Source organism: Triticum urartu, chromosome 6 (assembly GCF_003073215.2).
Source record: "Triticum urartu cultivar G1812 chromosome 6, Tu2.1, whole genome shotgun sequence".
Taxonomy (NCBI): domain Eukaryota; kingdom Viridiplantae; phylum Streptophyta; class Magnoliopsida; order Poales; family Poaceae; genus Triticum; species Triticum urartu.
Genome location: NC_053027.1, coordinates 76195402 through 76267490, shown reverse-complemented (window position 1 = coordinate 76267490; position 72089 = coordinate 76195402).

The following is a 72089-nucleotide window of genomic DNA, read 5'->3' as shown; positions in this document are numbered from 1 at the left end:
ATATGCTCAGGGCTTGTGTGATCTCCTTCGGCTGGAGTGAGAAAGTGGGGGGCGGGCCAGGAATTGTCCATTCTCCTTATAGAGGCGACCCACGAATTCTCCTAGCATACAAACAGTTTTCATAACCAACTGCAGGCTCCCAAGCAAGGAGCTACACCATGGTGAGAGAGATGTCGGTGATGTGGGAGCAGGAAAGTACCAGTACCTCAGCCTGGCATCCCAAGCGTGTGCGGCCTCTGAATACGGGCGCGCATCGAATTTGCGTGCGTCAGCTCTCGGCTAACCGTCAAATAGGTTCCATGAGAGTTAATCCAGAGGAGGCACGGGAGGAAGAGAGAGTCCATTCGAGATAAGTCAAACGCCGTCAAAGCCGCCCTCATATTCCACAAGGCGGAGCCAGCCGCGCGCACCTGAGGTCGGGCCACAGCTTACCTCGCTACTGATCCAAAAGCTGCAGATCACAGGGCCCGGACCAATCTAATTCGGGGCGCTCCAAGGCGCCATCCATACGACGAGGGGCACCGCACTATATGGGGTGCGGGGGGTGTATCTAGGAAATAGGTTTCAGTCCCGGCGGTCATGCCTTTTTCGAGGAGATTTCAAGGAGGCGGGACTGCTGCAGAGGACTGTGATACTTAACACATTAGATAAGAGTCACTCTTCTTCTATTTATAACTTAGCGAGTCTCGTTGGAGGTGAAAAGCATTAATTAGCTTTAATGCTTGTACGTAAATCTATATACTTATATCACGAGGAGACACGGATAAGGACTAGTAGCCGGAGCCAGAGGTATGGGACCTGAGACTTTCTGTTTGGCGTTCTGAGGGCAAAAGAAAATAAAGGCGGGAAAAATAATCAATAGAGATCAAAATAAGAATTCACAAGGGAGGCATCGTCTATTTTACACAAACTATGAGTCAATAGGCCGTCACTTGCAGGCTTCTCTGCTAGTGCGCGTTCACGCCGGATCACGCACTGAGCGTGAGTTGTGCATGAATAGTAGGCTCCGCACTTGGGTATAGGGCTAGGTGACGTGCTCAGAGAGCGTATCAAACGGGTGGTAATGCATCGTCACCACTTGCCGGTAGATAAACGTGGAGAACCGACGACAATTGTACTCCTCAAATTGCAAGTCGAATGATGAGCGAGATAATCATCGCTCACGTAGGGACACTCATATCGACAGCGGTCATAAACAGAGGCTCTTCATCACTTTCCAGATGCTCTATCACGAGAATCACTCGGTACAGCTTCGAAAGCGCAAAAATCTGTTATCTGGAGCTGCTGACTGTCACTCTCAGGCACTTCAATGCATAGTAGGGACGGTCGTCTTCTTGCGAGAACTATGTGGGCGTGACCGATGCCTTTGAGTGCTATGTAGCTACCGTCAATCTCGTGAGGGGACATCTTGAGAGACTCGACAATGTTGCAAATTCTCTTCTCTCTGATCCGTGTTCTGAGCGTACGCGGAGTTAACGTCATTACAGTTATGACTCATCTACGCACTAGCCTATTGAGCACTGACGGTTCATCGAAGCGGCGATTAGCGACAGTTGATAGGGGTGACTGGTCGTAATGCTAACCATAAGCAAGAGTCGAGACACGTATTCAATGGGTGACCCTTGCCCGACTGCTAAGAAAACTGTTGTTGTAGAGACAATGAAATTGCTCCTTTACGATATCAACAAATAGTCATACGCTGCAGCGTTCATAGCATCTCGAGAATGGGAAGGCGAGATCCACAAACGCTAAAAGCCGCAAGAACTACTGAGAGCGGCATTCGCAATTCCACGCAGTCTCCACTACAGCTCTATATGCACGAGCTGGTTGACCGAAGGAGGCCCACGACAGTCGAAGCTCTGTGGAAGGCTCGCAGACTGGACAACTTGAGAAGGTGAGATAGAATATACACCTTCCGTTTTGTTTTCAGTGCAGAGTATCCGTGAGCTGAAGTGTTTACTATTATATAGCTACGTAAGTGGCTCCCATTGCCTAAGAATGAAAAATCACGGATTATTAGCTGCGTTGTCGGCAGTAATATATGCCTCTATGTCCAGTGAGTGACGTCGTGAGGGTAGGCGAGGATTCCCGTTAAATAAAGCCATAAGCACTGTGTCGGTCGGCAGAGAGGCGGCCCACGGGAGCACACCGAGCGGCGCGGAATTGATAGATATTGAGGCCGAGGGATGCGGTCAAAAAGTGGGTGCGGCGGCACAGCCATACCAGGACTTTTCTATTGTAGGTATAAACATGCAGCAAGATTTGGAGACTTGACTCAACAGACGTCGAGGCGTCCGCTGGCTTCTGCTGGTGCTAATTGTAAAACATCGCCAAGTCTCCGGGGCTCTAAAGTCTAATACTTCTCAGAAGATTCTCCCTTCGCGGGTTCGCTTGGGGATGTGGTTGGAGGATCTACGCCGGGGTGTATAGGGCTTGATTGTATCTTGTATGGTGCACCAGAATATGCATTACAACATATTAACAGTGCAGTCTTTCCTTCGTTACTTACGGCCGAGTCAATCCTGGTAGCCTCATCTGAGAGTCACTGGTTCGGTGTTCTCAGTCGCATTCGGAATATATTTTCCTCCGTTTCCGTCTCTCTATGCGCGTATGTGCTCCGTTTCTTGATGCGCGCTTCGTTCTCTAGCCCGAGGGTGGGTCATTCTATTTTTCTAGCCTTCTTTCGGTGTGCGAGAAGGCGACGAGAACAGTTGTCGGAGCGATCGAGAGAGCGAGTGTGTGCGTGGACTACTCCACTCACTGAAGCTCAGGAGCCTTGCTGTGTAGACCCACTCCACATAAAGCGTTGTCAACTCTCGTTACCAGAATATTGTTATAGAGACTATGTGGTACCATACGTAAGTTTCCCAGAGCGGGTAAAAACGCGGCGGCCAGGACACAGCACACACCAGGGACCAGCGACGATGTGACGTGTTATGTCGCTATAGAATATGACACACCCTCCAAGTTGCCCCTAAAACCACCATATAATAGGATCGGTATCCGGGAGCTCTCGAACTCGAGCATGACAGCGTCGACACATTCGTCGAGAGTCTGTGTGGCGGGGCCTTGGTATGGAGTGGGGCGCGCTGTCGTAAACACCACCAAGGCTGCGGAAGTCATCAAGCCGATCTCCTCACACTGTATGTCAGTGAAGTGCTGTCCGCTAGGGCCTCCGATTGCCTCGTTAGCTAAGGTGGCACTGCGGTGAGCATAGCGACTCGATTCATGAGCAATACGACTACTTCGTTAACGGACGGAGCAACCCACCTTGTTCCGGAGGGGAAACGAGCAATCGCGCACAGTACATTAATCTTTATCAGGGATGGGTGCCTGAAAGGGTGCAGTGACCTTGTGGCGGATGAAATGTTACTACGGGACTGTATATCTGTTTGAGAGTGTAACTTGCTCCTAACTTGTCTCGTTGCCGCTAAAAACCTTTTCATCATGGTTAGCACACAGACCTCGTCTCGCTTCGACATCATCTAAATTTATCCTTCTTAATGCGATCGATGTTATTCAATCCTTTCTGAGAGATGGCGAGTCGTCGGCTTCTGCCCCCGTGCCACGCTAGTGCTGGGGTGTTCGGGGATAAACCTGAGCGCTCTTTTTCCCATGTTTGGGTCCTTCGAGGGAGGCGCTCAGCCCAACGAACAAGGCAATCGGACTATAATGCGTGAACACTCTCACTTAGCCATAGAATTCTATAATTTTAAATTTCGGCGAAGCCCCTGGTATTCGGAAGACCGAGTTCGGGGCGCTATCCATGCCTTGGCCGGACAGAGCCGTCTCGCGACTCCTCGCCTAAGCGGCATAAGTCTTTAGGGACTCGAAAAACCTCTCGAACAGCGACCAGCTCTCGCTTCATCATGACAGTCAGTTTTAGCTTTCTCCACTGAGGTGCTCGACCCAGCTCAACTGGGGCACAATCGCAGTGGTTCTCCTAGTGCTACCTTAGCCGATATAGCGGAACGTAAGGCACCAAAACATAGGAGCCGGGCAAACCCAACTATTGACCCAAGACATGATTCGGAGCCGATGCATATAATGCTATAAGTTCGGGGTGCCGCACTTGTTAAAGTGTTCGGACTTCTCACACCATATTGAGGGGTACTAAAGCCCCTGGCGTATTTTGGCCGTACCAACGTGTACGGGTGCAACATGTCGTTAAGGAACATATATAAAGAAAAAGGTAATGCAAAAATAGACGAAAGCTATGCATTGTTTATTAAAAAGGGCTGCGATCAAAGCAGAACGATACAAATAATGCGATAAGTGAAAGGTTGGACTAGTTAACATGTCCGTTCCAGGGGCAAGCTGCGGAATAGTATGCGGAACAGGTATACTGCTCGTGATAGAGACCACCTGGGAGTTCCGTAATGCGGCGTGGCTTGTCTGCTTCCCTGGTTCTTGCATCGTTTGTGCGGCAATTGAACTGCCGAACAGGCCTTCCGAAGAGTGGAGTCCTGAAAGTAAGAGAAAATTAAAAAATCGGCAGCCCCTGGTGCGGTTTAAGCCGTTTTGGGCGTGCCGTGATGGTGCCCCTCCCCCTGACCCATGGTATCTCTAGAGCGTAGTTATGTACGCGAAGTACTGGCGTCGCCTTTTTGCGAGGGTTGGGGTTGGGGCCGCATTGCTACGCCTGCTCGGATCGTGCCAGGCGGTCTTGTTGTAGGTTACTCCGGGCGCGCTTGACGGTGTCCGGTCGTTTAGTGGCCGGACTGGAGAACTGCCTGGAGAGGCTGCTTTGTACTTCCGCTGCAAGGGCCGCCGTGTGCTCCTCCGTTCGGAGGGAGCGTTCGGTGTTTCCATTGACCGTAATTACTCCTCGAGGGCCTGGCATCTTGAGCTTAAGGTATGCGTAGTGCGTACCGGCACAATGCGGTTCGCCCGAGCAGTGCATGATAGCCACTGCGGGCGGCACCCCTCATTGTAGGCCGCCATCCGCCCGCCCCGGCATTAGCAAACTTGGACCAATGTCGAGTTCGCCTGAGCAGCTGCGTGATAACCACTCGTGGCAAACGGGACACTGGTCCTGCAGTTATCACACCTCCTCGCTTCGGGAATATAGTCCGGTAAAGATCCCAACCAGGACTTCAAAAGTAGTGACTGAGCCTGTACAAGTGTTGGCCTCTACACCTGGTATAACGCCTTTAAAGGTCGTTTTTGTGGGCTTAATCCTCGAGGGATCTATGCCCATTTTCCGCACTGTATCCTGGTAAAGCAGGTTCAGGCTACTCGCCTCCGCCGTCCATGAGGACTCTTGTGAGATGAAATCCGTCGATGATTGGGTAGAACCAATGCGGCGAAGCCGCCATGACGGATGCTAGTGGGTGGTCCCTTCGATCAAAAGTGATCGGGCAGGAGGACCATGGGGTTGAACTTTGGGGCGACTGGCTCCATCGCGTATACGTCCGTAGCGCACGCTTCCGCTCCCTCTTGGGAATGTGGGTTGCGTATATCATGTTCACCGTCCGCACTTGTGGGAGAAAACCCTTCTGTCCACTGTTGTTCGGCGGCCTGGGCTCCTCCTCGTCATCGCTATGCAGCCCCTTGTCTCTTTTCGGCATTTAGCTTGCCTGCCTGCTTGAACACCCACAATCCCTGTTGGTGTGATTGGCTGGCCTTTTCGGGGGTGCCATGTATCTGGCACAAGCGGTCGAGTATTCGGTCCAAGACTGGACGGGCCCTGAGTATCTTTTTTGAATGGACTTTTTCCGCGACCGGACGTGCGGTGGGTTCTTAGATGCCTGCGCTGGACATATACCGGCATTTCAATACGTGTCGTATATGGCCTCAGCATTGTCGCCGTTTTATTAAGTGCGATGAGCTTCTGCTTGTTGCGATGAACGATCCATTGCCACTACACAACTCTCCTGCTCCCTGGTGTCCGATTACAGGGTTCTATGGGATTGGTTGCTTGACGAGGCAAGCCAGCCGTGAGTATTCCTACGTCCGTCGCTAAAGACGCGGCCAATCTGCGGTGACTCTCCACCGAGATCATGTAGTGTTCCCAGTCGCAGCTACGCTGACACATCAGATAGATTTCGCGGCTATTCCTGTCACAAAGATGTGCCGGCCGAGAGCGCGGGAAACGAAGCCACTTCGCTGCGCGAGCGTATCCCGACCCCTCCCAGGGGGGCTGCACTTGCCGTGGCACATCTCGGTGAACGTGCTTAGGTCATAGCCTCAGACAGTTCACCGACGCTCGACGCACCTATTTGAGATCTTTTACTTTGGTTACGGAGACCATCTCAGCATGTCAGAATCTGCCTTGGACACCCGAGACTTCCTATCGCCGTCTCGAACTGACACTTACGTGACTTAGGTCTCGCGCCCCGCATCACTATGGCAGGATACGCTATCATATGTGGCCCCCAGCCTACGACAAACTATATCAAGAAAGAAGACAGCGGCTGTCCAGGTACATACACCAACATACTGATCTCGTATCCACTGTTGAACTCGCCAAGCCTGTTAGGCCCAACTGCCGAGCTGGCTCCCGTTTAAGCTTGAGTGGGAGGTGCGTAGCCTTGATCGGCAATGTTCGCACAGTATAATCATCCGCACCCTTCCGCGGGGCATCGTGCCGACTACACTGGATTACGAGACCTATCCAGACCTCCATCAACGATCCAAATACGAAGCGCATCGACTACTGCCAGGAGTCGTCGTGCACCACTCCCGTTCAAACATGAACACCCGACCTGATACCACGACGGTACTTTTCTTACAATTCACGGGCGGGATACGCGCTCTATATGATCAAACCTTCTTGTGAGTAAGGAATTCTGGAGTAGATAGCGTCAATTAAGAGAGGCACATTTACTAGACTGTCGCTGATGAATGCCAATAGATGGATGAGCGGTGGAGTGAACGGACGACTCCCCAAGATAAATGTACTACCTCTGCGGCAGATACTATTTTATCAATGAACGTTAGCACTGGTTCCGATCGTGTACTCGCCGTGTGTATATACCTACTGTGTTTCTCTGCAACTTTGCCCCAGACTAATTTGATCACTGGCGCGTATCGTTATCAATCATCGTGCCACGGTAATCGGGATCGAGCCGTGAGCGAGACGCTCCGCCGTCGGCCGTTAAACTTCGCCATCTCGAATAGACATTCCGTTGTGCGGATCAATAAGACATTATCAACCCGAGATTGGGTCTTGCACACTTAGAGATCGTCAGCGGTTAGCGGAGAAGAGTCACCATGCATCTTTACCATTCGCTTTGCCATTCCTTATTTCATGTTTGAGCTTTTTAAACTTTGAGTGTCCCGTGGTAGACACACACCTGCCTAGCTGCATTTGGAAGACGTGGCATACTTGAGACTCCTCATGTATCTCTGTCCCTTAAACAATATCCTCGTAAGTCTGCTGCAACTCTTGCTCCGGTGCCTGTGGGTAGCGAGGGTGACGGTCATTGAGTGTTGAGGGGAGCGAGAGCCCCAGTCTCCTGGATCGCGGCCAAAACGAGGTTTGGCCTGGTCGGACGCGGGCCCAAAATGCAAGTGTTCCTCCTTTCTTAGATCGATTTATTTCGCTCAGTTATTTTTGTGCACACCACTAGCGACAGGGTCTTATTTGTGGTGGGATATAGGCTGGTTGGAGAGGGGACTGATTTACGACGTATTTTATGCGGGCTTAACGGAGACCACACGCATTAGACAATATTAGGACCTGTTCAGTCGCATTTGGAATGTGGAACTTATTTGGCGGCTGTTTTAGGGAAACGTGAATTGCGGACATCGAGATCTGGCGAATTTCGGCTTAATGTGGGTAGCGCGAGTACAGGGACTCGACGGCTTACCTTGTAACAGGTTGAGGCAAGAGGACGGGCACCTTAGGGGCCCAAGAGTTAATTAATTGGTTTTTTACTGATGTCCGGGACCTGATGGGCCTTCCGCGCCTCTTCCACTACGCGGCGTCACTAAAGCCTGACAAACGCTCGCGAGGTTTGACCCTACACGTTTGGTAAATAACAGTCGATCCTGTTGCAGCGCACTGCTATAAATGGCGCTCGCTCAACGCCGCCAAAGGTCCTCAATAGCACGCTGTTGGGTAATTTGAACCCCTCACTCTCTATCCATGGTCTATGGACTGCTCCGCTTCATCCCCCGCACCTCTGAAATTCGGCGCTGCTTCCCCTAAATGTACATTAAGTATAACACTAAGGCTCCCCGTTGAACCACCTGTTCTTTCCAGTATCCCTCTAGCAGCGTAGTGCGCGAAGCACAATTTGCAGTTTGGGGATTTGACGGTCTAGCGTCACGACTTGGCGGACGGAGGAGGGGACCGATTTGGAACGTTGAAACGGCAACTGTTTTTGTCAATTGGAATTTGTACCGTCGCTTCCCTATCCCACTAGGCGTGTGCGGGCTACGGGGCCATAAGCCTTTACCTCCTCGCTGCTTCGGTGAACGCTGGTTGGGCGACGGGCAGTGGCGGCAGGAGTCATTCCGCCTCCACTCACTGGGTTCCTTTCCCTTTGCCTCAGGACAAACAATTAACTACAGTTTCGAAGCAGGGTCGTCTAATGTACTCTCTAACCTTTCTAGCGGGGGTCTGTCCGGCGGGAAGGCCCCTCTCCACGCACACGACTCTTTATCCGGTGCAGCTTCGTACGCTCCCACTCATTCCAACAGGCTTAGTATGGGAAGCGCGTGGGCCGTTTCCACTTATTGCGGCAGTCGTGAGTCTCAATCGAAAGGCGATCTACTTATATTTCTGATATTTACAGGCCTATCGGTCTTAATCGGTCGGGCATAATGGGTATTTAATGTGTGTGAACGCTATGTTAGGGGAACTCTGATTTGCCGGCAACAATTCTGCCGCATGTGTACCTGCTTGATGCCGTTTGCATGCTATGGCTGAGGCTTGTGCTTGGATCACACGCATGAACATTAAACCTGCATCCAAGTGAGGTCTTAACTATTATATGTTGATGTGCTAGCAATACTTGGGGTGTCATGCATTAAACGCGCTCTAGTCGTCATATATGACTGTTTGTGCTATCTTCTTGTGAGTTTGAGCGTAAGACATCAAGAAGAGCCGGAACACTCAGAGAACAACGTAATACGAACATGACCAGTACCATTGTAATACTCTCTGTTTCAGACACTCACCGTGCCTCACCTAGTCCCTGGTACCCTGGCCGCCTGCAATCCGTACCGATGACTGGAGGGGCAGCTCGCCACGTCACACACAGCACGGAGAAGAATAGAGGGGGGTAGGCACGCGATCGAACAGATGAATTTTACTTATTGTAGAGTGAAAGGTTACATGCAGTTATACTTACTAACCAGGTCGTTATTTGTGACTCGGAACACAGTTGAGTTTCATCGAGCGCACCCTCTTCCTGCGCGCCCGGATAGTACATCCATCAGGGCGGCAGCTTTCGAATAATTTATGCTCCAATCATCAGAACCGTCTTCGGCTTTGGCAAGGGTGGCCTTGACACATGGGTTCGCACGAATCTCTGTATCTCCATGAACGCTCTTCTGCACCATGGTTCCAATTGTATCTAGCGCGTCAACGGAATGGGGTAGTGGTCCCACACAATGTCGCCTTGGCCCAGTCGAACTAAGTTTCGGACCGTCTCCACGTTGAATCGTATAACTCTCATTTGCAGTATTCGCAGATCACAGACGTGTGGACTCCGTCGTCGCGAATGAGCCAAAAACCGCCCCTGCTCCTGGTGGCAGCCTGGTTTCCCAGGGCGGGATAACCTCTAGGTTCTCATCCGCATCCTTACTCCCGGTCGGTTGTTTTTTGCCTGGGGGCTTGGTTGGGTCCTCTTTCAATCGAGTCGCACTCGGGGGCTCGGACCTTCTATGGCCCCGCTCTACTCGCTGTCCTGTGGGGTGGGAAGACACGTGGATACAAGGCCCGTAACATCCGGGCCTCAGGTGCGCAAGCTCTTGCGTGCCCCTGCCTTAGCTTGGACTCGCCTGGTGGTCCCTGGCCCATGCGGCGAGATCATGTTGTGGCCCGCTCTTGAGGACACAATGCGCCCTGCCCTCTCCCGAAATCGAAGGGAGCCACGCTTGCACATAGTCTCTTATCTCAGTGCTCGCTAGGCGGCTCGACCCCATTCTCCATCGGCCACCGGCATCCGATCTCCCTCACTCAGATATGTTTTACTGGCTACGGGGTTTAAGGCCAGCGCCAGAGTTTGCCGGCCTTCGTGCTCCTAACCTTCCCCGCCTCTCACAGCGTGATCCTAGGGGACCGCTTCCGCAGTCCTCCCAACACTCAGAGGAGCACTGGGCCCGGGGGAGGGGAGGAGCTTAATAAAGAATGACCCTACGGGCTCTAGCCTCACAATGAAAAGAGGGGTCGCGCTCTACCCGAGGTTCAGTGCAGAATGCGCGTTTAACCAATGGTCCGCGGCAGCAAGCAGACGGTGAACCTTGAGGAAGAAAAGGGCTCTTAATCTAGGGCGAACTATCAAAGCGTAGTTCCGGCCATTTTAAACCCAACCGGCGCTAACGGAACGCAAAACGGATCAACATAACACCGATATGACGGAAACCTAGGGCGGGCAAGAGTGGAAAAAACACTAGGCGAGAGGCCGAGCCTTCCACCCTTTACCAAGTATATAGATGCATTAAGATAACGATATAATGATGTACAATAAATGTTCCAACAAGGAACGACTCCAATCTTCACCTGCAACTAGCAACGCTATAAGAGGGGCTGAGCAAAGCGGTAACATAGCCAATCAACGGTTTGCTAGGACATGGTGGGTTAGAGGTTTGACATGGCAATTTGGGAGGCTTGAAAGAAGTGGTAGGCATCGTAGCATTGGCATAGCAAAAGAGCGAGCAATCTAGCATAGCAAAGATAGTAGTGATTTCGAGGGTATGATCATCTTGCCTGCAAAGTGGTCAGAGTTGACTGGATCCTCGAAAGCAAACTCACGGGCTCCTCATTACAAAATCGTCTCCCGGCTCTACCCAAACAAGACAAACAAGCAACAAGGACACAATCAACCACGTGCAAGGATCAAACAATATGATGCAAGGATGGTATGCTAGTGTCGGCGATGCGGGATGCATATGCAAGATTTGACAAGATGCATAAACCTGGCCTCAACTTGGAAATCCAATGTGCCACTGGAAATATGAGATGAAATGCACTGTTTGTTGGAAATGATTATAACACCGACAATAGGATTAAGTTTGGGAATGGCACAAACTGAGCTCTGGGCCAACTTCATCCATTCAACAGTTCAAAGCATAGCATGGCAAAAATGCATACTGGCACAACAGATCAGATTGTGTGCATTAGGGAGCGACACTTGTAACGTTCTTCAGATCACCCAATGAGTAGCCCTCTCTCGGGAGTGCGAACATACACTGATACTATGCTAGCAGGGGCCCTGAAGGGTGGCGTGGTGTGACCAGCGGACTGGGTCGCGGGAGCACTGGCGCAGGGTCGCTCTGCGAGCTGCGCCGGGACCGGGACTCGCCGGTTCTCCCTCGCCGTTCCAGTCGTCTCTTAGCTCGTCCGGCTGCTCTGAGGCTCCCCACCCGCGGTCTCTACGTACCTGCTCTATCCTCCGCGTCATCAGGCGCATTATTTTCCACCCTCTTGAGTCCACGAAGCGCAATGGTCTGGTGCTTGTGAAGGAAGATGAAAGAAACGCACCGGAATCAACAAGCCGCAGAGGGCACATCTTGCACCCGGCAATCATCTCTCCCAATCTTCAATCCCCTCACCCGTCCACTCGTTCGCTTGATTACAGTGGGAATCTCCCGTCCTGGCCTGGGGGTGATGTGCTTTAAAATGGGTGGGGGTGGGAGGGGGACACTTAAGGTCTGACTTGCACTCGGCGTCGTTGCCCTTCAAGTGCAACGGCTTGACCCCAACCGGTGCCCGGCGCTCAGCCCTGAAGATGCGTCGACCATCACGGTTTAGCCCCATCACCGGGGTCACCTTTCGGCCCTCTGTTCGATCTGTGATGCTGGGATGGTTTGGTCATAATTTTCAGGTCTGTAGCATGTAGTTTTGTTGCTCCGAAGAGGGCTACCTGATCTGAAATTCCAGACAAGTGTTAATTTCACAAAGTCTGAAATCTGTTTGCCATATGCATTTTTGCCATGCTTGTTTGAACCTGTTAATGGATGAATTGGCCGTAGCTCAGTGCTAGACTTTTTTTAAGCATCTTGAGTACATCCTACCATGTATTTTGTTGCCATGTTTGGGTGCTGTATCATATTCATCTCATTGCATTTAGATGGCTACTTGCTATAAATCGTAGACCGGTGTCATATTTGTTTCGCTTGCCATTTCCAAACCACAACTCCGATTCCGGTGATCTTTATATCGTTTTCAAGCGATTTCATCTCATCTTCCCAGTGGCACACTTGGATTCCCAAGTTGAGGCCAGGGTAATGCATTCCTTGTCACCTCTTGCATATGCATCCCGCATCGCATCCCGCATACCATACCATCCTTGCATCATATTGTTTGATCCTTGCACATGGTTGATTGTGTCCTTGTTGCTAGTTTGTCTTGTTTGGGTAGAGCCGGGAGATGAGTTCGCTAACGAGGAGCCCGTTGGGTTTGCTTTCGAGGATCCAGTCAACTCCGGCAACTTTGCAGGCAAGATGATCATACCCTCGAAATCACTACTATCTTTGCTATGCTAGATGCTCGCTCTTTTGCTATGCCAATGCTACGATGCCTGACATTTGCTTTCAAGCCTCCCAAATTGCCATGTCAAACCTCTAACCCACCATGTCCTAGCAAACCGTTGATTGGCTATGTTACCGCTTTGCTCAGCCCCTCTTATAGCGTTGCTAGTTGCAGGTGAAGATTGGAGACCGTTCCTTGTTGGAACATTATTTACTTGTTGGGATATCATTATATTATCTTGTTAACTTAATGCATCTATATACTTGGTAAAGGGTGGAAGGCTCGGCCTCTCTACTAGTGTTTTGTTCCACTCTTGCCGCCCTAGTTTCCGTCATATCGGTGTTATGTTACCGGATTTTGCGTTCCATACGCGGTTGGGTTATAATGGGAACCCCTTGATAGTTCGCCTTGATTAAAGCTTTTCCAGCAATGCCCAACCTTGGTTTTACCATTTGCCACCTAGCCTCTTTTCCCTTGGGTTTCCAGAGCCCGAGGGTCATCTTATTTTAGCCCCCCCCCGGGCCAGTGCTCCTCTGAGTGTTGGTCCACCTGTCAACTGCCGGTGGCCACCAGGGGCAACTCTGGGCTGGCCTACTCGTACCTAAGACAATCTGAGTGTGCCCTGAGAAAGAGATATGTGCAGCTCCTATCGGGATTTGTCGGCACATTCGGGCGGTGTTGCTGGATTTGTTTTAACATGTCGAAGTGTCTTGAAGAACCGAGGTACCGAGTCTGATCGGAACATCTCGGGAGGAGGTCTATTCCTTCGTTGACCGTGAGAGCTTGTCATGGGCTAAGTTGGGACTCCCCTGCAGGGATTTGAACTTTCGAAAGCCGTGCCCGCGGTTATGGGCAGATGAGAATTTGTTAATGTCCGGTTGTAGATAACTTGAACCTTAACTTAATTAAAATGAATCAACTGAGTGTGTTACCGTGATGGCCTCTTCTCGGCGGAGTCCGGGAAGTGGACACGGTGTTTGAGTAATGGTTGCGCAGGTTGTTCTCTAGTTTCTCGCTCGCGCTTTGCCTCCTCTTCTCGCTCTCTTTTGCGAATAGGATAGCCACCACATTATGCTAGTCGCTTGCTGCAGCTCCACATATATATTTACCTTGCCTTACCTATTTGAGCTTAAATAGTCTTGATCGCGAGGGTGCGAGATTGCTGAGTCCCTGTGGCTCACAGATTACTATTACACCAGATGCAGGGCCTGATGATTCCGCTCCAGGTGACGCGCTCGAGCTCAAGTGGGAGTTCGACGAGGACTCTCAACGTTATTATGTTTCTTTTCCTGATGATCAGTAGTGGTGCTCAGTTGGGGGTGATCGGGACCGTGTCGCATGTTGGGTTATCTTTTATTTTGGCGCTGTAGTCGGGCCATGAGTGTTTGGATGATGTAATGTTATTTATGTACCTTGATTGACGTGGCGAGTGTAAGCCAACTATGTTATCTCCCCTTTATTATTATTTTACATGGGATGTGTAAAGACTACCTTACTTGCGACATATGCCTTCAATGCGATTATGTCTCTAAGTCGTGCCTCAACACGTGAGAGCTATAGTCGCATCGAGGGTGTTACAAAAACCCCACACATCTGAATCACATGTGTTCTCTCATCACTCGGATTGGCTTTCTTTACCGACTGGGAGCGGCAGGTGAAAATGTGTTTGAACAGACCCCAGTGTGGATGACATCCCAGAAAATTCTCGCACATGGACACATAGGCATCTAGATATGTGATAGTGTCGGGGGAGAAGTGATGAAGTTGAGCCCTGAAGAAACTCAGAAACCCCCGGAAGAAAGGATGGGGAGGCAAGGAAAATCCGCGGTCGACATGGGTGGCAAGCAGGACGCACTCACCCTCTTGTGGTTGCGGCTCAGTCTCGTCCCCCGGAAGCCACCAAGACTCGTGGGCAATTAGTCCTCCGTCCACCAGATCTTCCATGTCCTCCTTCACGATGGTCGACTGGATCCAGTCACCCTGGATCCAGCCGCGCGGTAGAGCAGATCTCGACGACGACCCGCCCCGGCTCGTCTTCTTCCCCTTCGCCTTCGCCGTTGCTTTCTTCGCACGCTCCAGGGCGGCGGTCTTGTCCTTCCCCATTATGGCGGAATGAACCCGAGGTGGACGGCGGCACCGAGAGTGGAGACAGGAGCAGTGGAGGAACAAAGGAGGAAGAAGGAAAAACTGAGGCGCATTGTGCAAAATCCCCCAGCCTGACGTCTTATATGGAGTCATTTCCGAGTGACTGACGACTGGGCCCGGGCAATCGTGTCAAATCCCGCAATTGTCGCTTGCTCGGTACATGGCGAAAAAGGTGGCGCGGTGATCGAGGTGCCCCTGTCTAATCCATCCTGATTACTACGGCCTCCTCCATCCCACACGCTTCCCAAAATTTCGAATCTCGTGAGATCCTGGAGCAGCAGAGCAGTCTATTGATGTCTACTACATAACCTTCTTCTTGTAGACGTTGTTGGGCCTCCAAGTGCAGAGGTTTGTAGGATAGTAGCAAATTTCCATCAAGTGGATGACCTGAGGTTTATCAATCCGTAGGAGGCGTAGGATGAATATGGTCTCTCTCAAGCAACCCTGCAACCAAATAACAAAGAGTCTCTTGTGTCCCCAACACACCCAATCCAATGGTAAATTGTATAGGTGCACTAGTTCGGCGAAGAGATGGTGATACAAGTGGTATATGGATAGTAGATAATGGTTTTTGTAATCTGAAAATATAAAAACAGCAAGGTACCTAATGATAAAAGTGAGCAGAAACGGTATTGCAATGTGTTGAAACAAGGCCTAGGGTTCATACTTTCGCTAGTGCAAGTTCCCTCAACAATAATAACATAATTGGATCATATAACTATCCCTCAACATGCAACAAAGAGTCACTCCAAAGTCACTAATAGCGGAGAACAAACGAAGAGATTATGGTAGGGTATGAAACCACCTCAAAGTTATTCTTTCCAATCAATCCACTGGGTTACTCCTATAACTGTCACAAACAGCCCAAGAGATCGTACTAGAATAACACCTTAAGACACAAATCAACCAAAACCCTAATGTCACCAAGATAATCCAATGTCACCTCAAGTATCCGTGGGTATGATTATACGATATGCATCACACAATCTCAGATTCATCTATTCAACCAACACATAGAACCTCAAAGAGTGCCCCAAAGTTTCTACCGGAGAGTCAAGACGAAAACGTGTGCCAACCCCTATGCATAGATTCCCAAGGTCACGGAACCCGCAAGGTGATCACCAAAACATACATCAAGTGGATCATAGAATACCCCATTGTCACTACAGGTATCCCACACAAGACATACATCAAGTGTTCTCAAATCCTTAAAGACTCAATCCGATAAGATAACTTCAAAGGGAAAACTCAATCCATTACAAGAGAGTAGAGGGGAATAAACATCATAAGATCCAACTATAATAGCGAAGCTCACGATACATCAAGATCGTACCACCTCAAGAACACGAGAGAGAGAGAGAGATCAAACACATAGCTACTGGTACATACCCTCAGCCCCGAGGGAGAACTACTCCCTCCTCGTCATGGAGAGCACCGGGATGATGAAGATGGCCACCGGAGAGGGATTGCCCCTCTGGCAGGGTGCCGGAACGGGTCTATATTGGTTTCGGTGGCTACGGAAGCTTCTGGCGGCGGAACTCCCGATCTATTGTGCTTCCTGAAGTTTTTAGGGTATATGGGTATATATGGGAGGAAGAAGTACGTCGGTGGACCTCCGGGCTGTCCACGAGGTAGGGGGCGCGCCCAGGGGGGTGGGCGCGCCCCCCACCCTCGTGGGCAGCCCGAGACTCTTCTGGTCCAACTCCGATACTCCATGGGCTTCTTCTGGTCCAAAAATAAGTTCCGTGAAGTTTCAGGTCAATTGGACTCCGTTTGATTTTCCTTTTCTGCGATACTCTAAAACAAGGAAAAAACAGAAACTGGCACTGGGCTCTAGGTTAGTAGGTTAGTCCCAAATATAATATAAAAGTGCATAATAAAGCCCGTAAACATCCAAAATAGATAATATAATAGCATGGAACAATCAAAAATTATAGATACGTTGGAGACGTATCAGCATCCCCAAGCTTAATTCCTGCTCGTCCTCGAGTAGGTAAATGATAAAAACAGAATTTTTGATGTGGAATGCTACCTAACATATTTCTCTAAGTAATTCTCTTCATTTTGGCATGAATGTTCAGATCCATAAGATTCAAGACAAAAGTTTAACATTGACATAAAAATGATAATACTTCAAGCATACTAACTAAGAAATCATGTCTTCTCAAAATAACATGGCCAAAGAAAGTTCATCCCTACAAAATCATATAGTTTGGTCATGCTCCATTTTCGTCACATAAGAATGCTCTCATCATGCACAACCCCGATGACAAGCCAAGCAATTGTTTCATACTTTAGTAATCTCAAAGTTTTTTCAACTTTCACGCAATACATGAGCGTGAGCCATCGATATAGCACTATGGGTGGAATACAATATAATGAGGGGGTTATGTGGAGAAGACAAAAAGGAGATGCCCATCAATTGATGTCAATGCAAGGAGTAAGGATTGCCATGCAACGGATGCACTAGAGCTATAAATGTATGAAAGCTCAACAAAAGAAACTAAGTGGGTGTGCATCCAACTTGCTTGCTCACGAAGACCTAGGGCACTTGAGGAGGCCCATTGTTGGAATATACAAGCCAAGTTCTATAATGAAAAATTCCCACTACTATATGAAAGTGACAAAACAAGAGACTCTCTATCATAAAGATCATGGTGCTACTTTGAAGCACAAGTGTGAAAAAGGATAGTAGCATTGTCCCTTTTATTTTATTTTTTTATTTTTTTTATTTGGCCTTTCCCCTTTTTTATTTGGACTTTATTTTTTTCTTTTTTTTGGGCCTTCCCTTTTTTATTTGGCCTTTATTTTATTTTTATTTTTTTGGGGGACAATGCTCTATTAATGATGATCATCACACTTCTATTTATTTACAACTCAAAGATTACAACTCGATACTAGAACAAGATATGACTCTATATGAATGCCTCGGACGGTGTACCCGGATTGCGATGAATCAAGAGTGACATGTATGAAAAATTATGAACGGTGGCTTGGCCACAAATACGATGTCAACTACATGATCATGCAAAGCGATATGACAATGATGATGCGTGTCATAATAAACGGAATGGTGGAAAGTTGCATGTCAATATATCTCGGAATGGCTATGGAAATGCCATAATAGGTAGGTATGGTGGCTATTTCGAGGAAGATATAAGGAGGTTTATGTGTGAAAGAGCGTATCATATCACGGGGTTTGGATGCACCGGCGAAGTTTGCACCAACTCTCAATGTGAGAAAGGGCAATGCACAGTACCGAAGAGGCTAGCGATGATGGAAGGGTAAGACTGCGTATAATCCATGGACTCAACATTAGTCATAAAGAACTCACATACTTATTGCAAAAATCTACAAGTCATCAAAAACCAAGCATTACGCGCATGCTCCTAGGGGGATAGATTGGTAGGAAAAGACCATCGCTCGTCCCCGACCGCCACTCATAAGGAGGACAATCAAATAACACCTCATGTTTCAAATTTGGTACACAACGTTTACCATACGTGCATGCTACAGGACTTGCAAACTTCAACACAAGTATTTCTCAAATTCACAACTACTCAACTAGCACAACTTTAATATCACTATCTCCATATCTCAAAACAATTATCAAGTATCAAACTTCTCTTAGTATTCAAAGCACTCTATATGAAAGTTTTTATTATATCCCTCTTGGATGCCCATCATATTAGGACTAAATTCATAACCAAAGCAAATTACCATGTTGTTTAGGACTCTCAAAATAATATAAGTGAAGCATGAGAGTTCATCTATTTCTATAAAATAAAACCACCACCGTGCTCTAAAAAGATATAAGTGAAGCACTAGTGCAAATGACAAACTACTCCGAAAGATATAAGTGAAGATCAATGAGTAGTCGAACAATTATGCAAATATATGAAGACTCTCTAACATTTAATAATTTCATATCTTGGTATTTTATTCAAACAGAAAGCAAAACAAAATAAAATAAAATGACGCTCCAAGCAAAACACATATCATGTGGCGAAAAAAAATATAGCTCCAAGTAAAGTTACCGATGAACGAAGACGAAAGAGGGGATGCCTTCCGGGGCATCCCCAAGCTTAGTCTCTTGGTTGTCCTTGAATATTACCTTGGGGTGCCTTGGGCATACCCAAGGGCTCTCACCACTCCTTGTTCCATAATCCATCAAATCTTTACCCAAAACTTGAAAACTTCACAACACAAAACTTAAAGTAGAAAACTCGTGAGCTCCGTTAGTATAAGAAAATAAATCACCACTTAGGTACTGTTGTGAACTCATTCTAAATTCATATTGGTGTAATATATACTGTATTCCAACTTATCTATGGTCCATACCCTCCGATACTACTCATAGATTCATCAAAATAAGCAAACAACACATCGAAAACAGAATCTGTCAAAAACAGAACAGTCTGTAGTAATCTGGATCAAACGTATACTTCTTGAACCCCAAAAATTCTGAAATAAATTTCTGAACGTGAGTAATTTATCTATTAATCATCTTCAAAAAGAATTAACTAAATATCACTCTTAAATAAAAACTGGCAGCAATTCTCGTGAGCGCTAAAGTTTCTGTTTTTTACAGCAAGATCAACAAGACTTTCCCCAAGTCTTCCCAATGGTTCTACTTGGCACAAACACTAATTAAAACATAAAAACTCAATCATAAAAGAGGCTAGATAAATTATTTATTGCTAAACAGAAACAAAAAACAAAGAACAAAAATAAGCTTGGTTTGCCTCCCAACAAGCGCTATTGTTTAACGCCCCTAGCTACGCATGATGATGTCAATGATGCTCACATAAAAGATAATAATTGAAATATAAAGAGAACATCATGAAGAATATGACTAGCACATTTAAGTCTAACCCTCTTCCCATGCATAGGGATTTTGTGATCAAACAACTTGTGGGAACAAGAATCAACTTGCATAGGAAGGTAAAACAAGCATAACTTTGAAACTTTAAGCACATAGGGAGGAAACTTGATATTATTGCAATTCCTACAAGCATATGTTCCTCCCTCATAATAATTTTCAGTAGCATCATTAATGAATTCAAAAATATAACCAGCACCTAAAGCATTCTTTTCATGATCTACAAGCATAGAAATTTTATTACTCTCCACACAAGCAAAATTCTTCTCATGAATAATAGTGGGAGCAAACTCAACAAAATAATTATCATGTGAGGCATAAAACTAAAATCATGATGACAAGTTTCATGGATATCATTGTTCTTTATAGCATACAAGTCATCGCAATAATCATCATAGATAGCAACTTTGTTCTCATAATCAATTGGAACCTCTTCCGGAATAGTGGATTCATCACAAAATAAAGTCATGACCTCTCCAAATCCACTTTCATCAATATAATCATCATAAATAGGAGGCATGCTTTCATCATAATAAATTTTCTCATCAAGACTTGGGGGACAAAAAAATATCATCTTCATGAAACATAGCATCCCCAAGCTTGTGGCTTTGCATATCATTAGCATCATGGATATTCAAGGAATTCATACTAACAACATTGCAATCATGCTCATCATTCAAATATTTAGTGCCAAATATTTTAATGCATTCTTCTTCTAACACTTTGGCACAATTTTCCTTTCCATCATACTCACGAAAGATATTAAAAAGATGAAGCGTATGAGGCAAACTCAATTCCATATTTTTGTAGTTTTCTTTTATAGACTAAACTGGTGCTAAAACAAGAAACAAAAAGATTCGATTGCAAGATCTAAAGATATACCTTCAAGCACTCACCTCCCCGGAAACGGCGCCAGAAAAGAGCTTGATGTCTACTACACAACCTTCTTCTTGTAGACGTTGTTGGGCCTCCAAGTGCAGAGGTTTGTAGGACAGTAGCAAATTTCCCTCAAGTGGATGACCTAAGGTTTATCCATCCGTAGGAGGCGTAGGATGAAGATGGTCTCTCTCAAGCAACCCTGCAACCAAATAACAAAGAGTCTCTTGTGTCCCCAACACACCCAAAACAATGGTAAATTGTATAGGTGCACTAGTTCGGTGAAGAGATGGTGATACAAGTGGTATATGGATAGTAGATAATGGTTTTTGTAATCTGAAAATATAAAAACAGCAAGGTAACTAATGATAAAAGTGAGCACAAACGGTATTGCAATGTGTTGAAACAAGGCCTAGGGTTCATACTTTCGCTAGTGCAAGTTCCCTCAACAATAATAACATAATTGGATCATATAACTATCACTCAACATGCAACAAAGAGTCACTCCAAAGTCACTAATAGCGAAGAACAAACGAAGAGATTATGGTAGGGTACGAAACCACCTCAAAGTTATTCTTTCCAATCAATCCGTTGGGCTATTCCTATAAGTGTCACAAACAGCCCTAGAGTTTGTACTAGAATAACACATTAAGACACAAATCAACCAAAACCCTAATGTCACCTAGATACTCCAATGTCACCTCAAGTATCTGTGGGTATGATTATACGATATGCATCACACAATCTCAGATTCATCTATTCAACCAACACATAGAACCTCAAAGAGTGCCCAAAGTTTCTACCGGAGAGTCAAGACGAAAACGTGTGCCAACCCCTATGCATAGATTCCCAAGGTCACGGAACCCGCAAGGTGATCACCAAAACATACATCAAGTGGATCATAGAATACCCCATTGTCACCACAGGTATCCCACGCCAGACATACATCAAGTGTTCTCAAATCCTTAAAGACTCAATCCGATAAGATAACTTCAAAGGGAAAACTCAATCCATTACAAGAGAGTAGAGGGGGAGAAACATCATAAGATCCAACTATAATAGCAACGCTCATGATACATCAAGATCATACCACCTCAAAAACACGAGAGAGAGAGAGAGAGAGATCAAACACATAGCTACTGGTACATACCCTCAGCCCCGAGGGAGAACTACTCCCTCCTCGTCATGGAGAGCACCGGAATGATGAAGATGGCCACCGGAGAGGGATTCCCCCTCCGGCAGGGTGCCGGAACGGGTCTAGATTGGTTTTCGGTGGCTACGGAGGCTTCTGGCGGCAGAACTCCCGATCTATCGTGCTCCCCAAAGTTTTTAGGGTATATGGGTATATATTGGAGGAAGAAGTACGTCGGTGGACCTCTGGGCTGTCCACGAGGCAGGGCAGCACGCCCAGGGGGGTGGGCGCACCCCCCACCCTCGTGGGCAGCCCGGGACTCTTCTGGTCCAACTCCGATACTCCATGGGCTTCTTCTGGTCCAAAAATAAGTTCTGTGAAGTTTCAGGTGAATTGGACTCTGTTTGATTTTCCTTTTCTGTGGTACTATTAAACAAGGAAAAACAGAAACTGGCACTGGGCTCTAGGTTAATAGGTTAGTCCCAAATATAATATAAAAGTGCATAATAAAGCCCGTAAACATCAAAAACAGATAATATAATAGCATGGAACAATCAAAAATTATAGATACGTTGGATATGTATCATCTATCAAACTGAAGATTTTCTCTATGTCAACACCTGAAGCTTGACAGCAAAGTTCACTCGACAAAATAAGAATGGATCAAGGCGACTGAAAAAGAAGTTGAAGCCATCATGTTGTTCATTGATCCTAACAAGACGCTTCCGAAGCGCAAAAATTGAGTCAAAAGTATTCTCAACTCCTTCTCCACTCAAAGCCTGAACCATTCGGGGGCTAATGATGAAGCTATGTACCTAGGGTAGGGTCATAGGCCTGACCTAGACACCCTCTCCTAGGACATCACCCTAAAGTCAGAAGCATTAAAGGGATACCATCATCCACTCGACCAGAAATGTTCCACTCGAAAGACTCTATGTCACTCGACCATAGCAATGATCACTCGACAGACAGAAGATCGAAAGCCACTCTGAAAAGCAACGGTCGGGCGTTTACTCTATAGACTTAATGGTCATTTATGTCACTTTATTACTAGCATTACCAGAAACGCCCCATCTTTATGTACCTTAAACCCTTTGTAACTGAGGGCGGGAGGGGTCTGGCGAACTCTATATAAGCCACCCCCTCCTCAGGGACAAGGGTTCGCACCCCCTGTAACACCACACACATATAATCTAGTCGACCGCCTCCGGGCACCGAGACGTAGGGCTATTACTTCCACCATGAAGGGCCTAAACTCGTAAATCTTGTGTGTACAACTTCACCATAGCTGGGATCTTGCCTCCTCATACCTACCACCCATTCTACTGTCAGTCTTAGAACCATGACAGCCGCGCCCCCCTCCCCTAGTCCAATTCGGACTCCCCATGGGAGGGGGGGCGCCACCTCCTGGGCTATAGCCCTCTATCTCCCCTCAGGCCCACTAAGGCCCAATACTTCCCCGGGGGGTTTCGGTAACCCCTCTGGCACTTCGATTTTCTCTGAAATCATCCGGAACACTTCTGGTGTCCGAATATAGCCGTCCAATATATCAATCTTTACGCCTCGACCATTTAGAGACTCCTCGTCATGTCCGTGATCACATCCGGGACTCTGAACTACCTTCGGTACATCAAAACACATAAACTCATAATACCGATCATCACCGAACTTTAAGCGTGCGGACCCTATGGGTTTGAGAACTATGTAGACATGACCGAGACTCGTCTCCGGTCAATAACCAATAGCGGAACCTGGATGCTCATATTGGTTCCTACATATTCTACGAGATCTTTATTGGTCAAACCGCATAACAACATATGTTGTTCCCTTTGTCATCGGTATGTTACTTACCCGAGATTCGATCGTCGGTATCTCAATACCTAGCTCAATATCATTACCGGCAAGTCTCTTTACTCGTTCCGTAATGCATCATACCGCAACCAACTCATTAGGTGCATTGCTTGCAAGTCTTATAGTGATGTGCATTACCGAGAGGGCCCAGAGATACCTCTCCAACAATCGGAGTGCCAAATCCTAATCTCGATCTATGCCAACTCAACAAGTACCATCGGAGACACCTGTAGAGCACCTTTATAATCACCCAGTTACGTTGTGACGTTTGGTAGCACACAAAGTGTTCCTCCGGTAATCGGGAGTTGCATAATCTCATAGTCATAGGAACATGTATAAGTCATGAAGAAAGCAATAGCAGTAAACTAAAACGATCAAGTGCTAAGCTAATGGAATGGGTTAAGTCAATCACATCCTTCTCCTAATGATGTGATCCCGTTTATCAAATGACAACTCATGTCTATGGTTAGGAAACATAACCATCTTTGATCAACGAGCTAGTCAAGTAGAGGCATACCAGTGACACTATGTTTGTCTATGTATTCACACATGTATTATGTTTCCGCTTAATACAATTCTAGCATGAATAATAAACATTTATCATGAAATAAGGACATAAATAATAACTTTATTATTGCCTCTAGGGCATATTTCCTTCATCTACTCCCTCTATTCCTTGATATAAGGTGTATAGATTTTTGAGAAAAAAATCCAAAATATAAGGTGTATTGCATTGCACCACTCATGTGGATAATGTTTTTTAGGGGTTTGATTACATTTCCTTATATTAGGCAAGCTCCTCTATTTTCTCATGTCAATTAGTCAGGTGAAATCTCGACCAAAACTTGTGAAATTTTCCCTCCACATGCGTTCTTTAATTTCCGTGCCAAAAACTATACACCCTATATTAAGGAATGGAGGGAGTATTAAATATGCATTATAATGAATGTGATCTTAAACATGTTGTTTAGAATTGCTGAATGTCATCTTAAATATGTTGTTTAGAACTGCTGAGTGATGCTACATTTTGATATTTTAGGTTTTTGTTGACGTCGAGGCATCAAATAGGGTATATTTGACAATTTAGGGGTTTCTCGACATCAAGGCATCAAATGGGGTCTACTTGTCATTTTAGGGGGTTTTCTCGACGTTGAGGCATCAAATGGGGTCTATTTGCCATTTTGGGGGTTTTCTCGATGTCGATGTGTCAAATGGGGTTTTATTTGTCAATTTAGGGGTTTTATCGACGATAGGCAACAAATGGGGTATATTTGTCCTTGTAGGTGTTTTGTCAATGTCGAGGCATCAAATAGGGTCTATTTGTCAGTTTAGGTTTTTTGTCGACGTCTGATGAGTGATATTTTTACACTCATTTCACCTTAGTTTAAGCCAAGATATTTCTTTTAAAGAGAGATATTCGCTTCGATATTGGTACTAACGACTAATGAATGCATAGGATTCCACAAATCCTCTCTTTGATGTGTTTCCACAGGAAATAGGCTAAAAAGGGAAGAAACTACGAGTGAAAATGGAATGGAGTACTTCAATGTAAGACATATTGCAATCAATCAATCTCAAGATGTGTACTTCAATTTTTTTCTTCCCGCAATCTGATCACCATGTGTGAGTAGTTCTGTAAGGTATGAGTTGAGGTAAGAGCCTTGCAACCCAATGTGTGTGACGCCCCCGATTCAATCGTACACTAATCATACACGCAAACGTGTACGATCAAGATCAGGGATTCACAGGAAGATATCACAACACAACTCTACAAATAAAATAAGTCATACAAGCATCATATTACAAGCCAGGGGCCTCGAGGGCTTGAATACAAGAGCTCGATCATAGACGAGTCAGCGGAAGCAACAATATCTGAGTACAGACAAAAGTTAAACAAGTTTGCCTTAATAAGGCTAGCACAAACTGGGATACAGATCGAAAGAGGTGCAGGCCTCCTGCCTGGGATCCTCCTAAACTACTCCTGGTCGTCGTCAGCGGGCTGCACGTAGTAGTAGGCACCTCCCGAGTAGTAGTAGTCTTCATCAACGGTGGCGTCTGGCTCCTGGACTCCAACGTCTGGTCTCAGCAATCGGATGTAGGAAAGGGGAAAAGGGGGAGAAAAGCAACCGTGAGTACTCATCCAAAGTACTCGCAAGCAAGGAGCTATACTACATATGTACGCATTGGTATCAAATGGAAAAGGGGTATCATATGTGGACTGAACTGCAGAATGCCAGAATAAGAGGGGGGTAGCTAGTCCTGTCGAAGACTACGCTTCTGGCCACCTCCATCTTGCAGCATGTAGAAGAGAGTAGATGGTAAGTTCACCAAGTAACATCGTGTAGCATAATCCTACCCGGCAATCCTCTCCTCGTCGCCCTGTTAGAGAGCGATCACCGGGTTGTATCTGGCACTTGGAAGGGTGTGTTTTATTAAGTAACCGGTTCTAGTTGTCATAAGGTCAAGATACAACTCCAAGTCGTCCTATTACCGAAGATCACGGCTATTCGAATAGATTAACTTCCCTGCAGGGGTGCACCACATTACCCAACATGCTCGATCCCCTTTGTCCAGACACACTTTCCTGGGTCATGCCCGGCCTCGGAAGATCAACACGTCGCAGCCCTACCTAGGCACAACAAAGAGGTCAGCACGCCGGTCTAAATCCTATGGCGCAGGGGTCTGGGCCCATCGCCCATTGCACACCTATGCGTTGCGAGGGCGATCGGAAGCAGACCTAGCCTAGCAGGCATTCTAGTCCAATCTGGCGCGCGCCGCTCAGTCGCTGATGTCACGAAGGCTTCGGCTGATACCACGACATCGAGTGCCCATAACTGTTCCCGCATAGTTGGTTAGTGCGTATAGGCCAGTAGCCAGACTCAGATCAAATACCAAGATCTCGTTAAGCGTGTTATTTTGAAGTAACCACGGACGCCGACCAGGGCCAGGCCCACCTCTCTCCTAGGTGGTCTCAACGTACCCTGTCGCTTCGCCACAAAGGTCCACTCAGAGGGCCGTCGGGACAAACGTCCTTTCAGACCCAATCTGTGAATCACTCGTGGGTACTCCTATGAGCCGGCCCGTCTTTAGTCACCGTAAGTATCATATATTATGTATATAAGTATATACCCCTGACCACCTCCGGAGTGATCATGGCCCGATAGTATAGCATGGCAGGCGGACAAGAATGTAGGGCCACTGATGGTAAACTAGCATCCTATCACTAGTAGAAAACAGGGCTATGGTCCAGGCCGGCTCAGCCCATTAGTCCCGGTTCAGTGTAGAACCGGGACTAATGTGGGCATTGGTCCCGGTTCGTGAGCCCAGGGGGCCGGCCGGGCCACGTGGGCCATTGGTCCCGGTTCGTCTGGACCTTTTGGTCCCGGTTGGTGGGACGAACCGGGACCAATGGGCCTCGCTCCTGGCCCACCACCATTGGTCCCGGTTGGTGGCCTGAACCGGGACCAAAGGCTCCCCTTTAGTCCCGGTTCTTGCCACAAACCGGGACCAATGAGGTGCCTATATATACCCTCGCCCGCGAGCAGAGCACTCCAGTGCTCTGTTTTTCTCTGGCCGGCGAGGGGAGGGGTTTGTGGTGCTCTAGCTCACCTCCTATGCACATGAGGTGTTCGATGGAATGCCCGAGCCACACTACTTAAACTTTCTCCTCTCGAAGCTCGACCTCCAAGCTCCATTTTCCTCGAGATTTGTCTAGATTTAGCGGTCCGTCACGCCCCGTCCCCGTCTTCACCGCGGTCGATCACCCGCGCTGATCTCATCACCGACACCACCGTGGTGAGCCTCTTGTTCTTATCTTCTTTCTGAAAGGAAAAATATTCTTACTTGTCTCTTTAGATAGATACTTGTATCATTTTCTTACATTTATTATTGCATCTTATATAGTGCGATGGTTTTGGTATCCGCCCCCGTCGGCCCTCGTCCTGTCTATGATTCGGATTTGGTATGTATATTATCTTCATAACTATTGGTTCATTTATTGTTTATGAAAATTATGCCGACCAACGTGACATAGATTTTATTTATCTAGGATGTATGTGAATCGGAAATGCCAACCGACCCTATTGTCGAGAGGTTAAATTTAGTTGAAGAAGAAAACAATTTGTTGAAGGAAAAAATAAAAAAATTGAGGAGGAGAAGATGATATTGGAGTTGCATGTTGCGGATGTCGTCGATGATCACAAGATCAAGATGGATGCAATGCGCTTGAAGATTAGAAAGATTAGAAAATATGCCATTCATACCGAGGCTTGGTATCATTATGCCGTTGGATCAATTGTTACCTTGGTTGCGATTATGATCGCATTTGTTTTCGCATTGAAATGTTTTACATAGTTTCAATGTATGGTTTAATTAATTAGATGCTCTGGAGAGCTATATGTTGTTAGATGAGAACTATGTATGCACTTTGGTTTTAATGTGATGATGAACTTCCATTAATTTGGACACTTAATTATATATAATGCACGCAGATGAACCGGCAATGGATGTACGGTGACAGACACACCCGCGAGTACATTAAGAGCGTGCATGAGTTTCTCGATGCGGCTGAGGCAAACAAGCAGAATGGTTTTATGTGTTGTGCATGCACTGAATGTGGGAATACGAGGTCTTACTCTAACCGGAAAATCCTTCACTCCCACCTGCTTTACAAGGGTTTCATGCCACACTATAATGTTTGGACGAGGCACGGAGAAATAGGGGTTATGATGGAAGACGGCGAAGAAGAAGAGTACGATGACAACTATGTGCCCCCTGAATACGGTGATGCTGCAACGGGGGGAGCTGGTGAAGATCAAGAGGAACCAGACGATGTGCCCAGTGATGCTGCCACGGGTGAAGCTGCTGAAGATCAAGAGGAACCAGACGATGTGCCCGATGATGATGATCTCCGCCGGGTCATTGTCGATGCAAGGACGCAATGCATTAGTCAAAAGGAGAAGCTGAAGTTCGATCGCATGTTATAGGATCACAAAAAAGGGTTATACCCCAATTGCGAAGATGGCAACACAAAGCTCGGTACCGTACTGGAATTGCTGCAGTGGAAGGAAGAGAATGCTGTGGCTGACAAAGGATTTGAGAAGCTACTAAAAATATTGAAGAAGAAGCTTCCAAACGATAACGAATTGCCCGACAGTACATACGCAGCAAAGAAGGTCGTATGCCCTCTAGGATTGGAGGTGGAGAAGGTACATGCATGCCCTAATGACTGCATCCTCTACCGCGGTGCATACAAGGATCTGAACGCATGCCCGGTATGCGGTGCGTTGCGGTATAAGATCAAACGAGATGACCCTGGTGATGTTGACGGCGAGCCCCTCAGGAAGAGGGTTCCTGCGAAGGTGATGTGGTATGCTCCTATAATACCACAGTTGAAACGTCTGTTCAGAAACGAAGAGCATGCCAAGTTGATGCGATGGCACAGTGAGAACCGAAAGAAAGATGGGAAGTTGAGAGCACCCGCTGACGGGTCGCAGTGGAGAAAAATCGAGAGAAAGTACTGGGATGAGTTTGCAAAGGACCCAAGGAATGTATGGTTTGCTTTAAGCGCGGATGGCATTAATCCTTTCGGGGAGCAGAGCAGCAATCACAGCACCTGGCCCGTGACTCTATGTATGTATAACCTTCCTCCTTGGATGTGCATGAAGCGGAAGTTCATTATGATGCCAGTTCTCATCCAAGGCCCTAAGCAACCCGGCAACGAAATTATGATGTGTACCTAAGGCCATTAGTTGAAGAACTTTTACAGCTGTGGAATGGAACGGTGTACGTACGTGGGATGAGCACAGACAGGAGGAATTTAACCTTAAGGCGTTGCTGTTCGTGACCATCAACGATTGGCCCGCTCTCAGTAACCTTTCAGGACAGACAAACAAAGGATACCACGCATGCACGCACTGTTTAGATGACACTGAAAGTATATACCTGGACAAATGCAGGAAGAATGTGTACCTGGGCCATCGTCGATTTCTTCCGACCAACCATCAATGTCGAAAGAAAGGCAAGCATTTCAAAGGCGAGGCAGATCACCGGAAGAAGCCCGCCATGCGCACCGGTGTTCACGTGCTTGCTATGGTCAATGATTTACACTACGTAATCTTTGGAAAGGGTCCCGGCGGACTAGCTGTTCCGAATGACGCTGAGGGACACGCACCCATGTGGAAGAAGAAATCTATATTTTGGGACCTACCCTACTGGAAAGACCTAGAGGTCCGCTCCTCAATCGACGTGATGCACGTGACGAAGAACCTTTGCGTGAACCTGCTAGGCTTCTTGGGCGTGTATGGGAAGACAAAAGATACACCCGAGGCACGAGAGGACCTGCAACGTTTGCACGAAAAAGACGGCATGCCTCCGAAGCAGTATAAAGGTCCTGCCAGCTACGCTCTTACGAAAGAAGAGAAAGAAATCTTCTTTGAATGCCTGCTCAGTATGAAGGTCACGACTGGCTTCTCGTCGAATATAAAGGGAATAATAAATATGCCAGAGAAAATGTTCAGAACCTAAAGTCTCATGACTGCCACGTGATTATGACACAACTGCTTCTGGTTGCATTGAGGGGGCTTCTACCGGAAAACGTTCGATTAGCCATTGTGAAGCTATGTGCATTCCTCAATGCAATCTCTCAGAAGGTGATCGATCCAGAAATCGTACCAAGGCTAAGGAGTGATGTGGCGCAATGTCTTGTCAGTTTCGAGATGGTGTTCCCACCATCCTTCTTCAATATCATGACGCACGTCCTAGTTCATCTAGTCGACGAGATTGTCATCCTGGGGCCCGTATTTCTACACAATATGTTCCCTTTTGAGAGGTTCATGGGAGTCCTAAAGAAATATGTCCGTAACCGCTAGGCCAGAAGGAAGCATCTCCATGGGCCATCAAACAGAGGGTTTTGTGTTGACTTCATTCCTGGCCTTAACAAGATAGGTCTCCCTAAATCGCGGTATGAGGGGAGACTGACTGGAAAAGGCACTCTGGGAAGAGACTCAATAATATGCAGGGACGGATATTCTTGGTCTCAAGCACACTACACAGTTCTACAGAACTCTACCTTGGTGACCCCGTATGTCGATGAACACAAGAACAGTCTGCGCTCCAAACACCCGGAGCAGTGCGACGACTGGATTACATGTGAACACATCAGGACTTTCAGCAGTTGGTTGGAAACACGTCTCAGAGGTGACAACACTGTTTGTGATGAGTTGTACTTGTTGTCCAGGGGACCATCTTTGACTGTATTGACTTACAAAGGATACGAGATAAATGGGAATACATTTTACACGATCGCCCAAGATCAAAAGAGCACCAACCAAAACAGCGGTGTCCGCTTTGATGCAGCAACCGAGAGCGGAAAGGACACATATTATGGTTACATAGTGGACATATGGGAACTTGACTACGGACCTGATTTTAAGGTCCCTTTGTTTAAGTGCAAATGGGTCAATCTGTTAGGCGGCGGGGTACAGGTAGACCCACAGTACGGAATGACAACAGTGGATCTGAAAAATCTTGGGTACACTGACGAACCGTTCGTCCTAGCCAATGATGTGGCACAGGTTATCTATGTGAAGGACATGTCTACCAAACCGAGAAAAAGAAAAGATAAGGAAGCGAATACATCATACGATGAGCCAAAGCGCCACATAGTTCTTTCAGGAAAAAGGGACATCCTGGGAGTGGACGGCAAGACAGACATGTCTGAAGATTATGAAAAGTTTCATGAAATTCCTCCCTTCAATGTCAAGGCTGACCCAAGCATCCTGATAAACAATGAAGATTATCCATGGTTACGGCGCAATAAGCAAATGACACAAGCGAAGAAAAAGTGAAGACTTTCTCCCGCAATAAGAATGCTATGTGGGTGAAATTATGATACCACAACTTTCAATTTTTCAGAGTTCATTTGAAATGCTTTCATGTCTTATGGTTCGAAACTTTGATACTTCGAAAGTGATTGTCCATTTTGTACACGAAGTGCATCAAGTTTTTGTCGTAACCCTCTCTACTTTTTGGAACATGCTATGTGGGTGAAATGATGATACCATGCCAACTTTCAACCTTTTCAGAGTTCATTTTGAAATGCTTTCCAATTTCAGAGTCATTTAGCTCAAAGAATGAATTAATAGCAAACAGAATGAACTACAAAACTTTTATGAAAATAAAAACAATCAATTAAAATATTATGTTATGATCAACTAAAATAAAACTATAATATTCTTCAATAGCAAAAAGAATATAATTTTGTGTGACCTAAAATCAAACTATAAGTATTTAATTGTAAGTATAAATAAAAAATAAATAGCAAAGAAGAAAAAAAATTCTAATTTTATAGTAAAGTTATTCATAAACTAGTGATTCACACAAATTTTTAAAAATTCAAATTTAAACTATTTAAAATTTAAAACTAATGGCACTAACAGAAAGTTTATAATTTTTGTGACCTAAAAGCAAAAAGAAATCACTAAAAAACTGTAAGTATTTAGTTTTAAGTAGAAATAAAAAATAAATAGAAAAAAATTCTAATTTTATAGTAAAGTTATTCATAAACTAGTGATTCACACAAATTTTTAAAAATTCAAATTTAAACTATTTAAAATTTAAAACTAATGGCACTAACAGAAAATTTATAATTTTTGTGACCTAAAAGCAAAAAGAAATCACTAAAAAACTGTAAGTATTTAGTTTTAAGTAGAAATAAAAAAATAAAAAACCAAAAAAATATAGAAATAAAAAAGAAAAAACCAAAAAAAAATGCCACCTACTGGGCCTCCACGGCCTGAATACGACTAGAAACCCTACATGGGCCAGGATTCAGGCCCGCAGAAGGCCCAATAGGCCCACAGGCAAAGCAGTGTCAAATTAGGCCCATAGGCCTGCTGTTCAGAGGAGTTCGAGAGGGAGGAGGCAGCAGAGCTTATAAACTGGTGTTGGGCGCTGTCAACTAGCGATGTGGGACTAAACTTATGGGCGCGGGGCAGCACAAGGGTATTGGTCCTGGTTGGTGGCCCTAACCGGGACTAAAGGTGGCATTGGTCCCGGTTGGTGGCACCAGCCGTGACCATTGCCCCCCTTTAGTCCCGATTGGTGCCACCAACCGGGACCAATGGGCTTCGCTTCCCGCCCTTTGGGCTGCCAAAAAGAGGCCATTGGTTTGTGGCACCAACCGGGACTAATGCCCACCTTTAGTCCCGGTTGCTGCCACGAACCGAGACTAAAGCCTCTTCTATATAAGGCCACACTTTGGAATTTTTCATTCTCATCTTGCAGTTGTCGCCCCTGACGCCGCCAGGCTGCCCCGACGCCGCCCCACCCCCATCGTCGCCGTCACCCGCGACGCGCGCCGCCACGGCCCGCCCCCGTCGCCGTCGCCCTCGTCCCTGCCCCGACGCGCACCGCCCCGTCCCGCCCTCGCCGTCGCCCATGCCGGCCCCTTGCCCGACGCCCGCCCCCGTCACCGCGTCCCCGAGCCGGCCGTCCTCGTCGCCGGACTCCAGCCGTCGCCGCCCCCCTCAAAGTGAGCCCCCCTCTCGAGTGCCACTCTTGCGCCGCCCGAGCGCCCTTGCTCCGCCCCTGCTCCATGGTCGCCGCCGCCCGAGCGCCCCGGCTCCGCCCCTGCGCCCTTGCTCTGCCCCTGCTCCGCCGGCCCCGAGCGCCCGAGGAGAAGTAGAGTAGAGGAGAAGTGGAGCAGCAGCAACGCGCTGTCCACTTTTCTGAATTTTTTGGAACAGGAGGAATTTTTTTGTCCATATAGAAGGTGTTTGATGAAATACTAGATGGCTTTGGGAATTTTTGGAATTTTTTAAAAAAAATTGTGGTGAGGTACTGATGCAAGACAAAGGCGATGGCAAAATTTCAGAATTTTTGGAGAGGTTTAGAATAGGTTTTCAACAAGTTATTTGAATCCGATTCAAATTTCATTTGAATGAAATTTGAAAATTTTGAACTATGGATCAGAATATGCTAAATATGTCAAAAATGTTTTTTTATATGATGTTTTTTTTCATATATGTATTCATTTTTTTATTTAGGTTGTTAACTAGTAGATATCGATTTTAGGTTAGTGTAGAGGAAAAAGTAAAATAAGGAAAAGGAAGAAAAGAGGAAGAAGGAAGAAGAAGAAGAAGAAGAAGAAGAAAAGGAAGGAGTTTGGAAAGGAAAATAAGAAGAGGAAGGCTTCTTTTTTTTTCTTCGATCTTCTCCTCTATTTTGTTCATGGATATATGCTAAACAAAACGAGGGGGTGATAGATGATGATGAGGGGTCGAGAGTGGGACGAGAGGTCGAGAGGTGTCGAGGGGAGAAAAAATATGTTATCAGGGACGAGGGTCATCGAGGGGTCGAGAGAGGGATGAGGGGTCGAGAGAACTAAATAAGAAGAAGAAGAGGAGAGGAAGAAGAGGAGAAATAAATAAGAAGAAGAAAAAACAAGGGGAAGAAGAGGGAGAAGAAGAGGAGAGGAAGAAGAGGAAGTCTTCTCCTCTATTCTTTCTTTTCTTCTTTTTTCTTCTTCTTCTTCCTCTTTATTTTATTGGGAACGAGGGTCGTCGAGAGGTCGAGGAGCGGTAGAGGAGAAACCCTAAATAGAAAGTATCGTCGGTGTGAGATACATGTACCGTCGGTGTCGGACACTACACCCACATCCCACAAGTGGCGCGGGCTTCGACGCCCACGTCACTTGTGGGACGTGGATGTAGTGTCCGACACCGAAGGCCACATGTATCTCACACCCACGAAACTTGCTAGCTATTTAGGGTTTCCTCTACCGAAAAGAAGAGGAGAAATAAATAAGAAGAAGAAAAAAGAAGAAAAAGAAGAGGAGAAGAAGAAAGGAATAGTGGAGAAGAAGAGAAAATAGAATATATTCTATTTTCTCTTTTCTCCACTATTCCTTTCTTCTTCTCCTCTTTTTTTTTCTTCTTTTCTTCTTCTTATTCTTCTTCTTCTTCTTATTCTTATTAGCCGGAAGTAGAGAGAGGTTTCCTAGTGTCAAAGTATTGAAGAAATCCATGCCTTCCTCATTAGCCGGAAGTAACCAGGGCATGTTGGTACGAAGTTCTGCAAAGTTGTTTTGGAATGGAGTCCCGGATAGAATAATCCGCCTTTTGGTACCAATTCAGCAAAGGCCTTCCAAATAGCGATATTCGGAAGGCTCTTGCTGAACTTTGTACCAAAAGGCGGATTATCCTATCTGGGAGTCCGTTCCAGAACAACTTTGAAGAGCTTCGTCCCATCATGCACATGTTACTTTCGCCTAATGATGAAGACATGGTTTTGTTGAATCTTGAGACACTACGCAACCTCCCGACCCCTCGGCGATCCTATCGAACATGAGAGGAAGAAGAGGATAAAAAAAGAAGAGGAAGAAGAAAAAAAGAGGAGAAGTCTATTCTTTCTTCTCCTCTTATTTTTCTTCTTCTTCCTCTTTTTTTTATCGGGAACGAGGGTCATCGAGGGACATAGATGTAGTGTCGTCGTTGTCGATATATACCCCCTCCTGATAGCTTACTATGACTAGGTAGCTAGTTCTACGTTTGGCACTAATATATCCATCTATCATGTTTGAATAATAATTGCCATGTTGTAAATATTTGTAGAAACTATGGACACCGCCCTAGACGAAGCAACAAAAGAAGCGTTGTTGAGGGACATAATCGCAGAAGGAAGTGATGCCATCTCGTTGTTTCTCAACGAAACCGATGGTCTGGAAGGAGAGGGTGAACAAGCTGGCTACGGTGACCTAATGTCGGTGCAAGAAGAAGAACATGAGGACGGCTCCGGTGACCGAACCGAGTCCGGCCAGGTATATATATTAGTTAAGCCTATGCTGACTAGCTGATTGATGCATTCATTGTTTTGGTATGTACACATATTAATTAAGTCTTTGTTCTTTTTTCTAGCCCTCCGGATCGAGCACAACTTCGGTAAAGAGACGAGGCCCGAAGAAAAAGTTGAGCTCGGATGAAAAGTTTGAGATCATAGCAATCGCGCCCGACGGCCAACTATTGAACCCCTCCGGACAAAGAGCGCATTTGTTGCTCAGTGCGGGGTTCTGGTTAGGGACAAGATCCCAATAAGCATCCAGCAATGGTTTAAGCCGGCTACAGAAGACCCTGAGGTCTCTTATGTCAATGATATGCAGAAAAATGATCTTTGGACTGAGCTGAAGTCAAATTTCACCCTACCGCCTGAGGATAATCCAGAGAACCCAGTTAAAGAGAAATTAATCAAGTCTTTTGCTCTGAAGAGGATGGCAGAACTATTCAGGAGGTGGAAGAAAGAGCTGAATAAGTTTGTCGAAAATAATGAGACACCAGAATTTAAGGGCAGATATGAGAATATCAGAGATCACTGGCCCGCATTTGTGGCCCACAAGACATCGGAAAAGAGTAAGAAGATGTCGGCGACAAACAAGCAAAATGCTGCGAAGAAGAAGCTTCACCATCGCACGGGGTCAAGTGGCTACCTCGTAGCCCGGCCTAAGTGGTCCAAGACTGAGAATGGTCTGGTTCATAAAGGGATCGAACCAGAGACAATTAACTGGCCAGACCGTTGCCGGACTTGGTTCTTCGGGGCTGGCGGAACACTGGACCCTGTAACAGGGAAGTGCATTTGGACGAACGATCAAATGGACATACCAGTCAGTAAGCTTAAGCAGTATATCGAAGTAGCGTAGGAAGGGACATTGTTTCCAGACAGAGAGAACGACGAGCTCACAATGGCCCTCGGGAATCCTGAGCACCATGGACGGACACGAGGCACGCCAGGCTCCATTCCGTGGAAGGTTGGGTTTCCGGACGCAGGCGGTTACAAATCCCATGAGAGGAGGAAAAAAGTGCAGCAGACCCAAATGCAGGCGCTGCAAGCAAGGGTAGACGCGATAGAGGAACGAGAAGCAAATCGCAGCAAACGTACTGCCGAAGCCTCCCCCGAAGCTACCCCGCCATCTCAGCGCAGAAGCAGCGTGGCTTCCACCGAGCTGCTTCAGCCGGAGCATGCCTTGACGGCTCCTGCCAGCTATCCCGTGGATGCTATAACAGAGTCTCAAAATTGCCACCTTATGACGCAATGGATGAATTTGAAGGTCAAGGCGGTTGTTGGCTCTGTTTTTCCTACTGAACCCGGCGCAACTTTTCACTGCCGGCCGATTCCAGAAGGATATGCTAGGGTGATGGTGGATGAGATAATGGAGGGATTTGAGGACCTCCAGCTTGACCACCCTACCGGTGAAGGGGAGACTCGGCTGGGGTCTGCTCTGAAGACTCCATGCCTATGGCGGAAGGAGCTCATCAACCTTCCGAACTGGATGCCACCGCCTCCTCCTCCTCCTCCGGCGAGTCAGGGCACTCCGCCTCCACCGCCTCCTCCTCCGGCGAGTGACGATCAGGGCCCTCGGCCGGCTCCTCCGGCGTGCGGCGGCACTCCGCCTCCTTCTCCGCCTGCGCCGACGCGCTCGAGCAGCCAGCCTCCTCCTTCTCCGCCTCGTCAGCAAGGGCGGAAGAGACCTGCCTCCGCTCCAGCTGCTCCAGCGCGTCGTAGTCCTTCTCCTCCGCCTCTTAAGCAAGTAAAGAAGACAACCGCTACGTCTGCTCGGTTGGCGTCTAGCAGTACAACCAGAGGCGGGAGGACATACAGATTCGGTCCTTCTCTGAAGACTCCAGAGAAGTTACCATACGAGAGGACCCAGGAGGAGAACGCCGAGATCGCGCGAGAAGAAGTGAAGAAATTCTTTGAAGGGGTGAAAGCAAAGAAACATCCACCTCCAGAGGACAAGGTAGATCGGGTGAAAGTGAAGCGCACTCTGGCTGCCCTGACAAAACCACCGAAGTCTGATTCGCCGAAAGGAAACTATGACCGCATTATTGGAAAGGAATTTGCCGAAGCGGAGCGGTCGGGAAGTACTGTCAGTGATCAAAGGCTGAAAGAACGACGAGCTGGGAAACAAATTGCCCAGCTCGGCGAACAAGCGAAGCAATCGTGCCCCCCGCTCAAGGTGCCTAGCCACAACGTCGATAATGATCCGAGGATGGTGCCCGGTTATAGCAATCTTGCAGATTACCTGCCCGGCGAAGTACATTATGAACCCATGGACGTGCAGATACAAAGATACGAGTACGGGAAGCCTCTCGTCAAAGATGAAAGATCTCTATCAACGATGATGCGAAGATTGCATGATTGGTACTTGAAAATCTGCAGAGACTCTGGGGGGAGGAGTACTTTGTATGCGAGAGTTAAACCGGAGCATGACCTCGTTGGAATTGATCTGTTGCCTGTTCCATTTGAGGAGTTCTATCAGTTCTTCAATCAATTGGCCCTCGATAAAACAACGGTCGCTTGCTACTGTCTGTAAGTAGTACTACTTCTGTCATTAAGTTTCTCTATATAGCTTAGCTCTTTCATTGCATGTATTTATAATCATCCTCACTATATTATGCAGATTGAAGATCGTCGAATTGAAGAAAAGACAAGTCGGTGATATCGGGTTCATTAACACATATCTCATAGATGCAACTCAGGTTAAACTTCATGCCGCAGCTACCGAGGCCAGCTTGCTACGATCGTTCGTAATAAATCAAAACAAAGATATAATACTCTTTCCTTACAACTTCAGGTGAGTGTTACTGTCTTGTGCGTATTCGGTTTCCCTTATATATTAGTCAAGGTTATACTAATGTAATTGATGAGTTATGCATGTGTGTGCAGTTACCACTATATTCTCCTAGAGATTAAGCTTGAGCAGGGAGTAGTAACCGTCTTGGACTCTAAACGAAAAGATCCCAAGGAGTATGCGGACATGACTGAAATCCTCAAGAAGTAAGTAAAATCGATCATTATCCACCATATCAGCAACTTTGTTCATTTCCTGATATCAAGTAATTGTTTTCTTTGTCCGGCAGGGTTTGGAGAAAATTCACCAAAACAGTTCCGGGACTGCTGAAGGAGCTGGAATTTAGACACCCGAAAGTAAGTACTATAGTAGCATGTTCCGCACATCTCCTAGTGATTCAAGCGCTAGTTTCATCAATACCATTTAGCATTCTTGCTTATCAGTTTGATTGACCTCTATTTCTTGTAAAGTGGTTGTGGCAGGAACAAGGGAATGATTTCTGTGGATACTACATCTACGAGTCCATCCGCCACACGACCTGTGAGCGGGGCGGGTACTCTAACGAACAATATGAAGTACGTAAATAACAACATTCACAATTTTATTTTATTACCATCATTTGTGTTGAGTTTCATTCATTTATATATATATATATATGTATTGACCCCCTTCTTCAAATTAGATGTTTCGGAAGCGGGACGAACTCCTAGCACCAACTCGCATGCGAGCAATTCAAGAGGAATTGGCGGCATTCTTTCTTGACCACATGATCCCTGAAGACGAAGAATTCTATGTGGACCCTGAGTCCGTATGATTACATTTGTAAGAGATAATTATTGTATATATGTAGCCGGTAGTGTCAGATAGATATACGAGAACTTGTTGTTCGACCAATCTCTCGGAGAAGGAGAGGTGGTCAATATCACTTCTCTCTGTATATATGCATATATGTTCATGACGATCTTCTGTTTCCTTCGTTTGCTTACTAGCTAGCTAGTGTGTCTAGTCCTCTCTATATACATATGTATAGTACGTAGCGTCGACCAAGCACGGACATAAGAGAGGACACTTCTCTCTATTAATTATAACTAGCTAACACAATATATGAAACACCTAAATTAACCCCGCAAAACCCCCAACCCCCCCCCCTTTCAAAAAAAACAAAAACCCCAGCCACAGAAGTGCTGACGCGTGGATGCCTATTGGTCCCGGTTGGTGCCACCAACCGGGACAAAAGGGTCTCCTGACTGGGCTCTGCGCAATGCCCACGTGGAGGGCCTTTAGTCCCGGTTCTGGATTGAACCGGGACTAAAGGGGGGAGGTATTAGTATCGACACTTTAGTCCTGGTTCCGGAACCGGGAATAAAGGCCCTTACGAACCGGGACTATAGGCCCTTTTTCTACCAGTGTATACTAAGCATTTAGGATTGCAGGTAAGGTATCAACAGCTATAGCAACATTGACAGGCTATGCATCAGAATAGTATTAACGGAAAGCAGTAACATGCTACACTACTCTAATGCAAGCAATATAGAGAAGAGTAGGCGATATCTGGTGATCAAGGGGGGCTCGCCTGGTTGCTCTGGCAAGAGAGAGGGGTCGTCAACACCGTAGTCGTACTGGGTAGCAGCGGCCTCGGTCTTGGTGTCTAGCGAAATAAGAGGGGGAAGAAACAATAAATATTAAGCAAACAGATGCATAGCGATGCATGACATGACAAGTATCGGTGCTAGGGGTGCCCTAACGCGGTATGAGGTGGTACCGGTGAAGGGGGGAAACCTCCGGGAAAATATCCCCGGTGTTTCGCGTTTTCGGACAGGCGAACCGGAGGGGGAAAGTTGCATGTTCGCTATGCTAAGGATGCGTGGCGGACGAACAGGTTGCGTATCCCGGTATCCGGGTTCGTCTTGTCGTTCTGAGCAACTTTCATGTACAAAGTATTTTCATCCGAGCTACGGATTATTTTATATTAATTTTTAAAGATTAGTTCATTTTTAGAATTAACAGAATTAATTTAATTAGAAAATGCAATTATGACGTCAGCATGATGTCAGGGTGATGTCCGCAGTCAACTAGTCAGTTGACCTAGTCAAACTGACATGTGGATCCCACTGTCATTGTCCAAGACTAACTAAGCAGGTTTAATCAGTTTAGTTAATTGATTAGGTTAATTAAACTCAATTAATTAAGTTAATTAATATTTTGATTTTTATATTATTATTCTTTTAAATTCTTTTTTATCCCTTTTTTAAATGTTTTGGGGGTGGGATCCCTTTGTCATAGGGCCACTGGGCCTTAGCGGTTGCGGGCCTCACCCGAGCGAGCGCTGGGTGCTAGCGGGCGAACCCGACGGGCGCGGGTGGGGCGTTGCCCGCCCTGGCGCTGGGTGAGGCTGTGGCCATGGCGGGGCTCGCCGGCCGGCCACAACAGCACGGCGAGGGAGCCCCGGTGGTAGCGGCTGGAGGGTGAGGGGAGGCGCGGTTGCGCCGAGCAGCACGGCAAGAGGCAGGGGAGGCCACAGCAGGTGGACGCGGCGGCGCTCTAGGCAGGCGGGACAGGGGTGAGTGGGGCGAGCGGCGTACGCGCACGCGTGGGGGGGGCGTGTAGAGCTGTGGCAATGGCAGAGCAGCAACTGCAGCAGAGCAGCAACGACGGGGCTGGCAGGCGAGGCGGGGGGAGGCAGAGGAGCTCCGGGCATGAGCCGAGTAATGGCGGCGGCCGGAGGAACTATAGGCGAACCAGGCACGGCGACGGCAGTGCAGTAGCGTGGCGGAGCAGGGCCGCAACGAGCGAAGCCGGCGGCGGGGCCACGACGCGCGCAAGCGTGTGGCGCAGCCACGGACGAGCGTGGGCGCGCGGGGCGGCGAGGCGCATGCCCAGGCCAGGGGGCAAGCCGCGGTGGCCTAGGGCAGAGACAAGCGAGGAGAGAGGCGTGCACGGGGAGGGGTCACGATGCGCGGGCGCGGCCGGGGCCGGGGCCATGGTGGCCGCGAGCACGGCGTGTGCAGCGGAACGCGGGGCAGCGCAAGCGAAGGCGATAGGCGTGGTGGAGAGGTGCGAAGGCGAGCGCGAGGCCACGGCGAGACGGGCAGTTCACGCAGTAGGCGGCAACGGTAGCAGTATGGGCTGCGGCGGCGAGGCTAGGTGTGGTGCAGCGCGGTAGGGCGACGGACGAGGACGGGGGCCTCACCGGGTGATGTAGGGACGAGGGCAGCAGGGCGCGAGGTGGAGGTCGGGGACGACGTGCGTTGAGGATGCAAGCCGGCGGGGAGGCGGCACGGCATAGGGGTGGTCTTCGGGCGGCGTCGGCGAAGGGTACGGCGTGGTCCGGTTCCAGGCGCAGCGGGGCGCACGAGCCCCGATCCGATCTGGATTGGGGGGGAGGAGGGGGGGGGGGGGGGGGGGGGGGGGGGGGGGGGGGGGGGGGGGGGCTAGGGTTACGGGGTCCAGGGGATAAGGGGAGTGGGCGAGGCCGGTTGGGCCGGCCTGGCTAACAGCTGGGCCGACTGGCCCAGTGGGAGGGGGCTTCTCTTTTTGTTTTTGTTTCAGTTAGTTTGTTTTTCTCTTTTGTATTTTCTTTCTTTTATTTATTTTCTTTTCTGTTTTATTTCATTTTAAATCATTTAGGCATTTTATAAAACTGTGTTTATTACACCATATTTACAAATGCAAAATATGGCACCTCCTGAACAATTTTGTTTTAACTTTTGAAAAGTTTGACGTCTGACATTTATTTAAACTTTTGAATTTGAAAAGTTTTTGATCCAACGCGAGATTAGCAACAGTAACCGGGGTGACGTGGCACCGTTAACGTGATATCACTGTAGCATGATTATCCAGGCATTACAAATCTCCTCCACTACAAGAAATCTCGTCCCGAGATTTAGGAGGTAGAAGGAAATAGTGCGGGGTATTCATCACGTAGGCGATCCTCGCGTTCCCAAGTGGATTCATCTTCATAATGGTGCGACCATTGGACTTTGAGGAACTTGATCGTCTTTTGACGTGTGCGGCGTTCAGCTTGGTCGAGAATGCGGACCGGATGCTCTTTATAGGAGAGGTCCTGCTGCAATTCGAGCACTTCATGATCCACTTCTCGGATTGGATCCTTGAAGCAACGGCGGAGCTGTGACACGTGGAACACATCGTGAACCTGAGAAAGGTTCGGCGGAAGCTCCAGTTGATATGCCACTTTTCCACGCCTTTCGCGAATAGTGAAGGGACCGATATAGCGAGGAGCTAGATTTCCCTTGATCCCGAAGCAGTGAGCACCCTTCATTGGTGTAACTCAAAGATAAGCCTTTTCGCTAGGTTGATAGATCATGTCTTGGTGATGACGGTCATACTGACTTTTCTGGCGTGACTGGGTAGTCTTGAGATTCTCGTGAATAATGTGAACTTGTTCTTCGGCCTGTTGGATAATATCCGGACCGAAGAGTGGACGTTCCCCAGTTTCTGACCAGTTCAGAGGGGTCCGACACTTTCGTCCATATAATACTTCGAAGGGGGACATCTTCAGACTAGCTTGATAGCTATTATTATAAGAGAACTCGGCATATGGAAGAGATTCCTCCCATTTCTTGCCGAAGGAAATTACACAAGCTCGAAGCATGTATTCAAGAACTTCGTTGACACATTCAACTTGACCTTGCGACTGAGGATGAAACGCAGTACTGAACGATAGATGAGTTCCCATAGCTTCTTGGAAACTTGCCCAGAATCTTGAAGTGAATAAGCTGCCACAGTCTGAACTGATAACCAGTGGAATACCGTGAAGTGAAACAATTCTGAACATGTAGAGAGTTGCAAGCTGACTAGAGTGATTGTTTCTTTGACCGCCAGAAAATGTGCAACTTTAGAAAGCCGGTCAATGACGACAAGAATAGCATCATTACCTTTCTGCGATTTGGGAAATCTAGTGACGAAGTCCATTTCAACATGGTCCCATTTCCATTCAGGAATAGAGATAGGTTGCAGAGTTCCAGCAGGCCTTTGATGCTCTGCTTTGATATAGCGGCAAACGTCACACTCAGCAACATAACGAGCAATGTCCTGCTTCATATTAGACCACCAGAATCTTTGACGAATATCTTGATACATCTTTGTACTACCGGGATGAATAGACAAAGGTGTATCACTAGGCGGCCTTTGAAGTACAAGGCGCCATCATCGGCGATAGTGAAGAATGAGGGCTTTCCTTCTGCTAGATGGCGTTTAATCTTATGGACTTCGGAGTCATAACCTTGAATAGTCTTTATACCATCTATGAGATCTGGTACGACGGCCAGGGTATTTAGAGAACCCTTAGTAACAACACGAAGAATCATCTTTTGAAACTCTGAGGGAGGGGGAGCGAGTGCTCCAGGAGGAACAATATGAAGGTTCAGCTTTCTAAATTCTTCGACAAGCGAGGGCTGAACTTTGTGAACCTGGAGGTGGTTGCAGTAAGACTTGCGGCTCAAGGCATCAGCCATTACATTAGCCTTGCTAGGGGTATAGGCTATACCCACGTCAAAGTCTGCAACAGTCTCCATCCATCTTTGCTGACGGAGGTCCAGATCTGGCTGAGTAAACAGATACTTCAGACTTTGGTGGTCGGTTAAGATTTCGCAACGATTACCGAGAAGGTAATGTCGCCACTGATTCAGTGCATGAATGACAGCAGCAAGCTCAAGGTCGTGAACTGGGTAGTTTTCTTCATGAGGGCGCAGTTGACGAGAGGCATAAGCAATCACTCTGCGCTCTTGCATTAGGACACAACCTAATCCTTGACGGGAAGCGTCGCAGTAAATGACGAAGTCCTTCTCAGTATCAGGTGGAGCAAGCACTGGGGCAGAAGTCAACTTGTCTTTGAGCACCTGGAAACTTTCCTGAAACTTGTCTGTCCATTGGAACTTGACGCCCTTATGCAACATATTAGTCAGAGGCCTGGCAATCTTGGAGAAGTTCTCGACAAATCGACAGCAATAGCTGGCGAGACCGAGAAAACTTCAGACTTGCTTGACATTCTTCGGAGGAGTCCAATCGAGAATAGCCTGGGCTCGTTCAGGGTTGACGGCAATACCATCCTTGGAGATGACATGCCCAAGATAGGTTACTTCGGGGAGCCAGAATTCACATTTGGAATATTTAGCACAGAGTTGATGCTCTCGTAGCTTTTCCAGCACAAGACGAAGATGTTTAGCATGTTCTTCTTTGTTCTTAGAAAATACAAGGACTTCATCCAGATAAACCACGACGAACTTGTCGAGGTAATCCATGAATATATAGTTCATCAGATGAGAGAAGGTGGCGGGAGCATTCGTTAAGCCGAATGACATGTTGGTGTACTCGTATGACCCATACCGAGTCACGAAGGCGGTCTTCGGGATATCCTCTTCACGAACACGGATCTGGTGGTAACCCAACCTCAAGTCGAGTTTGGAGAACACTGATGAACCAGCCAGTTGATCATAAAGGTCGACTCTAGAGGATCCGAGGAAGAGGGTATTTATTCTGAATGGTAGCTTGGTTTATAGGACGGTAGTCTTGGACTAATCGGTTCGTCCCATCCTTCTTCTTAACAAAGAGAGAAGGTTCTCCCCAAGGAGAGCAACTAGGGCGAATGAAACCTTTGCCAAGAGATTTGTCGATTTCCTCCTTAAGCTCAATGAGTTCATGTGGCGGCATCTTGTAGGGTCGTTTGGCTATAGGAGTGGTGCCTGGTTTCAAGTCGATGATGAATTCGACAACTCTAGCAGGGGGAATCCCTGGAAGTTCTTCCGGAAAGACATCTTGGAATTCACGAACGATGGGAATGTTTTCAATCCCCTCGAGTGGTGCAGCGTTCAACGCATTCAAGGCATAAAGCCGTGCCTCGGCGTTCTGAACTAGATGAGCTTGGTAAGCAATTATTTCATCAGAAGGGTGTAGTAGATGGACGATCTTAGTGGCGCAAACTATAGAAGCAGTATGCGCTTTCAACCAATCCATTCCCAGAATGAGGTCGATGCTACAGGACTTCAGTACGATGGGAGAGACAAGGAATTCCAGTCCTTCGATTTCAACGGGGACGTCGTTGCAAATCATGGAGGTCCGACATTGGCCCGCGGGAGTGTGTACTAATAGCGAAGTGTTCATGTCCTCGCTTTTAATGTCATGCATGAATGCAAAATCCTGTGACATGAATGAATGTGATGCACCTGTATCAAATAAAATAGATGCTGGTACTGAATTTACGAGGAGTGTACCCACCACAGTAGCAGGCTGGTCTAGAACTTCATTGAGATCAACGTGGTTGGCATGAACACGACCATAAGACTTGGCACTATTGTTGCGGGGCTGGTTGCTTCCACGGCCAATTGCTGGGAGGGCCGGTTGATTCTGGTTCTGGTTGCATTCCCTAGCACGGTGTCCTGGTTGACCACACCTGAAGCACAAACCATTATTGGGAGTGGGAACAGGAGCTTGGGGTGGTGGAGCTGGAAGCCTTGGCTGCCTAGTTGTTGGAGTAGGCAGATGAGGTGCAGCATAGGTCTGCCTTGGGGCGGGTGCAGTTGGCTGGTACATGCTGTTGGGAATCCATATCTTACGCTTCTGCGAGGGCGGGCCCGAAGATGAGCCCGTGTCATGGTTGCGCCTGTGAGAGCTCTGGTATTCCTGCAGACCAGTTTCGACATTGATGGCCTTGTTCACTAAGGTGGCGAAATCAGTGAAGTCATGCACTAGAAGTGCGAGCTTGATGTCAGCTTGAAGGCCGTCACGGAACTTCTCCTTTCTGCGTGCATCAGTTGCAATGTCCTCTTCAGCATAGCGAGACAAGTCCAGAAACTCCCGCTGATAAGCTTCAATAGTTTTGTTGCCGTGGGTGAGGTTGCGGAACTCATGCTTCTTACGGTCCATGACTCCCTGGGGAATGAAGCGAGCACGGAAAGCAGCTTGGAAGTCTGGCCAGGTGATGATTGTTCCAACTAGCAGAGTATGCCTGTGACTGTCCCATCATTGAGCAGCGGGTCCTTTCAAGAAGGAGGAAGCAAAGGTGACGTAGCTGGCAGGGGCTACATCAGCAGACTCCATCTCGTAGGTGATGTCACGGAGCAAGTCATCAGCATCCAGAGGCTGAGTTGAGCTATGATTCACAGTTGGGTTGAGGCGCATGAAATCCTGCAGAGTCACTTGGGCTGGCTGCTGGTTCATATTGGGGCGAGGAAACTGAGCCATCATATTTTCCATGAATTGGTGGTTCAGCTCTAACTGTTGGATCATACCAGCCATGTACTCAGGCGGTGGTGGGGCATGGCCACCACGACCACGACCACCTGGTCTAACCATCCTGCTAATATAAAACAGGGGTAGTTCAGCATTGAGAATTCGCAAGGGAAAAAATCATTCATGATGAAACATGCATAATGAAAGGAACACGATAGATACTACATAGTAGTTTGTATATATTACAAAAGAGATCATGCATAGAGTTCGATACACAGAGTTCAGTACATAGGCTAAGAACATCATAGGCGGCACGCAGGCTCACAGTGAATGCATCTAACACTAACAAGCAAGCCTACATCAGCCCCAGGAGGAACTGTGGAGGTAGGTGTAGCCTGACAGCTGGTAGTGACGCGAAGTGAAGTCCTCCATGTGAGTAGCTTGGGGTCCGTGGATACTTTGGTGCGGAATCCGATGCACATGTGGCAGGAGAGGACCAAGTGTGGGAGAGTAGCCTCCCACATCTGGCCAGCCGACACCCTGGGGCATCACGGTCCTGGCAGGGTAGATCACAAAATGCGACAGATCACCAGATCGGACAGAGGGGTGCAACAGCGTCAGAGCATGGTACACGTACTGACGGGTGGTGTACAACTCGTGGCGAAGAGCTCGGTTAGCTCTATCCATCCCATCAGCATGCAGAACCAGGTTCTGATGGTAGAAGGGCTCTTGGGTGACAATGGAGTAGGCCGCAGTGTGGTATCCCTCCGCACCAACATCGGATGTGATAGCAACGTGCCTGAAGGGGGAGGTGTCCAACTCCCGGTACTCTCCACGAAGACGTGTCAGAGCAGCATAAGTAGCATCGTGAACCGCCATGTCGATAGTCACTCCAACACCATGAGCAGTGTGCAGCACGTTAGTAGAGTCATGCTCCCGAGAGTAGAGGTGGACGATGGCACGGTACTGCTCCTGGTTGAAGTCCTGGTACTCCTCGTAGACAGTGTACTCAGGGTGCCAGCGATAACCCAGATAGGTCATCATCTCAACCAACACAGCAGGTGATCCTGAGGCACCAATGGTTGTCGTGTGGCGCACGACCTGTCTCGTGGGTTCCATCTGAAAACAAAGATGTTTTCACAGGAGTCAAATGACAATGTGGATAATGTTCAAATACTACTCTAAAGAATAACTAGGGCTTATCCAACTTTGGGGTGAACGTGGTCACGGGATCCTAATGTTAGAGTTAGTAAAATCGTTTAACCCGAGTAGAAGAGAGTTCAAAGTCCCAGAGTAAGGATCGAGGAGTAAAAGATCCTATACCACCCAGATGGCGACGTAGCCCGTAAGGCACACAACCATGTTAGTAAAAGTTTTTGTAATGTCTAGACTCAACTTCGGCCAAGGAGTGTGGAAGGGGGATTCCTACAGGCAGTCGGCTCTGATACCAACTTGTGACGCCCCTGATTCAATCATACACACAAACGTGTACGATCAAGATTAGGGACTCACGGGAAGATATCACAATACAACTCTACAAATAAAATAAGTCATACAAGCATCATATTACAAGCCAGGGGCCTCGAGGGCTCGAATACAAGAGCTCGATCATAGACGAGTTAGCGGAAGCAACAATATCTGAGTACAGACATAAGTTAAACAAGTTTGCCTTAAGAAGGCTAGCACAAACTGGGATACAGATCGAAAGAGGCGCAGGCCTCCTGCCTGGGATCCTCCTAAACTACTCCTGGTCGTCGTCAGCGGGTTGCGTGTAGTAGTAGACACCTCCCGAGTAGTAGTAGTCATCATCAACGGTGACGTCTGGCTCCTGGACTCCAACGTCTGGTCGCAGCAATCGGGTATAGGAAAGGGGAAAATGGAGAGCAAAGCAACCGTGAGTACTCATCCAAAGTACTCGCAAGCAAGCAGCTATACTACATATGTATGCATTGGTATCAAATGGAAAGGGGTATCATATGTGGACTGAACTGCAGAATGTCGGAATAAGAGGCGGATAGCTAGTCCTGTCGAAGACTACGCTTCTGGTCACCTCCATCTTGTAGCACGTAGAAGAGAGTAGATGGTAAGTTCACCAAGTAGCATCGTGTAGCATAATCCTACCCGGCAATCCTCTCCTCGTCGCCCTGTTAGAGAGCGATCACCGGGTTGTATCTGGCACTTGGAAGGGTGTGTTTTATTAAGTAACCGGTTCTAGTTGTCATAAGGTCAAGATACAACTCCAAGTCGTCCTGTTACCGAAGATCGCGGCTATTCGAATAGATTATCTTCAATGCAGGGGTGCACCACATTTCCCAACACGCTCGATCCCCTTTGTCCGGACACACTTTTCTGGGTCATGCCCGGCCTCGGAAGATCAATGATGTCTACTACACAACCTTCTTCTTGTAGACGTTGTTGGGCCTCCAAGTGCAGAGGTTTGTAGGACAGTAGCAAATTTCCCTCAAGTGGATGACCTAAGGTTTATCAATCCGTAGGAGGCGTAGGATGAAGCTGGTCTCTCTCAAGCAACCCTGCAACCTAATAACAAAGATTCTCTTGTGTCCCCAACACATCCAATACAATGGTAAATTGTATAGGTGCACTAGTTCGGCGAATAGATGGTGATACAAGTGGTATATGGATAGTAGATAAAGGTATTTGTAATCTGAAATAACAAAAACAGCAAGGTAGCAAGTGATAAAAGTGAGCGTAGACGGTATTGCAATGATAGGAAATAAGGCCTAGGGTTCATACTTTCGCTAGTGCAAGTTCCCTCAACAATAATAACATAATTGGATCATATAACTATCCCTCAACATGCAACAAAGAGTCACTCCAAAGTCACTAATAGCAGAGAACAAACGAAGAGATTATGGTAGGGTACGAAACCACCTCAAAGTTATTCTTTCCAATCAATTCGTTGGGCTATTCCTATAAGTGTCACAAACAGCCCTAGAGTTCGTACTAGAATAACACCTTAAGACACAAATCAACCAAAACCCTAATGTCACCTAGATACTCCAATGTCACCTCAAGTATCCGTGGGTATGATTATACGATATGCATCACACAATCTCAGATTCATCTATTCAACCAACACATAGAACCTCAAAGAGTGCCCCAAAGTTCTACCGGAGAATCACGACGAAAACATGTGCCAACCCCTATGCATAGGTTCATGGGCGGAACCCGCAAGTTGATCACCAAAACATACATCAAGTGAATCACGTGATATCATTGTCACCACAGATATCCATAGCGAGACATACATCAAGTGTTCTCAAATCTTTAAAGACTCAATCCGATAAGATTACTTCAAAGGGGAAACTCAATCCATTACAAGAGAGTAGAGGGGGGAAGAAACATCATAGGATCCAAATATAATAGCAAAGCTCATGATACATCAAGATCGTATCACCTCAAGAACACGAGAGAGAGAGAGAGAGATCAAACACATAGCTACTGGTACATACCCTCAGCCCCGAGGGAGAACTACTCCCTCCTCGTCATGAAGAGCACCGGGATGATGAAGATGGCCACCAGAGAGGGATTGCCCCTCCGGCAGGGTGCCGGAACGGGTCTAGATTGGTTTTCGGTGGCTACGGAGGCTTCTGGTGGCGGAACTCCCGATCTATTGTGCTCACGGATGTTTTTAGGGTATATGGAGATATATAGGCGGAAGAAGTAAGTCAGGGGGCACGAGGGGCTCACGAGGGTGGAGGGCGCGCCCAAGGGGGTGGGCGCGCCCCCTGCCTCGTGGACTCCTCGTAGAGCCCCCGACGTGCACTCCAAGTCTTCTGGGCTTCTTTCCTTCCAAAAATGAGTTCCGTGAAGTTTCAGGTCAATTGGACTCCGTTTGATTTTACTTTTCTTCGAAACCCTAAAACAGGGTAAAAACAGAAACTGGCACTGAGCTCTGGGTTAATAGGTTAGTCCCAAAAATGATATAAAAGTGTATAATAAAGCCCATAAACATTCAAAACAGTGGATAATATAGCATTGAGCAATCAAAAATTATAGATACGTTGGAGACGTATCAGCATCCCCAAGCTTAATTCCTGCTTGTCCTCGAGTAGGTAAATGATAAAAACAAAAATTTTGATGCGGAGTGCTACTTGGCATAATTTTAAATGTAATTCTTCTTAATTGTGGTATGAATATTCAGATCCGAAAGATTCAAGACAAAAGTTCATATTGACATAAAAATGATAATACTTCAAGCATACTAACTAAGCAATTATGTCTTCTCAAAATAACATGGCCAAAGAAAGTTCATCCCTACAAAATCATATAGTTTAGTCATGTTTCATTTTCATCACACAAGAATGCTCTCTTCATGCACAACCCCGATGACAAGCCAAGCATTTGTTTCATACTTTAGTAATCTCAAACTCATAAACTTTCACGCAATACATGAGCGTGAGCCATGGATATAGCACTATGGGTGGAATAGAATATAATGAGGGGGGTTATGTGGAGAAGACAAAAAAGGAGAAAGTCTCACATCAACGAGGCTAATCGATGGGCTATGGAGATGCCCACCAATTGATGTTAATGCAAGGAGTAGGGATTGCCATGCAACGGATGCACTAGAGCTATAAATGTATGAAAGCTCAACAAAAGAAACTAGGTGGGTGTGCATCCAACTTGCTTGCTCATGAAGACCTAGGGCACTTGAGGAGGCCCATTGTTGGAATATACAAGCCAAGTTCTATAATGAAAAATTCCCACTAGTATATGAAAGTGACAAAACAAGAGACTCTCTATCATAAAGATCATGGTGCTACTTTGAAGCACAAGTGTGGAAAAGGATAGTAGCATTGTCCCTTCTCTCTTTTTCTCTCATTTTTTATTTGGCCTTTCTTTTTTATGGCCTTTCTCTTCTTATTTTTTGGGCCTTCTCTTTTTTTATGCCCTTTCTTTTTTTATTCCTCACTTGGGACAATGCTCTAATAATGATGATCATCACACTTCTATTCATTTACAACTCAATGATTACAACTCGATACTAGAACAAAGATGACTCTATATGATTGCCTCCGGCGGTGTACCGGGATATGCAATGAACCAAGAGTGACATGTATGAAAGAATTAAGAATGGTGGCTTTGCCACAAATACTATGTCAACTACATGATCATGCTAAGCAATATGACAATGATGAATGTGTCATGATGAACGGAATGATGGAAAGTTGCATGGCAATATATCTCGGAATGGCTATGGAAATGCCATAATAGGTAGGTATGGTGGATATTTTGAGGAAGATATAAGGAGGTTTATGTGTGAATGAGCGTATCATATCACGGGGTTTGGATGCACCGGCGAAGTTTGCGCCAACTCTCAATGTGAGAAAGGGCAATGCACGGTACCGAAGAGGCTAGCAAGGATGGAAGGGTGAGAGTGCATATAATCCATGGACTCAACATTAGTCATAAAGAACTCACATACTTATTGCAAAAATCTAAAAGTCATCAAAAACCTCGGTACTACGCACATGCTCCTAGGGGGATAGATTGGTAGGAAAAGACCATCGCTCGTCCACGACCGCCACTCATAAGGAAGACAATCAAATAACACCTCATGTTTCAAATTTGTTACACAACGTTTACCATACGTGCATGCTACGGGACTTTCAAACTTCAACACAAGCATTTCTCAAATTCACAACTACTCAACTAGCACGACTTTGATATTATTACCTCCATATCTCAAAACAATCATCAAGCATCAAACTTCTCTTAGTATTCAACACACTCATAAGAAAGTTCTTACTATTCTTGGATGCCTAGCATATTAGGATTATTTAAGAAAATTACCATGCTATTTAAGACTCTCAAAATAATCTAAGTGAAGCATGAGAGTTCATCTATTTCTTCAAAGTAAAACTACCACCATGCTCTAAAAAGATATAAGTGAAGCACTAGAGCAAATGACAAACTACTCCGAAAGATATAAGTGAAGATCAATGAGTAGTCGAATAATTATGCAACTATGTGAAGACTCTCTAACATTTAATAATTTCAGATCTTGGTATTTTATTCAAACAGCAAGCAAACCAAAATAAAATGGCATCTAAGAATAGAAAACATCATGAGAAGAAGCAAAAACTTAGGATCAACCGATACTAACCGATAGTTGTTGAAGAAGAAAGGTGGGATGCCAACCGGGGCATCCCCAAGCTTAGATGCTTGAGACTTCTTGAAATATTATCTTGGGATGCCTTGGGAATCCCCAAGCTTGAGCTTTTGGGTCTCCTTAATTCCTCTCATATCACGGTCTCCCTAAATCTCAAAAACTTCATCCACACAAAACTCAACAAGGACTTGTGAGATAAGTTAGTATAAACCATTGCAAAAACCTTATCATACTCTACTGTACCAAATCACTAAAATTATTATTAAAAATTTCATACTAAATGCCTCTGCATATTTAATAGTCCTATCCTCAAATAGAATCATTAAAGAAGCAAACATATGCAAACAATGCAAACATAACAGCAATCTACCTAAACAGGACAGTCTGTAAAGAATGCAGCAACATCCATACTTCCCTAGCTCCAAAAATTATGAAAGAAAATTCCCACTGTAGTAAATTTATCATATCTTAGTATGCAAAAGGTTTCAACATTTTATCACATACTGACTTTTCTAGGGAATTATTGCAACAGCGGTAAACTTTCTGTTTTCAAACAGCAACATGTATACTTGTAACATAGGCATAGTAAAGGCTATCAATGCCAATTTTATTGAAATAAAAGATGCAAAACATTGTTATAAATAACAGCAAGCAAATCCTAACAAAATAAATTGACGCTCCAAGCAAAACACATATCATGTGGTGAATAAAAATATAGCTCCAAGTAAAGTTACCGATGAACGAAGACGAAAGAGGAGATGCCTTCCGGGGCATCCCCAAGCTTAGGCTCTTGTTTGTCCTTGAATATTACCTTGGGGTGCCATGGGAATCCCTAAGCTTAGTCTCTTACCACTCCTTGTTCCATAGTCCATCGAATCTTTACCCAAAACTTGAAAACTTCACAACACAAAACTTAACAGAAAACTCGTAAGCTCCGTTAGCGAAAGAAAACAAAACACCACTTCAAGGTACTGCAATGAACTCATTATTTATTATATTGGTGTTAAACCTACTGTATTCCAACTTCTCTATGGTTTATAAACTATTTTACTAGCCATAGATTCATCAAAATAAGCAAACAACACATGAAAAACAGAATCTGTCAAAAACAGAACAGTCTGTAGCAATCTGTAGGTTTCGACCACGTCTGGAACATATAAAATTCTCAAATAAATTGGTGGACCTGAGTAATTTGTCTATTAATCATCTTCAAAAAGAATTAACTAAATAGAACTTTCCAAATAAAGATGGCAGCAATTCTCGTGAGCGCTAAAGTTTCTGTTTTTTACAGCATGATCAACAAGACTTTCCCCAAGTCTTCCCAACGGTTCTAATTGGCACAAACACTAATTAAACACATAAAACCACATCTAAACAGAGGCTAGATGAATTATTTACTACTAAACAGGAAAAAAAGCAAGGAACAAAAATAAAATTGGGTTGCCTCCCAACAAGCGCTATCGTTTAATGCCCCTAGCTAGGCATGATGATTTCAATGATGCTCACATAAAAGATAAGAATTGAAACATAAAGAGAGCATCATGAAGAATATAACTAACACATTTAAGTCTAACCCACTTCCTATGAATAGGCATTTTGTGAGCAAACAACTTATGGGAACAATAATCAACTAGCATAGGAAGGCAAAACAAACATAACTTTAAAACTTTAAGCACATAGAGAGGAAACTTGATATTATTGCAATTCCTACAAACATATATTCCTCCCTCATAATAATTTTAAGTAGTATCATGAATTAATTCAACAATATAACCAGCACCTAAAGCTTTCTTTTCATGATCTATAAGCATAGAAATTTTATTACTCTCCACACAAGAAAAATTCTTCTCATTAATAGTAGTGGGAGCAAACTCAACAAAGTAATTACATGTGAGGCATAATCCAATTGAAAACTAAAATCATGATGACAAGTTTCATGGATATCATTATTCTTTATAGCATACAAGTCATCACAATAATCATCATAGATAGCAACTTTGTTCTCATAATCAATTGGAGCCTCTTGCGGAATAGTGGATTCATCACAAAATAAAGTCATGACCTCTCCAAATCCACTTTCATCAATACAATCATCATAAATAGGAGGCATGCTTTCATCATAATAAATTTGCTCATCAAAACTTGGGGGACAAAAAATATCATCTTCATCAAACATAGCTTCCCCAAGCTTGTGGCTTTGCATATCATTAGCATCATGGATATTCAAAGAATTCGTACTAACAACATTGCAATCATGTTCATCATTCAAATATTTAGTGCCAAACATTTTATAGATTTCTTCTTCTAGCACTTGAGCACAATTATCCTTTCCATCATACTCACGAAAGATATTAAAAAGATGAAGCGTATGAGGTAAACTTAATTCCATTTTTTTAATTTTCTTATATAAACTAAACTAGTGATAAAACAAGAAACTAAAAGACTCGATTGCAAGATCTAAAGATATACCTTCAAGCGCTAACCTCCCCGGCAGCGGCGCCAGAAAAGAGCTTGATGTCTACTACACAACCTTCTTCTTGTAGACGTTGTTGGGCCTCCAAGTGAAGAGGTTTGTAGGACAGTAGCAAATTTCCCTCAAGTGGATGACCTAAGGTTTATCAATCCGTAGGAGGCGTAGGATGAAGATGGTATCTCTCAAGCAACCCTGCAACCAAATAACAAAGAGTCTCTTGTGTCCCCAACACACCCAATACAATGGTAAATTGTATAGGTGCACTAGTTCGGCGAAGAGATGGTGATACAAGTGGTATATGGATAGTAGATAAAGGTATTTGTAATCTGAAATAATAAAAACAGCAAGGTAGCAAGTGATAAAAGTGAGCGTAAACGCTATTGCAATGATAGGAGATAAGGCCTAGGGTTCATACTTTCGCTAGTGCAAGTTCCCTCAATAATAATAACATAATTGGATCATATAACTATCCCTCAACATGCAACAAAGAGTCACTCCAAAGTCACTAATAGCAGAGAACAAACGAAGAGATTATGGTAGGGTACGAAACCACCTCAAAGTTATTCTTTCCAGTCAATCCGTTGGGCTATTCCTATAAGTGTCATAAACTGCCCTAGAGTTCGTACTAGAATAAAAATTTAAGACACAAATCAACCAAAACCCTAATGTCACCTAGATACTCCAATGTCACCTCAAGTATCCATGGGTATGATTATACGATATGCATCACACAATCTCAGATTCATCTATTCAACCAACACATAGAACCTCAAAGAGTGCCCCAAAGTTCTACCGGAGAATCACGACGAAAACATGTGCCAACCCCTATGCATAGGTTCATGGGCGGAACCCGAAAGTTGATCACCAAAACATACATCAAGTGAATCATGTGATATCCCATTGTCACCACAGATATCCACGGCGAGACATACATCAAGTGTTCTCAAATCTTTAAAGACTCAATACGATAAGATTACTTCAAAGGGGAAACTCAATCCATTACAAGAGAGTAGAGGGGGGAAGAAACATCATAGGATCCAAATATAATAGCAAAGCTCGTGATACATCAAGATCGTATCACCTCAAGAACACGAGAGGGAGAGAGAGAGAGAGAGATCAAACACATAGCTACTGGTACATACCCTCAGCCCCGAGGGAGAACTACTCCCTCCTCGTCATGGAGAGCACCGGGATGATGAAGATGGCCACCGGAGAGGGATTTCCCCCTCCAGTAGGGTGCCGGAACGGGTCTAGATTGGTTTTCGGTGGCTACGGAGGCTTCTGGCGGCGGAACTCCCGATCTATTGTGCTCACGGATGTTTTTAGGGTATATGGAGATATATAGGCGGAAGAAGTACGTCAGGGGGTGTCGGTGTCAAAACCGGCGGATCTCGGGTAGGGGGTCCCGAACTGTGCATCTAGGCCGGATGGTAACAGGAGGCAAGGGACACGAAGTTTTACCCAGGTTCAGGCCCTCTCGATGGAGGTAAAACCCTACGTCTTGCTTGATTAATATTGATGATATGGGTAGTACAAGAGTAGATCTACCACGAGATCGGAGAGGCTAAACCCTAGAAGCTAGCCTATGGTATGATTGTTGTTGGGTATCTCGTCCTACGGAATAAAACCCTCCGGTTTATATAGACACCGGAGAGGGTTAGGGTTACACAAAGTCGGTTACAATAGTAGGAGATCTACATATCCGTATCGCCAAGCTTGCCTTCCACGCCAAGGAAAGTCCCTTCCGGACACGGGACGAAGTCTTCAATCTTGTATCTTCATAGTCCAGGAGTCCGACTGAAGGTATAGTCCGGCCATCCGGACACCCCCTAATCCAGGACTCCCTTAGTAGCCCCCGAACCAGGCTTCAATGACGATGAGTCCGGCGCGCAGATTGTCTTCGGCATTGCAAGGCGGGTTCTCCTCCAAATTCCGTGTACCTGTTGAATAAAGTCCGGTTTCTTGTAGATGTTGCGCTCTTTGGCTTCTACGCCCAATAATGGCCGCTTCCCACGTGTCAAACGAATATGAAAAGTCTGAGTGTTTTTACATTCACACCCCTAACCACGTAAATGAGCTGACCTATTTAAGGGGATGAGGATTTAGATCCAAACCACATCTTCCCCCCTTCGCGAGTGTTCATCAGAGCGCATCCGACAAAGGTCCATTCCACCATGGCCAGCCGTCGCAACTCCTCCTCTCGCCCTTCCAGCCCTCAGCCTGGATATTGGGAGAGATGCTCCATCCCGCATAGCGAGCTAGTGATGCTCCAGACCAAGGGATTTCTCCCCCCGGCCTATATGGTCCCGGTTCGAGCTGGCCTTGCCATCTATAATGGCGGAGAGCAAGCGGAGAGTGCCCCTAATCCCTCCAAAGGAGAGCGGGTGTGCCTCGTCCCTTATTTAATAAGGGGGCTCGGATTTCCAATCCATCCATTTCTCCGGGGGCTCCTGGAGTTCTATGGCCTCCAGCTACACAATCTCACGCCTGCCTCCGTATTGCATATCGCGGGTTTCGTAGCCCTCTACGAGCTGTTTTTGGGTATCGAAGCTCATTTCAGGCTATGGAAAAGGTTATTCTGCCTTGTGGCCCGCTCTAAGGAGGGGTCAATGTATCAAGTGGCCGGAGCCGAAGTGTGGCGCATCGCCGGGACCGGATATCTATCCGGAACCCCAAAGAAGGCGTCCGAAGACTGGCCCTCGGAATGGTTTTATATAGAGGATGTCCCGCTGCCGGATCCTATTCGGATTGGCCTCCCTGAGTTCGACAGTGCTCCCTTGAAGAAGCGCCTAAGCTGGCGTCCACGGAGCCCTCAGAGGGAAAGTGACAGGGACATCATTTACCTGATGGGCCGAATAAGATTGTTAGCCCATTCCGGACTGACCATGATCGGCGTTATGGCCGAATGCATCATGCGGGGGGTGCAACCGCTTCAGTATAGAAGCCACCCCATGTGGGACTTCAACGAGGAGGACGACGCCACCCACTATGGCCGTAAGGGGCCGGATTCAGCTACCGCTCTACTAAAGATCTTGTCCACTTTGTATAAGGGAGAAGAGGAGGAATTTCTCCGCGTCAACCCACAGGGTGGATTCTCTATGCACAATCCCCCAAGCTGGGTAAGCGGTCGCATTTACTTGCCCATCCGTTTTGTATTCCCATTGTTAAATATTCAGTCTGACGACTTCAACGCAGGAACTGCGCCGGGCTGTTAAGGAAATAAGCAACCCTCCTCCACAACCTGAGGACCCAGGACGGTCCCTCGACCCGGCCTCAAAAGAGGATCCGGACATATCTATGGAGCTGATTGATGGAGTGTTCCATCAGTTGAACAAGGACAACGCCTTGGTGGCCATTACGGCTGATTACCCAGGGCTAATCCCGGCCTCCCAGGTAACTGAGATCGAAGTCCCAGTACCCCGAATAGGTGTCCGCCCTCTCGTGTTTTCAGTTTCCTGATTACAACCAAACTTTGCAGGGGAGGTTTTTGAGGCGGAAGGCCGAACCTGCGGCGACAAGCCAACGAGAGGCCGCAGGGCCCCGTGGGCAGAAAAGAAGTGCAGTCCGGACCGAGGCGTCAGCGCAAAGGTATGGCGCGCCCCCCTTGTCCCAGGTGTTATACCTTCGAGGCACATTGACACTCGTGCCCTCTTCAGGACAAAGAGACCTTGCCGGACTATATCCGGAGAGGCTGCCAATCGCGCCTCCACTAGCCAGGCTCCAAAGCCTGGTCCGGAGGCGGAGGCGAACGCAAGGCGCGCGCCAGACGCTCCTCCGACGGAGGATGTGGACGGGTTGTCTGCCACCAACTCTGAGGTGGAGAGTGCCATGAACCACAGGCGTCGCCGGACAATCCTTCGCGACGCTTGCTTCTCCCAAGGGGCGTTAGATGCCTTCAACTCGGGAGATGCGTACCTCCGTGCCGCTCATAATGGTCTAGCCAGAGCCACGGAGCAATATGTAAAAGACATACGGGTAAGAAAATTTTGGTAATTATATATACTAGTCGTCAACCCATGCACCTGCACGGGCTAGTATTTTGAGGTACACACGAAGATACTCCGACTTACAATTGGAAAATATGAATCAAGGTATTTAGGCTTGGCTTGTGATACTAATTATTTATTCAACCAACAAATAGAATGCATCATCACATTAACTATCTTGAATATAAGTTCTTGTAATTAAGTAAAAATAAAAATGATAGATACATATTTATAGGTAACCAATTTTGAGCCTGAGAAGTTAAGAGGGAAGGAATTCCATGGGATGTATCGCCTTTGTAATGACACCACCCGCACCAGTTTTTCCTATGCTCTTGGTATGACTGATGAAGCACAAAGTTCTACAACAACACGATGGGACTCAAATAATTTCTGCAAAATATGTTTGTTTAAACAGCAGGATCCTCAGTATTAGCTATTGCAAAGTTTTTTTAGTGGTTTGAAATGACAATAAGATGTAAACATAAACAGACGAATTTGACCCCATTGTAAAATTGATGGAGATGTTAGAAAGACATAATGTACACGTAAATCGGTTACTCAAGTCAAAGTGAGCATTACGTGAAAAGCAAGCAGTTAAATGTACATCTCAAAATATCATATGAAGTATATGTTATAGAAATTAGAGGATTGCATGCGATACTCTTTAGAGCAGCAATGTTAGACACTTCTGTAGGTGGATCATGCATAGCGCTAAAATAATATAGCACATCATTCTGAAAAGTAAAACTTAATGCATGTATATATAATATTGTCTATTTGGAGCATCATTCTTTTGGTTATTTTCTTAAAATACAACGGACTGTACATAGATTGGGGAGCCCAATACATCATTAGATGTAACAAAAGAAGACCAAACTATATTGAAATCTTGATGTTTCAGTGACTGATGCCGGGAAATATCATGCCGAGTAATACACTCTCCAGGAGTTCTCAGCTTATTACCTTTCCATGCAATGGAGGCCACATAATGGCTCCCTTGGCAATAACAGAACTGAAAGCAAGATTGCAAAGAAAAACAGAAAACATGGATAAATAGTTCTAGAGTTGCAATCAGAACATCCCACTATTATTGCAAACCATGGAAGCACGGCATCCTCTCACTTCAAGATTGCATTCCCATCTTTGACTAATTCCAGCAGCAAACACTGCAAACAGGGAAGATAACAAAATCTGAATTCATTCCAATTAAAAGGATACAAATCAACAGAACATGGTGTTATGAGAGCATGCCATCAACAATGATACGATCTACCATAAAAGCTCAAAGGAGGAATGACCCCCTAGATTAGAATCAGAGTCCCTTTCACTTGCTTATATCCTTTTCATTGGATGAATTAAATAAAATTACTTTAAAAATTGACATCACAGAATATATAACAATAGGAGGGGAAAGATGTTATAAGTTTCGATTAAATTTTTCTGCTTATTCTACTTCTTTCATTTTCCAATTATACTGAAAGTTTTCTGACATTGGTAATGCAAAGCAGCACAGTTTACATCTTGCTTGTTACAGACTTCAGATTATTTCTTGCTTTTCTCTCCCGACTTCCCTGTCTTCAGGTAGCACTTTATTTTCATAGAGGAGATATTGTACCGCAACGGCACAGCATGATATAGGGAATATTGGTGTTAGAGATTGAAGTCGTTCATGTTAGACTAAAGCAACTGCGAAATACAAATTACTGTTCTACAACTATAAGAATTTTTGCGTGCAACTGAATAATCTGAGTCGAACGATGATAAGGATAACACTTTTTTTGTGCAACCAATCCATGAATTTCTGTTTAAAAAGGGAAGTGAATTTCATGATACCAAAGAGAACCTGGACGTTCCTTTTGATATAATTTGAAGGAAACAATGAACTGCAACATAGAAGGCATGGTACATACTGAAGCACAACCATCTACCAACATACAAAGTTCTACCGAACTAAAAGACTCACAAATTAAGCATAAGCCTAAATAATTTATGGTCAGGCAGCTGTGCATTGAAAAACAACTTTGAAAAGGAAGAAATCACATATCGTATTAAAACTGCAGGGAGAAATTTCAGAAAAGTGAAAGAACTTGGACAATATGGAAGAGGACCTTGATGCCAGGCACACGAATCCTCCAACCTTGACGACATACCATCTCCTCAAATAACAATCGTCAATGGTGCTTCTACGCTTCTGACACAATCAGTAAACATAACATCTTGATTAATTTATAAAAGTTGAACGCTATTTGAGAAAGAAAGTATAGTATTACCTCAACAATTCCGGGTTTATGGGAGCAATTGAGATACAAATCAATAGAAATTTGAACCTAATCTAGTCCACACAAAAAATCAAGATTACGCCAAGGTTGCTCCTTGTTGCAGCTGCAGCTGCACCGACCACCATCACACGTCATGAAGCCTAACTGGCTCAGCTACACTGCCCCGCGTGGGAACTTGGATCAGGAATTCAGGAGTTTACTCTGAAGAACGCGAGGAGGTGCACCATATTCATATCAGAGTATTAAAGGCTGCAACCCCAGACATTCAGATAGAGTCGGTATAGCATGGAGACATGGTAGGAGGCTAGGAGAGTCCAAGCGAGGATGTGGCGACACAACAGCTAGGGTCAATGGCGCTAATGGCTAGGGTCTTCCACCATGCTCTTCGTCTCCTTCAAGGAACCTGCTGCTTCGCCCAAGCTTCGTCCTGTTGGGCGTGGCCTTCATCCTGCTAGACTTGGATAGTTCTAGGCCTGCTGCTTCTAGGCATGCGTGAGGTTGGGTTTCACCTTATTGGGCGTGGCCTTCTCCATCCTGGTGGACTCAAACGCCTGGTGCTTCTAGGCATGCGTGAGGTTGGTTTACCCTTTCTGGGTGTGGCCTTCTCCATCCTGCTGGACTCCAAGGCCGATATGGAATTGATCTGAGCATATATATTGCAAAAAGTAACTATTTGAATCTAGCCTTTGGTTGGTCGATCTGTGCACGTGCATCTGTCAACACCCGAACCATCACCACTTGAATCTCGGACAGAAGAAGAAGAATCGCACCGTTTGAAGAGATCTTGATGGATCTTGCACTTCCTGCACAATTGCACGCTAGGAAGAGATGATCTGATATGAGAGACATTAGGGTGAAGGGACGAAGATACAGACCAACGTGAGAGATCGAGAGAGTTTAGCCATGGGATAGATACGTGAGTGCTTTTTACGTGAGTTTGGTAGAGATACGTAAGGTGAGACGTGGGAGATTGAGAGATTATGAGAGAGATATACGTGAGTTTTTTTTTCTATTGATTTTTTCTCTGAGAGTCCATCTACACCGTAAAAATAAGGCCCCACCATATTAACGGCTCGTAAAATCTAATTAACGTGGTAATTTCTTGGGAGTCTGTAATTAGTATAGGTATAGATATAATAGTAGCCCCCGAGATTTGAAACAGTTAGAATAACTGATTTAAGGATCATTTGTTATGCAGGTTCTTACAGAAAAGAATTCCCTACTGTCCAGGGAGCTGGAAGAGTGCAAGGCCCAACTTGAGGCCGCACTAGCCGCAGCAGGGGAGCCCAAGGAGACCCCCTCTGGTAATATACACTTCGAAAGATAAGTATTTTGCGAAGCACGGCATGGGTGCGAATCTGACAAATAAAATTGCAGATGGCGCCGGATTGAATCCGGAAAGGAAACAACTCCTACGTCAGCTAAAGGCTGGTGAGAAGGTGCTGACAAAGGTGAGGCGGGAGAAGAACGATCTCCAAGATGCTAACACCAAGCTGGGCGTCGAGCTGAAAGATGTTCGTGCCCAGCTGTCAGACTCCGTGAAGGAGAATCAGCGGCTTCGGCGCGGCATATTTAGTAAGTGCTTGAACGAACCTTTGAAAGAATGTTCGGCGGGGAAGTCGACTAACAGAGCAATGTCTGTAGGTGTGCTAACAGGTCTTCCTGCAGAGGAGATGCCCGGTTCTACGGGTGACCTTCTTCCCGAGCTCTCGCAACTGCTCGATCGAGTGCGGCAGGTGATGCAAGGCGTCGCCCAGGCCCTATGGCCATCCATCTCCATGCCCGAAGGTCTTGGAGAGCTTGCGGAGAAGCTAAAGGGAGCACGGCGGCGCTTCCGATTGTGGAAGATATCGGCCTGCCATCAAGGCGCTAGGGAGGCCTCGGTCATGGTGAAGACGCGATACACAAAGGCTGACCCCAACCACATGGCCGAGGTCGGTCCTGTAGGGCCCGATGGGAAGGGGATCCCTTTAAGCTTAGTATATGGCCAAGTAGAGTTGGCCGCAAAGTATTCCCAGCAGGACCGTAAATTAGACAGCCTGTTAGATGGTATTGAAGAGGAATACAATCAGTCAAAATGACTATGTAATTTAATTCACATTTATAATTCCTTCTAGCCGGATTGTAGATCATTTGTCATGGCCGACCTTTTCGCTTCAGCCTCGGGACCTGACAGTCCAGAGTGTGTCCGAATTCCCATGCGGTTATATAGGAACTAGGGAATGCATGGAGACCAGGCGTAGGGGTCATTAGTGCGTGAACAGACAAGTGACCGACTAGTTATGTTATATTACATGGTTAGTAAGAAACATCTTCCAGGGAGAATAGTTTCGTTAGGGGTTCCTTTCCCTGGGAGGCATGCCCTAAAGTGCATGTCTATGCTGCGAAAAGAAACGCAGGAAAAACATCTGGGGGTGTATAGATAAAAAAGGATCATCTTTAGTTCACCGACCGAATATTCCCTTAAGAACGCTAGCTTTCGGCTTCACCCAGTCTGAGGTACACGTCCGGCTGACCCGGCAGTAACAATCGCAGAGGTGCTCCCTTTACCACCTAGCCGAACAATCGGGAACGTAGGGGTAAGCACAAGAGCCAGGCAACCCAGCTTGGCCAAAACTTAAGTCATATCGATGCATATAATGGTGAATAAAAGGTACATGCGGAAGTGTGACACATGTGTTGGGCATGAAGACCGTATAGGTAAGCTTCTGTTTAAAGAGGCCCCCAGGTTTAATGAGCGCGGATAGCGCATCACTTTATGAGCCTTTAAAGGCTATAAAAGAGAGAGAGAGAGAGAGAGAGAGAAGAGGAATGTAAGACAGAAAGTATATAAAAATGGAGAGAGGAAGGAGACGAGCACAGAGCCCGGCGCTAGGCATAGAATCTTCGGAGACGGGCTGTGTTCCATGGGTTCGGCTCGAGTCGGTTATCCGATGCATCTCGCAGGCGGTACGCTCCACCAGTCAGGACTTGGTCGATTATGAAGGGACCTTTCCACTTGGGCTTGAGTTTGTCCTTTTTCTTGTCCGGTAGTCGTAGAACTAATTCACCAACGTTGTAATTTTTGGCCCGTACTTCTCTGCTTTGGTATCTTCGAGCCTGCTGTTGATAGAATGCGGAACGGGCTTTTGCCACGTCACGCTCCTCCTCCAATGCGTCCAAACTGTCCTGCCGATCGAGCTCGGCTTCTCTTTCTTCATACATGCGCACTCGAGGTGAGTCATGAATTATGTCGCAAGGCAAAACTGCCTTTGCGCCGTACACCATAAAGAATGGTGTGTATCCGGTGGTGCGATTCGGCGTGGTCCGCAGCCCCCAGAGTACGGAGTCGAGCTCCTCTACCCAGTGCGTGTTAGATTCCTTGAGGGACCGCACTAATCTGGGTGTGATGCCGCTCATGATAAGACCATTTGCACATTCGACCTGACCGTTAGTTTGTGGGTGATAGACGGAAGCATAATCGAGCTTGGTGCCCATGTTTTTGCACCAGAGTTTTACCTCGTCGGCTGTAAAGTTCGTGCCGTTATCCGTGATGATGCTGTGGGGGACGCCGTCACGGTGTACAACCCCGGATATAAAGTCTATCACCGGTCCGGATTCGGCCGTCTTAACAGGCCTGGCTTCTATCCATTTGGTGAACTTATCCACCATGATCAGTAAGTATTTTTTCTTGTGGGTTCCGCCTTTAAGGGGTCCAACCATGTCAAGCCCCCATACCACGAAGGGCCAAGTGATGGGGATAGTTTGGAGGGCGGTGGGTGGCATATGGCTTTGGTTTGCAAAGAGCTGGCAATCGGTGCATCGTTGGACTAAGTCCTGGGCGTCTGCCCGGGCCGTCGGCCAATAAAAGCCTGTACGGAAGGCCTTGCTTACAAGGGACCGAGCTGCCGCGTGATGACCGCCGAGTCTGGCATGAATTTCAGCCAAGAGGTTCCGCCCTTCCTCTTCTGAGATGCACCTTTGAAGGACTCCGGTAGTGCTTTTCTTATAAAGCTCTCCCTCGTGGACTTTGTAGGCTTTGGATCGCCGCACTATGCAGCGTGCCTCGTTTTGATCCTTGGGGAGTTCCTGCCTAGTAAGGTAGGCGAGGAATGGTTCCGTCCACGGGGCGATAACGGCCATTATTACGTGGGCTGAAGGTGTTATTTCATTGGCAGAGCCTCCGATTGTGTCGGAATGTTCAGTGTCGGGCAGTGCGGTTGGGTCCGGGCTGTTATTGTTCGGCTCCCCTTCCCATACTACGGATGGCTTGAACAGCCTTTCCAAGAAGATGTTGGGGGGGACTACATCGCGTTTTGCGCCGATGCGTGCCAGGACATCCGCCGCCCGATTATTTTCCCGGGCGACATGGTGGAATTCAAGCCCTTCGAACCGAGCTGACATTTTTAGGACGGCGTTGCGGTAAGCTGCCATTTTTGGATCATTGGCATCGAAGTCTCCATTTATTTGGGATATTGCGAGGTTCGAGTCCCCGCGCACCTCTAGGCGTTGAATGCCCATGGATACAGCCATCCGGAGACCATGTAAAAGGGCCTCATATTCGGCTGCATTGTTGGAGTCCGTGTACATAATCTGGAGTACGTATTGAACTGTGTCTCCTGTGGGGGACGTCAAAACAACGCCAGCCCCCAGTCCGGCCAACATCTTGGAGTCATTGAAATGCATGATCCAATTTGAATATGTGTCATACTCTTTAGGGAGTTTGGCCTCCGTCCATTCTGCGACGTAGTCGGCCAAGACTTGCGACTTGATGGCTCATCATGGCTTATAAGTTATGTCGAATGGGAGGAGCTCAATGGCCCATTTTGCAATCCGGCCCGTTGCGTCACGGTTGTTTATAATATCGTTAAGTGGTACTTCCGAGGCTACTGTTATTGAACACTCTTGAAAGTAGTGGCGTAGCTTCCGGGATGCCATGAATACCGCGTACGCAATCTTTTGATAATGCGGGTACCGTGATTTGCAGGGAGTGAGGACAGTGGACACATAATAGACCGGCTTTTGAAGGGGGAATTTGTGTCCGTCCGTTTCTCATTCGACGACGAGTACTGCGCTTACAACCTGATGTGTTGCTGCAATGTACAATAGCATTGGTTCGCCAATGTTTGGCGCGGCCAGGACTGGGTTTGTTGCCAATATGGCTTTTATTTCGTCGAGTCCGGCCGTGGCTGCATCCGTCCATTCGAAGTGTTCGGTGCGCCGAAGGAGGCGGTAAAGGGGTAGGGCCTTTTCTCCCAAGCGGGAGATAAAGCGGCTTAGAGCCGCCATGCATTCGGTTAACTTTTGTATTTGTTTGAGGTCCTTTGGGATATCCGGTTGCAACACAGCTCGGATCTTGGCTGGATTTACTTCAATTCCTGTACCGGATACAATGAAGCCCAGGAGCTTTCCGGCTAGAACGCCGAAAACGCATTTTTCTGGGTTGAGCTTGATGTCGTATGTTCGGAGGTTATCGAATGTGAGCCTTAACTCGTCTACTAGAGATTCGACATGTCTTGTTTTGACGACCACATCATCTACATATGCCTCCACTGGTTTGCCGATCTGGTTTGCCAGACATGTCTGAATCATGCGCTGATATGTTGCGCCGGCGTTTTTGAGCCCGAAGGGCATTGTGTTGAAGCAGAATGGGCCGTATGGTGTGATGAATGTCGTTGCGGCTTGGTCTCGTTCTGCCATCTTGATTTGATGGTAGCCGGAATATGCATCGAGGAAACACAACGAATCGTGTCCTGCGGTAGCGTCGATAATTTGATCGATGCGGGGGAGGGGGAAGGGTTCCTTTGGGCAAGCCTTGTTAAGGTCCTTAAAATCAACGCACAGGCGCCAGGATTTGTCCTTCTTTGGTACCATCACCAGGTTTGCTAGCCAGTCCGGATGTTTTATATCTCTGATGAATCCGGCCTCCAATAGCTTTGCTAGCTCCTCTCCCATGGCCTGTCTCTTAGGTTCGGAAAAACGCCGAAGAGCCCGTTTGACAGGTTTGAATCCTGTTTGGATATTTAAGCTGTGCTCGGCCAGCCTGCGTGGGATTCTTGGCATGTCTGAAGGGTGCCAGGCGAAAATGTCCCAGTTCTCTCGTAGGAACTCTCGCAGTGCAGCGTCTACATCAGGGTTTAACTGTGCCCCGGTGGAAGCTATTTTATTGGGGTCCGTTGGATGGACTTGGAATTTGACTATTTCGTCCGCCGGTTTAAAGGAGGTGGACTTGGATCTTTTGTCGAATATCACATCGTCCCTATTCACCATAGAGCGCAGCGCAGTCAGTTCCTCAGCCGCTAGGGCTTCGGATAGTGCCTCGAGGGCCAGTGCGGCTGTCTTGTTTTCGGCGCGGAGTGCTATGTCCGGATCACTGGCGAGAGTGATGATCGCGTTAGGCCCGGGCATCTTGAGCTTCATGTACCCGTAATGGGGAATTGCTTGGAAGATTGTAAACGCTTCCCGCCCTAGCAGAGCGTGATAACCGCTGCTGAACGGAGCCACATGGAACGTGACCACTTCGGCCCTGTAATTATCCGGCGTGCCGAACACCACATCTAGTGTGATTTTTCCTGTACAGCGCGCTTCCTGACTGGGGATTATTCCTCTAAAGGTTGTGCTGCTTCGCTCAATGCGGTTCCAGTCTATTTCCATTTTTTGAAGGGTTTCCTCATAGATGAGGTTCAATCCGTTGTTGCCGTCCATGAGTACCTTGGTAAGACGAAAGCCGTCCACTATTGGACTGAGGACCAATGCGGCTGGTGCTCGGGCTGTTCGGAATTTAGGTTCATCACCGGCGTTAAAGGTAATAGCCGTGTCACTCCATGGGTTTATTGTTGCTACTTGGTAGACTTCGGCAAGGCTGCGGAGTGTCCTTTTTCGCATATTATTTGATGCGAAAGTCTCGAAGACTGTTAATAGCGTATTGGTGTCTCTAGGGTGGCTTTCTGAGGCCTCATTAGGAGATTTTCGCCAATTTTGGCCACCTGCCGGAGTATCCAACATGCTCTGAGGCTGTGAGTTGGTGTGGCGTCCTATGTACTATGAATTTTACAGGGTCCATTGAGCCATCCTTCCAGTACGGTTCCATTCCCTGTAGAGGGTTTTTGCTTTTTAGTGCTTGACCCGGGTGTCTAGTAATGATGCACCCTTTTATTTCAGACTGGGTTTGTATTCAGGGCCGGATTGTCCCAAAATTTTATTTCGGTTTTCCAGGCGCTTTCCATCACACAGTACTTTTGTACAATGGACGCCAAGTCAGCGAAGCGTGTAATATCACAGCGACTTATGGCGTTGAGTATTCCCTTGTCCGTGCAATTATTGCAGAAGATTGAGATTGCGTCTTCCTCGCGGCAGTCCCTTAGCCTGTTCTTAACCAGGAGGAATCTGGCCCAGTAATGATGTACTGTTTCATCGAGCTCTTGCCTGATTTTGGATAGATCGCTTATGTTGGGGTGGGTGGGTGGAATTAAATCCGAAGCCTCACCCCATCTGAGGCTCAGAGGCCGAGGAATTTCCGAACTCGAAAATTTGGATTCCTGGATGTTGTCCAATGAATCCATCCCGACGCCTGACTCTAAGTTCAGGTCTTGAGTGATATCCTACCCTCCGCGGGTATCCGGCTTGGAGGGATCGGGAATCCGGATGTAGCGAGTCCTTAAGATAGATGAAGGGTCGCCGCACTATCCCTCTACCACGGCAACGTGATGGGTGACTTGGGGAGAGTTAATCTTTCTCAGATCGGGTTTAGGCCCAATCAGGTCGTAATCCGTAGTGACTTCCAGGGCAGCGAAGCGATCCAAGAGCTCGTTTATGGAGGAGAGCTCCATTGGATCTAACTGCTCGGCGAGTTCCGAGCTGACATGAAGATTGTTTTCGATGACTCGAGAGGTCATCGTCAGCGCAGAAGCCGAACAGGCGGTCATAAGAAAACCACCTAGCCGGAGCGTTTGGCCGACAGCCAAAGCTCCCTTAGCAACGGTGCCGTCTTTAAAGATGGGGCGAGGCATCCTTCCTGGTGGCGACGACACAGAGGAACTCTCAATGAAAGCACCAATGTCGGTGTCAAAACCGGCGGATCTCGGGTAGGGGGTCCCGAACTGTGCATCTAGGCCGGATGGTAACAGGAGGCAAGGGACACGAAGTTTTACCCAGGTTCGGGCCCTCTCGATGGAGGTAAAACCCTATGTCCTGATTGATTAATATTGATCATATGGGTAGTACAAGAGTAGATCTACCACGAGATCGGAGAGGCTAAACCCTAGAAGCTAGCCTATGGTATGATTGTTGTTGGGTATCTCATCCTACGGACTAAAACCCTCCAGTTTATATAGACATCGGAGAGGGTTAGGGTTACACAAAGTCGGTTACAATAGTAGGAGATCTACATATCCGTATCGCCAAGCTTGCCTTCCACGCCAAGGAAAGTCCCTTCCGGACACGGGACGAAGTCTTCAATCTTGTATCTTCATAGTCCAGGAGTCCGGCTGAAGGTATAGTCCGGCCATCCGGACACCCCCTAATCCAGGACTCCCTCAGGGGGGCACGAGGGGCTCACGAGGGTGGAGGGCACGCCTAGGGGGGTGGGCGCGCCCCCTACCTCGTGGCCTCCTCGTAGAGCCCCCGACGTGCACTCCAAGTCTTCTGGGCTTCTTTCCTTCCAAAAATGAGTTCCGTGAAGTTTCAGGTCAATTGGACTCCGTTTGATTTTCCTTTTCTTCGAACCCTAAAATAGGGTAGAAATAGAAACTGGCACTGGGCTCTGGGTTAATAGGTTAGTCCCAAAAATGATACAAAAGTGTATAATAAAGCCCATAAACATTCAAAACAGTAGATAATATAGCATGGAGCAATCAAAAATTATAGATATGTTGGAGACGTATCAATCAACACGTCGCAGCCCTACCTAGGCACAACAGAGAGGTCAGCATGCCGGTCTAAATCCTATGGCGCAGGGGTCTGGGCCCATCGCCTATTGCACACCTGCACGTTGCGAGGGCGGCCGGAAGCAGACCTAGCCTAGCAGGCGTTCCAGTCCAATCCAGCACGCGCCGCTTAGTCGCTGACGTCACGAAGGCTTCGGCTGATACCATGACGTCGAGTGCCCATAACTGTTCCCGCGTAGTTGGTTAGTGCGTATAGGCCAGTAGCCAGACTCAGATCAAATACCAAGATCTCGTTAAGCATGTTATTTTGAAATAACCACGGACGCCGACCAGGGCCAGGCCCACCTCTCTCCTAGGTGGTCTCAACCTACCCTATCACTCTGCCACAAAGATCCACTCAGAGGGCCGTCGGGACAAACGTCCTTTCGGACCCAATCCATGTATCACTCGCGGGTACTCCTACGAGCCGACCTGTCTTTAGTCAGCATAAGTATCATATATTATGTATATAAGTATATACCCGTGACCACCTCCCGAGTGATCACGGCCCGATAGTATACCATGGCAGACGGACAAGAATGTAGGGCCACTGATGGTAAACTAGCATCCTATACTAAGCATTTAGGATTGGTGGTAAGGTATCAACAGCTGTAGCAACAATGACAGGCTATGCATCAAAATAGGATTAACAGAAAGCAATAACATGCTACACTACTCTAATGCAAGCAGTATAGAGAAGAGTAGGTGATATCTGGTGATCAAGGGGGGCTTGCCTGGTTGCTCTGGCAAGAGAGAGGGGTCGTCAACACCGTAGTCATACTGGGTAGCAGCGGCGTCGGTCTCGGTGTCTAGCGAGAGAAGAGGGGGAAGAAACAATAAATATTAAGCAAACAGATGCATGGCGATGCATGACATGACAAGTATCGGTGCTAGGGGTGCCCTAACGCGGTATGAGGTGGTACTGGTGAAGGGGGGACATCCGGGAAAATATCCCCGGTGTTTCGCGTTTTCGGACAGGCGAACCGGAGGGGGAAAGTTGCGTGTTCGCTATGCTAGGGGTGCGTGGCGGACGAACGGGCTGCGCATCCGAGTTCGTCTTGTCGTTCTGAGCAACTTTCATGTACAAAGTATTTTCATCCGAGCTACGGATTATTTTATATTAATTTTTAAAGATTTAATTCATTTTAGAATTAACAGAATTAATTTAATTAGAAAATGCAATTATGACGTCAGCATGATGTCAGGGTGATGTCAGCAGTCAACTAGTTAGTTGACCTAGTCAAACTGACATCTGGGTCCCACTGTCATTGTCCAAGACTAACTAAGCAGGTTTAATTAGTTTAGCTAATTGATTACGTTAATTAAACTCAATTAATGAAGTTAATTAATTAATTAATTAATATTCTTATTTTTATATTATTATTTTTAAAAAAATCTTTTTTATCCCTTTTTAAAATGTTTTGGGGGTGGGACCCCTTTGTCATAGGGCCATTGGGCCTTAGCAGGTGCGGGCGTTCGGTTGCGGGCGTCACCCGAGCGAACGCTGGGTGCTAGCGGGCGAACCCGACGGGCGCGGGTGGGGCGTTGCCCGCCCTGGCGCTGGGTGAGGCTGTGGCCATGGCGGGGCTCGCCGGCCGGCCACAACAGCACAGCGAGGGAGCCCCGGCGGGAGCGGCTGGAGGGCGAGGGGAGGTGCGGTTGTGCCGAGCAGCGGGGGAGGAGTGCGGCGGCTGTCGGTGTCAAAACCGGCGGATCTCGGGTAGGGGGTCCCGAACTGTGCGTCTAAGGCGGATGGTAACAGGAGGCAGGGGACACGATGTTTTACCCAGGTTTGGGCCCTCTTAATGGAGGTAAAACCCTACGTCATGCTTGATTTATTCTTGATGATATGAGTATTACAAGAGTTGATCTACCACGAGATCGGAGAGGCTAAACCCTAGAAGCTAGCCTATGGTATGATTGTATGTTGTCCTACGGACTAAAACCCTCCGGTTTATATAGACACCGGA